General features: G+C 35.9%; 1 long non-coding RNA gene across 1 annotated transcript; it reads left to right on the forward strand.

The window, feature by feature from the left end:
• The first annotated feature begins 9,185 nt into the window (after positions 1 to 9,185).
• Positions 9,186 to 58,346, forward strand: LOC309977265. The gene is made up of 2 exons (XR_014327039.1): positions 9,186 to 9,401; positions 58,279 to 58,346. It is a non-coding gene; the product is annotated as an uncharacterized lncRNA (long non-coding RNA).
• The last annotated feature ends 13,743 nt before the right edge of the window (positions 58,347 to 72,089 follow it).

Consider the following 72,089-nt stretch of genomic DNA (forward strand, 5'->3'; position numbering starts at 1 on the left):
TGATAAGGGAATTAGGTAAGCTTCCTTCTCTATTGGGTCTTCTAAAAAATATGTTGTATTGTCTCTTTCATTAACATTTTCCCAAGCCCTCTCCTAAGTATAGACAGCACTTCTCTCTCTAGTGCCTCACCTGAGTCATGCATCACTTTCTACCTTAAAATGGTAGATCGGTCCTTCTTGGCTGTAAGTTATATAAAAGCAGAATCCAGTTCAAAAATATCTCTGTAATTCTCACCAACCATTACAGGGTGCCTGGCCACAGTAGAAGCTCAGTAAACATCTGCTGAAGAAATGAAGATTGTTATTTTTCCAGAGGTGTGATCTCACTCTGGTCTGGCTGTGTTCCGACAGCAATAAACCATGTTTAACCAGGTTCTTGTGAGGATGTTTGTGTAGACAGTATATAGTAAGTTGACACAGCCATCCCTGAATAAAACATTCAGGCCTTTTGATGTTTCTTTATACATATGCTTTTTATATTTAGTATTTTGGACTACACTTCTTTTCTATTTTTTTTAAATTTCACTGCATTTAGGACTTTATAATGATACTTTGCAAAAAGTGAAAGATGAATTGCTCTCCAGCCATAAAAGACAATGAAGATTTCCCTTAGGGATTTCTCATTATGGAGAGTGAAATGCAGACCTGTTGCAATACTTCCATGCTGTAATAAATACTTGACAAGCCCAAAAGTAAGTAAAATATGATAGAAAAGAGGCTTAGCGCAAGTTGGTACATTAGGGCTGACTTGCCTATCTTGGCTCTCAAGCAGATTAGTCATGAGAAGTGAATGGTGCCACGCCTGCATGAATATTTCAGGAATGTTTCTGCATCTAAACATAGATGTTTAAATATGCCAGTAATTATCAAGACTCTGCATGTGTGGAGCCCTCTTCTCCTCTGCTCCCAAGCAAATAGTACTACTTCAAGGATACGGAAAATAAATTAATCCAACAAGGACTTTAACCTTCAAACGAACTCCTCACCATTAAATTTCTGCTCAAGAAAGACAGTCATAACCTTCACAAACACGGCTTTTCATAAAATATTCTCTGCCAAGGATTTCACATCTCCTAATTCTTCAATTAAGGATCTTTGTAAATAGAGACGTCCCCCATATTTTGGCTAGAAATACAGAGATTTAAATGCAGACCTCTTTTAAGTTCACTCTCTTGTGTACAAGTATTGAGAAGGAAAGAAACACATTGGAATACGATTTAACAAGTGAGGGGAAGTGTTTCTCTCATTTCTTAAAGTTTTAGTTTAGGAATTCTGAGAGCTCATCGAAAAAAAAACCAACAATGAGAAATTGTGAAGCAAGAAAAGTTTTTATTGCCACCTTAAAGATCATTTTAGTTATGCTTTCTGTTGTTATTCTCCGAGAAGAGGAAGGGCTGAGCTGACATAGACTCTTTTTTTTTTTTTTGCGGTACGCGGGCCTCTCACTGTTGTGGCCTCTCCCGCTTCAGAGCACGGCCTCCGGATGCGCAGGCCCAGCGGCCATGGCTCACGGGCCCAGCCGTTCCGCAGCATGTGGGATCTTCCCGGACTGGGGCACGAACCCGCGTCCACCGCATCGTCAGGCGGACTCCCAACCACTGCGCCACCAGGGAAGCCCGACATAGATTCTTTAATGCACACATTATCCCAGAGATAAGATCTTGTAACACCCCATAGTTTAAGTACACCCTAATGATATTTTTTTTTCTTTCGCTGTTTATCTCTAGTTATTTTTATTTTTTCTAACATTTTTATTGGAGTATAATTGCTTTACAATGGTGTGTTAGTTTCTACTTTATAAAAAAGTGAATCAGCTATACATATACATATGTTACCATATCTCTTCCCACTTGCGTCTCCCTCCCTCCCACCCTCCCTATCCCACCCTCCAGGCGGTCACAAAGCACCGAGCAGATATACCTGTGCCATGCGGCTGTTTCCCACTAGCTATCTATTTTACGTTTGGTAGTATATATATGTCCATGCCTCTCTCTCGCCCTGTCACAGCTCACACTTCCCCCTCCCCATACCCTCAGGTCCGTTCTCCAGTAGGTCTGTGTCTTTATTCCTGTCTTACCCCTAGGTTCTTCATGACATTTTTTTTTCTTAGATTCCATATATATGTGTTAGAATACGGTACTTGTCTTTCTCTTTCTGACTTACCTCACTCTGTATGAGACACTCTAGGTCCATCCACCTCAATACAAACAACTCAGCTTCATTCCTTTTTATGGCTGAGTAATATTCCATTGTATATATGTGCCACATCTTCTTTATCCATTCATCTGTTGATGGACACTTCGGTTGCTTCCATCTCCTGGCTATTGTAAATACAGCTGCAATGAACATTTTGGTACATGACTATTTTTGAATTTTGGTTTTCTCAGGGTATATGCCCAGTAGTGGGATTGCTGGGTCATATGGTAGTTCTATTTGTAGTTTTTTAAGGAACCTCCATACTGTTCTCCATAGTGGCCGTATCAATTTACATTCCCACCAGCAGTGCAAGAGTGTTCCCTTTTCTCCACACCCTCTCCAGCATTTATTGTTTCTAGATTTTTTGATGATGGACATTCTGACTGGTGTGAGGTGATACCTCATTGTAGTTTTGATTTGCATTTCTCTAATGATTAATGATGTTAAGCATTATTTAATGTGTTTGTTGGCAATCTGTATATCTTCTTTGGAGAAATGTCTATTTAGGTCTTCTGCCCATTTTTGGATTGGGTTGTTCGTTTTTTGTTATTGAGCCACATGAGCTGCTTGTAAATTTTGGAGATTAATCCTCTGTCAGTTGCTTCATTTGCAAATATTTTCTCCCATTCTGAGGGTTGTCTTTTCGTCTTGTTTATGGTTTCCTTTGCTGTGCAAAAGCTTTTAAGTTTCATTAGTTCCCATTTGTTTACTTTTGTTTTTATTTCCATTTCTCTAGGAAGTGGATCAAAAAGGATCTTGCTGTGATTTATGTCACAGAGTGTTCTAAGCCTACGTTTTCCTCTAAGAGTTTGATAGTTTCTGGCCTTACATTTAGATCTTTAATCCATTTTGAGCTTATTTTTTGTATGGTGTTAGGGATTGTTCTAATCTCATACTTTTACATGTACCTGTCCAGTTTCCCGAGCACCACTTATCGAAGAGGCTGTCTTTTCTCCACTGTATACTCTTGCCTCCTTTATCAAAGATAAGGTGAACATACATGCATGGGTTTATCTCTGGGCTTTCTATCTTGTTCCATTGACCTATATTTCTGTTTTTGTGCCAGTGCCATACTGTCTTGATTACTATAGCTTTATAGTATAGCCTGAAGTCAGAGAGCCTGATTCCTCCAGCTCCATTTTTCGTTCTCAAGATTGCTTTGGCTATTCAGGGTCTTTTGTGTTTCCATACAAATTGTGAAATTTTTTGTTCTAGTTCTGTGAAAAATGTCAGTGGTAGTTTGATAGGGATTGCACTGAATCTGTAGATTGCTTTGGGTAGTAGAGTCATTTTCACAATGTTGAGTCTTCCAATCCAAGAACATAGTATATCTCTCCATCTATTTGTATCATCTTTAATTTCTTTGCTCAGTATCTTATAATTTTCTGCATACAGGTCTTTTGTCTCCTTAGGTAGGTTTATTCCTAGATATCTTATTCTTTTCATTGCAATGGTAAATGAGAGTGTTTTCTTAATTTCATTTTCAGATTTTTCATCATTAGTGTATAGGAATGCCAGAGATTTCTGTGCATTAATTTTGTATCTTGTTACTTTACCAAATTCATTGATTAGCTCTAGTAGTTTTCTGGTAGCATCTCTAGGATTCTCTATGTATAGTATCATGTCATCTGCAAACAGTGACAGCTTTACTTCTTCTTTTCCAATTTGGATTCCTTTTATTTCTTTTTCTTCTCTGATTGTTGTGGCTAAAACTTCCAAAACTATGTTCAATAAGAGTGGTGAGAGTGGGCAACCTTGTCTTGTTCCTGATCTTAGTGGAAATGCTTTCAGTTTTTCACCATTGAGGACCCCCCCCCCCCAATGATACTGAAACTGCATTTTTGTAATATTTCTTGAATAATAGGAGGAAAAAGAAATTCTCAAGTCCTTGATTCTGGTGTTGTAATGAAATGTCACACAGAGAAGTAGCCATTTCATTAAATGAGGAGTTGCACTGATTTCTTTCCAAGTGAGATTATAATTCATTATCTATTATCAGAATATCAAACACAATTTAGAGTGAGATTATAGTTCCCAATCTAATAACTATCATTTCTTTATCATTAGAATTTTAATAGTTAACTTCGTTTTCTAAGCAAACAAATATCTACAATTAGAAACGTGATGAAATATGAGGATATTCTGGTGCTTTAGAAGTAAAGAGCTTTGGGTTATAATAGAAAAAAATGTCAGTGAATGGCAACATATCTTAAGGTAAGTGTAGGGAGTTTAGAACACGATACCTAAGTTGAAGTCTTGGCTCACCCACTCACTAGCTACATAACTTTGATGCTTGGAGATATTAAATACATTTCTCATTGTCTAATTTATAAAATGGCTGCATTTCTACTTTATTCAATGGTTACTGCTAAGTTTGGATGACATGATTATTAACATGCCCGAGGCAAAATAAATATCTAATTAAATGAGTGTGTTCTCCAAGCACTTTTCCTATAATGAGCTTTATAGTTAATAACACACAGTTTATCACATCATAAAACAAACATTCAGTTCAATCTGTGATTTTCCATAGAGGACCTGGTTTTCACAAAGGCAAGAGGAAATTGTTTAATGTCATGAAATGAGTGAGTGGCCAAATGAGCATTAGGAAACAGACACCACAATCACTGTTTTGGGGCTCCCATTCCTCACTAAGCTACACCTTTCAAATCATCCTTCAGGACTGAGAACCACTAGAGAAGGGGTTACTTTTCAGGCAGAGACTACACGAAGAATGGCGAGCCTTGTTTCAGCACAGAACGCTGATTGTCACATAAAAGAGTATGTCTCTGCCCCTTCATACTTATTAACTGTGGACTATCAATAGGCAACTTAGTAAGACGATTAATTCTTTTTAAAAGTATTCTTTATACTGTACTTTAATTCTTTAGTTTGACTATGCACAATAGAACATAGTAATCAGGTGGGAATCTTTTGTAACACCAATAACTCAATCAACTTGACAATACAGTCATAAAATTTTTGGAGTGAGGAAACCCTGGAATGATCATTACATGGTGTTATCATGGAGATAGATACAACATAATTAAGTGAACTAACTGCAAGGCTGGAAGTAAAACTCAGTTCCCACATTTCTAAATTTGGTGATTCCCTGCCAAAACCTCCAGCTTTCACAACATCTGGATATTAATATAAATAAAAATATGGCAATAACCGCCCCCCCCCAAAAAAAAAAACCCTGAAAGGGCATTTCTCTTACCTGTGAATTTTTTGAAAAAAAAGGTGTATTATTTTACATTGGTGTTCCTAAGTATAAATCACCTTTCTTTGTAGTTCTACTCATATTATTACCCTCAGACACATTTGTTCCCCTGTTTCTATTTGTTGGATTGTTAAAAGTCATTACTAAGTGTTGGTAGCCTTTGTATATATTTTCCACAACCAGAGGCAAGGTAGGTGTGAGAGTCTTTTAGGTAGTTACCTCTTCTTTCCAGACTTAGTAATTGGAATATCTGTTAGATCATGTGGGTCTTGATTTCTCTGGCCAAGAAATCTTAGCCAAATTTTTACATAGACAATGGGTAGCAGTAACTTTGAAATAATTATACTGAGGCTTAAATGAAGAACATGATACCAAGTTATGGCACTCAATATTTTATAATCTGTACAAATAATTCAGCCAAATCAGTACAAAGTTACATATTTGACTACATCTTGTTGCTCCTCCATCCCTACCCACTCTTACAGAGTGGCAAAATAGTGCCTTACACTGCAATCTAATTTAATATGATACCATCAGCTTTTACAGAAGAATGCTACAAAGAACTGCGTTAAGGAACTCACCATGGTTGTTATCTCAAGTTGGTTGAGAACATGGATGGCAATGCATTTCCTGAGACCTGTCAAGAGAATATCCCACCTCTTTTGACCATCTCTTCCTGAACAGTTCATTTTTTTACAGCCTAAATATTGTCAGTGTAATAACCTACCAAATTCCTTCAACATGGGTTGCTTAAAATCTCAGAAACAATAGTAAATGTGTAAAACTTTCACTAAACGATACTTGTATTATATTTTGTTCTATTTCTGGTTTGACTTTAGGTTGCTAGTCTTGTTATTTTTCTACTTTCTCACCTATTTCTAATTATGTTGCTTTGATATATTTTAAATATCCTCATAAGCTCTCCTAAATCCTTTTTAGAACAAAGTGAGGAATAAATAACTAAAACTATGAGCAACTTCACATGTGCAGAATACAATGGGAGGGTGAATATTCATAACATAAAATTAGGTTTTCTTTAAATAGAGTCTATGTCAAATAAATTGGGCTTTTTACTTTTCTGTTGGCTTAGCTGCCACCTCTCTTTCCTCATTAGTTCAGTGAGGCCCTTACTTTTACATCTTTCTCTTGTAACTATCCCAGTGTTGATTAAATAGTAGATATCTATCTCTGTCTGCTTAGTATCAACATATCCCTGAAAATTAAATCATCTAAAATATCACAAATTCATCTACTGAGAAATTCAGCACAATCTTGGATAACAAGTTAAAATAGTAAGAATGTCACTATTTTTGATGCCCACATAACTTTGATTGGACTAAGATCATGTGAGATGTAGAAAAATAACAGAGAAGACTTCAACTAGGTAAATATTTTAGCGAGCTAATCAGACTCTGTGTGTGTGTGTGTGTGTGTGTCTGTGTACGTGTGAGAGAGAGAAAGAGAGAGAGAGAGAGAGAGAGTAGAATCTGCACAGGTTTGAAATGGCAAATTAGGAAGGAAGAAAAGTAAGAACAGTACAGTAGAGGAGAAATAATTAAAGAAAAGGAGATGAGTAAGAAGTAATGGGTCTTCCTTCCTTTCTTTCTTATAAATTATGGAAACAGAAGTGAGGAATTATGAACATAATTATTCTTTGGAGTTTTACCACACTCGACTAGGACTGACAGTCAATGTGGATAATTATATTTTCCATAATTTCACTTTATTGCTGGAAAGACATTTTCTATGCCTTTTCATATATTAAAGCATTTTCAGCAGTTATATTCTCTTGGCACACAGATAGTTGCTCAGGCAAATATAAAAATAAAACTATTGCCATCTATTTATCTGTTTACATTTTGTCCTGTCTTTTAGATTCTGAACGCCCTGAGATCAGACCTTTTCATTATTCATACTTATCCAAACATAGTGCCTGGCTCAAGGTAAAGCTTCTGCTGAATACCATAAATAATTTACTCAAAATAGTCCCTGTTTTCAAAGATTATACTTGGAAAAGAAATATTTAGGCAATAAAACAAGAGGAAGAAAAGGGTGCTAAAAATGGGTGGTGGTCAAATGGAGGGTGTACTCTAAGAGAACACCTCAAAATGACAGAATCGTGTGGGTTATAATCATACAGAAGGCTTCATGGAAGCGATGGGATATGTACTGGGATGAGAAAGTATTTAGAGAAAGAGGAACAGACTTCCACATCATGGGGAACATATTTTGATTCAACACCCTGCTGTGTTCCCTTTGTGTGTCAGAGCTTGTGATTGCCAGTAAGAACACACAGGAATGAGAGACAGACTGAGTCAGTGCTTACAGCTTAGTGGGGTGTGTAAAGAAGCAACTAGGCAATGAAAATACAGTGTAATGAGAGTTACTGAGGAGGAAGTCCAGTATCCCCTATGAGTATATGGGAAGGGTCTCAACCTGGAGATAAGAACAATCTTCCATGAGTAACTACCTGTTTGGTGGAGACCTACAGATAAGGAGTTTGCAAAATAAAGGTGGGAAACTGTGTCAGTTGTACCAGCCTGGAAAAAAAAAAAACATAAAGAGAAGACTGGCAAAAGATGTGGCTGAAGAAAGCCAGAACATAAAGGATTCATTAAGCCCTATAAAGAAGTTTATGGTAGAAACAATAGTGAATCATTGAAAGACTGTGATCAAAAGAATAACACAGTAAAACAAAATAATAATAATATTAGATATAGTAAAATATAGAAGAATTTGAATAGATTAAATTATCTAGAGTAGAGATTATCTGGAGTTCTATGAAATCAGTAAAGTGGAGTTTGATTCTGAAAGACTTTGAGAGACAAGTTAAACAACGTTTCAATCTCTTACCAAAGACTCTAGAGAGCTCTGATTGCTCATTAGCCAAGACAGGCTAGTGTATTCCCTATATGTGAGGCACTTAACAAAGCAGATAGTTTTTAAAATTTTGTTTCTACTTTATTATGTGCTGTCGTGTACTGGGCAAGGTCATTCAGGGAACCAGGCTCCCCATCTTGAACAGGTATCATCTAGAAAAGGGACAGATGATGTTGGCTGTGGGTCTGTCATATATGGCCTTTATTATGTTGAGGTAGGTTCCCTCTATGCCCACTTTCTGCAGAGTTTTTGTCATAAACGGGTGTTTAATTTTGCCAAAAGCTTTTTCTGCATCTATTGAAAGGATCATATGCTTTTTATTCTTCGATTTGTTAATGTAGTATATCACAAGGATTTTTGATACTGAAAAATCCTTGCATCCCTGGGATAAATCCCACTTGATTGTGGTGTATGATCCTTTTAATGTATTTTTGGATTTGGTTTGCTACTATTTTGTTGAGAATTTTTGTGTCTACAATTGGTTCTGGGAAAACTGGACAGCTACATGTAAAAGAATTAAATTAGAACATTCTCTAACACCATACACACAAATAAACTCAAAATGTATTAAAGACCTAAATGTAAGACCGGGTACTATAAAACTCTTAGAGGAAAACATAGAACACTCTTTGACATAAATCGCAGCAATATCTTTTTGAATCTACCTCTTAGAGTAATGAAAATAAAAACAAAAATAAACAAATGGCACCTAAATAAACTGAAAAGCCTTTGCACAGCAAAGGAAACCATAAACGAAACAAAAAGATAACCCACATAATGGGAGAAAATATTTGCAAACGATACTACCGACAAGGGATTAATCTCCAAAATATATATACAGCTCGTGCAGCTCAGTATCAAAAAAACAAACAGCCCAATTAAAAAATGGGCAGGGGCTTCCCTGGTGGCACAGTGGTTGAGAGTCTGCCTGCCGATGCAGGGGACACGGGTTCGTGCCCCAGTCCGGGAAGATCCCACATGCCGCGGAGCGGCTGGGCCCGTGAGCCATGGCCGCTGAGCCTGCGCGTCCGGAGCCTATGCTCTGCAACGGGAGAGGCCACAACAGTGAGAGGCCCGCGTACCGCAAAAAAAAAAAAAAAAGGTCAGAAGACCTAAAAAGACACTTCTCTAAAGAAGATATACAGATGGCCAAAAAGCACAGGGAAAGATACTCAAAATCGCTAATTATCAGAGAAATGCAAATCAAAACTACAATGAGGTATCACCTCACACCGGTATGGCCATCATCAGAAAGTCTACAAACAAAAAATGCTGGAGAGGGTGTGGAGAAAAGGGAACCCTCCTACACTGTGGGAATATAAACTGGTACAGCCGCTATGGAGAACAGTATGGAGGTTTAAAATACTAAAAATAGAGCTACCATATGACCCAGCAATCCCACTCCTGAGCATATATCTGGAGAAAACCATAATTTGAAAAGATACATAGTTCACTGCAGCACTATTTACAATAGCCAAGACATGGAAGCAACCTAGATATCCACTGGCAGAGGAATGGATAAAGATGTGGTACATATATACAATGGAATATTACTCAGCCATAAAAAGAATAAAATAATGCCATTTGCAGCAACATGGATGGACCTAGAGATTATCATACTAAGTGAAGTAAGCCAGACAGATAAAGACAAATATCATATAATGTCGCTTATATGTGGAAAAAAAACCATAGATACAAATGAACCTATTTACAAAACAGAAACAGACTCACAGACTTAGGAAACAAACTTATGGTTACCAAAGGGGAAAAGTGTGTGTGTGGGGATACATTAGGAGTTTGGTATTAACAGATACACACTACTATATATAAAACAGATAATCAACAAGGACCTACTGTATAGCACAGGGAACTCTACTCAATATTCTGTAATAACCTAAATGGAAAAATAATCTGAAAAAGGATATATGTATAACTGAATCACTTTGCTGTACGCCTGAAACTAACACAACATTCTAAATCAACTATACTCCAATATAAATTTTTTTTTTTTAATGTTTGGAACAATACACAGCCAAAAAGAAAAAGAGAGAGAGAAAGAAAGAAAAGGGACAAATGTAGGGTAAGGAACTGGCCTCTTCCGTGCTTCCATTGAAGTACCCTCTGTTATTTTCATGGGTAGCCCATTAGCCAGAACTAGTCATGAGGACCTACCTACATGCAATATAGGTCTGTTTATATACGTGTTAACTTGCCCCGCTTCCTTCTTAGTGTATATAACGTTTAAGTTTCTGATCACATAGCTCTATTTACAATTTTGCATTTCAAATGTGGGGCAGCAAATGGAATGTTCGCTGAGCACCACTGTCCCTGTTGCCGCAAAGGATGAAGATGTCAAGGGTTAGCTTCGGGTGTAGGAAAGCAAAAAAAAAATGTAAAGAGATTGATTAGAAGCAAGACATTGTCCAGAAAATATGTGCAACAGCACAAGTGGGAGATGAGAAGAAACTGAACTAGAAATGGAGCATAAGAAAAATGAGAACGGTGCCTATTCTTACCATTAGAAAGTCTATTCAACAACGCACTGAAATTAGGAAGTTTGCTAAATAAGCAGTACTCTAGTACATCCTGACTTATATTTTTTTTAATGCAGATCTCTAGAGATACAGATTTTTATCCCGTGAAGCAAATGCCCATTTTCTGAAATGACTGAATGTCAAAACAGAACATTTCATATTAATGGCATGAAGTGAGAGCACTGAATGAGTCTATCAGAGTACAGCAACCTGAAGCATGTCAGAATTGAAAGTTTGAGAATCTAGCCTCTAAGAAAAACAGTGCAGCGTTTGTAATATATAAAAGCTTTTTGCTCTGTGGGAAACAGTTATTAGCGAGGGCAGTCTGAAAACATACTGTTAGGAGATTTGGGAGTCGCAGTCCTTGAAGGGAAGATTTACTCTGGTCAATTTTACAATTTATGCATTTTTGGTGGTTGTGATGTATGAGTCACAAGGGTAATAAACTTCTAATAGGTTGACGTAAAGTTAAGCATTTCCCAGTATTTCTATTAATTATCTGTGAAAGAGAAGAAAGAAAATTAATGCAGAGACATAAGCTGGTCTTTGAACAAAGAGGGATATGTTTTATTATGATGGTTTTGGCTACAGTCCTTTTCAAAATGGGCAAAGGACCAAGAAATATTTAAGCAGATTAAAATTATAAATAGAGCAATGTGATCAGTAACTTAAATGTTATATACACTAAGAAGGAAGGGTAGCAAGTTAACATGTAAATAAACAGAGCCAGAATAAGATCTAGAAAACGTCTAGCTAACCATAAGTACTGAAAAGGCTTCTCTAAATAGGAGAATTTATATTCTGTTAACAGCTAGAAAATGCATTTGTTTCACAATTTTTTCAAAAGAAATACAAGTCCCAGTAATTTAAAAAGTATTCTTAATTTCCATATGCTTACGTACGGAAAAAGAAAACTAGAGCTTAGAAAATAATCATTGTGTATTCACTGTAGCATTCTTTGAAACAATGAAACATAGCAATAGTTGAAATGTATATTAACTGGAAATGGATAAATATTATATAACATATCCGTATGATAGAATATTTGGCATCAGTTAAATAAAATCAATAGATCTGATCTATTACCAAATATCAACATGCACTAGAGGTATCAGTAGAAGTGAAGAGACCTCATTTCACTCAAGCAGATCATAGTATAGGAAATAGAAAATTAAGTTTATGGCTACAGTATGGCATCAGTCATAGAAGTATGTCAGGGATGTGTGGTGGTAGCACATGAGAGCATGAGGACAAGACACAGGAAAGATAATTATAGGGATATAGTGAGTTGAGTCTTGAAATGTGAATATGGGTGTATTGAACACCTCTTGTATAAAACTTTATATGCTCTCTTTTTCCAGCCCCTGCTGGGTGACAAGCCTATCCCAGGTAAAATCGGAGAGCACCTTGCTCAGGCCTCCGCTACAAAATTTTTTTTCCTGCCCTTTGTTTATCAGCAACCCCAGCACCTTCTCTGACTCCTTCAGGTGTGTTGCTGCCATAAATCTGCATGGCACTCCCACACGAGCCACTCAAAAGGACCGTAAGTAATGCAGGTGGGCCATACTTGACTAATGGAAGCTGGGAGACAATTGATAAATGCTTCTCCTTTCTGTCTGTTATGAGAACAGACACAGATGAGCAAAGGGGAAAAAACAGTACATCCAAAAGAGCTGCAAATCATTCACTTTTCTTGAATCTAGAATATGATAAAAGTGTGATAAGAGACTCATTCAAGTGCCTGATCATGAAGAGCCTTGTGTAGCATACAACAAAACTAGGAGTCGATCTCATCAGCATGGGATTACTACTGAATGGTTGAAATCTGTGTGACAATATGAAATGTCAATTTTTTTAAATTCTTTTAGTTATGTGGATGTGAATTTGAAAGTAACATCACCAAAGATAAGAGACAAGTTAGATACAATTCTTGATCCAGAAATGAAATCATTAAAACTTAAAAAAAAAACCTCAAATCTACAGCTATTATTGGATCCAAAAAAAAAAAAAAAATGACAGTTCTTAGTACTCATGACATTAAGGATAAAGGAAAAATTTATCACTGCTGTTTTTGTTTCCTGAAAGATGCCATAAACTCATCTGGGAAGATCCACTTTCGTTAGGAGATACAAACACATTTACACATACATACACACATACGTTTGCAAGTTTGAGTTAGAGGTAACCATGGCTACTCTGGTTAAGATTGCAAGTAGGCTGACACAAATAACATGGAGTTGGACTGCAGAAGAGAAGTCTGCTTTGGAAATATGAGTTAAAGCATTTTTGTTGTGTTTCACTATCAACAGGCAGTTTGACTAGATGGAATTGACTCCTGCAAAGAATATGTAAAGGGAGAAGAGGAGCCTGACATGGGGAAAAAGATGGAGATTTCCTACTAGGTGAGTAGGTGGAAGAGGAATCTCCACCTTTTGAGACTTATGGATAAGTCTCAAAATACATAGTCACAAGAGAACAGAATGGTGTGTTAAAGAAGCATAGTTCAGAAAATTTTATAAGTCACTGAGAAAAATCAGTGTCAAACACCACAGGGAGGTCAGCTGAGAGAAAGTCTGAAACTGATTCACTAAACTATACCAAGAAGAGTCCACAATGAGTGTAGACTCATTTTAAGTAGATTGTAAGGAAAGTAGAGAGGTAAGCCTAGGCTTGGTTACACTTTTCTGAAAATTCTTATAGAGTTAAGTTACATTTGTAAAATACTTGTTGCTAAATGTAAGAAAAGATTGGATGATTGAACTGGGGATAAGAATGTCTTTCTTACTGTTAGAAGCTGCTAGTGAAAAGTCTAACACATACTTGGGTATAGTAAATGTATTCTTTTAAATTAATGTGCAAAACTTTTTGCGCTTAAACCCTGTGCCTAATGTCACCTGCAGGAAGAGAATAGGCTGAACCTAAAAGCAGCATTTATCTTTATCAATCACAATCTGTAATTACTATACACAAGTAAAATTTTTTTTGTTTGCTTGCTAACTTGCTTTAGGAAACACACAGAAATGCAAACACCAAGATGAAAGAAGGTGATAACTATTGAAGAAACAAGAAGGTAATTCACTTTCTTTTAACACAGAAGCCAAACAGTCAATATATTCTGAATGTACCTTGGAGGGAAAAAATTTTTCTCAGGCATCAGATAATCTGAGATTTATTTGAATATCTTAACTGCCTAGTAGAAAATCAATGGTTTTCAGAAGAGAAGTAAAAACTTTGTGTTTATGTAACCAAACAAATTGCAGCCCAATGGTTGTGATTAACTCAGGCCACAGTTTTAGCATTCTTGTGGCTTACTATCAGTTAATCGGCTCCAGGATTCACATGTGTTAAAAAGCGAAGAATGTATGAAAGTGAGATGATAAAAGTATTTTAGGGAAAAAAATTAAATTGCGTAATTGCGTAATGGTGCAGGACAATTACATTTTACTATCTGCTAGAGAAAGAGAGTGCAGCTACCCAATTAAGGGCTGAATAGCTGGGTAAAGGCAGCCTGAGATTTAGACACTACCTCTGACAGAATCTGTGAGATGCTGGGCAAATCCTTCACACCATCACTCCATGGAAGATATTGTTAACATCTTCATTATACACATGAGGATGCATCTATAAAAGGTAGTGTGGTAAAAATTAATATCGGTACTGTTTATCGTTATTATTGTGGTGGTAGTGTACCAGCTTTCAGTTAGCATCTGGAGTCCAGCACACATGATGACATAACATCAGGGTTTAATTGGAACTAACTTTTTGGAATTACACATATTCTGTTATAAGTATTTTAAACTGCAAATGTCTACAATGGTTTCATAACTTTTTCAAGAAAAACTAGAAAAATGGCATGTAATTTCCTTTGGGCTCTGGCTCTACCTACTCTCCTATCATTTCTATCACCATATTTCATATGTGGAGACCTTTGTGGAAGTACAAGAAAACAATGAAAATGGAGTACAGCGTCTCCCCTGCATCTGCCTGGATTTTCTGCACTGGAATGACTGTCTCTACTTCCTGAAAGCCATTCAGCCCTGCCTGCCAGCTGGCCTTGGCCAGTTGAGCTACTTTTGCACTGAATGCTCGGCGACAGAATGGAGTGTCACAGGTGAAAGTAAGTTTTTAAAAGGAGGAAAAAGAGAAAGATTCATAGAGAAAGAAAAATGAAGAAAGTAAAGGAGGGAGGTATGAAGGAAAGAAGGAAGGAGGGATGAGGGGAGGGAGGAAGGAAGAAAAAAGGGAAGTGGGAAGAAGGAGAAAGGAGCAAGGGGGGAAAAGGATGTGACTCGACTAACTGGAGCCATAGCGTGAAGGTGAAGACCACAGAGCTTCAGACGAAGACTGATTCCACTTGGATCCAAGCCAAGGCCTTTTTGCCATCCTAAATGCCTCTCCATTATCCATGCTAAGCAACTTCCTTTTCTGAATTACTCAGAGCTAAGTGAGAATGTGCTTCAAACTTACCAGCCATAGAAAACATGCAGTTAAAATATATTCAAAGGGAGACAGTATGGAAGAGAGCAGTGCAGTCGAATACTAAATTGACACAATTGTTACCATGCTTTTTTTTAAAAGCAGTTATTTTAGATCTATTTCCATTACCACCTCCATCAATTAAAAATTATGTATACATCAATTTTCAAGTAACCTCTGCTTTCGAGGAACAAAGAAGATTAATTATACCGTGCCACCACATCCCACTACCCTGTCGTCTCCTTACCACAGCAAATGAACACTAAACAGCCCAAGATTAAAATCAGAAATAAAATATATCAGAAACATCTTCTTTTAAGTCAGGACACAAAATAAAGATTTCTGTTGTGTTGGGAGATATAAATGCCAGTTTTCTTGCTATTTACAAAAAAAAAAAAAAAAATGCCCATGAAATATTTTGTGAGCATTATACTGGGAGCCAGGAGACCTCACTAGGCACTATTCTCCATTCTGTCATTTGTTCCGTTTTATTTTTATTGTACTTATACTTGAGTGAATGTGTTACTCTAAATATATAATCACTCAATATTTTCAATACATTTTGCCCTCAATTAGTTTCCTCAAACCTCTGTGGAAAATTACGTTAAAGTTTAGCTTCATCCAAATTAGCGTCTTCCTAATAGAAGAAACTTGGCCTTAGAGTACATGCTGCATGGACATCCCAGGGGAAGCAAAGTTTATGAAATTTATCTTATCCTCATTAATAGCCATGCTGAGATATGGAATCTACATATATTTTTAAAAATAGCAAATTTTCAGAATTCTTAAACCACTTATCAGGAAATCCCTCTTCTTTTTTGTGGCTCAGTGGTCATCTAGCAAGTAGGTTTTTAATTGTTGTTCATGTTTATTTGTTTGTCTTTCCACATCTCTGTCTAATATAACCATCATCTCCATAGATAACTTGGCACAGAAAAACTGGGACAGAGAATAATCTTCTTAGAGGATAATCTCACTGTAGTATCATAAAGTAGTTGAATAATAACATTGAGATATGGTCTTATCTGAGGTTTCCTTTCTGGAAATAGTCATCCTAAACCATGTAAAAATTGAGAAAAAAAATCATTACCAAGGAGCTTTCAAAGGGGTCTAAGAGGCACGCTAGTCTAAGGAGTTTGCACTATACGCAAGGCTTACAGAATTGTCACAGACTCGAATGCCCATTCATTGTTCAATCCTAGTCTTAGATGATGCCTTCCATACACATGCCTTCCAATTCAAAATTAATTATGTTTTCTATTTCCTTGATTTCCTTACTTATTTGAAATCATTTGAGGACAAGCAAATCGAATGGACAGCAGATTGAAATGAGTGCCAGAATATTGTTTATATTAGGATATTCCATGTGGAAGCGACAGCCATTTATTCAGACCTCTATTACCTATTCAAATTGAAGTCATTTGGAAAATTGCCCTCTCCCTTTATTTTCCTCCTAGTTATGTATGGGAAAAGCATAACCTCAGCAACATCATCCACTTCTCAACTGTGTTAGAGAAATTTTGGTAGAACTTTTAATGACAAAACAATGAACTCAGTTATCTATAATCCTGAAAATATTCAAAAATTGTTCCACTATCCTGATGGCAACATATGCACACACCTCAATATGCACTTACACATGAATACAGCATCAATATCTTAATGTGATAATGAAACCAAAGTGGGGAAAATCAAACAAATTAGCTTACCAGATATAAAATTGTTAAAATAGCTCAATTTACTCATTTTATCACTATGGAAACGAAGGCACAAAGGTGAAATTGCTTACTCATGTTTCAGTTCACTGTCAGAGAGTCAGGATAATAAAAGTAATCAAAATACTGCCACAAAGCAGGTTTAGAAAGTTGCAAAGCTATGAAAGGTATTTTGACATCATTCTCTCATTTGTCAGTGCCAATCATACTTGTACAAATTGTAAGAAATTGTAAAGATCTTTAAGGAAAAGATTAGATTATCAGGTTTCTAGAAGTTTTAGAATATAATACAACCATTGGTAGCTCTTAGGTAAATTACCTAAATTAGTGATTAAATAAAAAGTTGTATTTCTTATGCTTATCAAAACTGCAGAATTGTTCTAAGATCTACATTCTGCTAGGAAGGTTTCTGCTATTAGCTCCATAGAAATTTGCAGTTTGAGATTTTTTTTGTTTTCTCTCTGGCTTTTAATGTTTACAGAACTCCTCCACTTTTTAATTTAAAACATTTTATGAATAGAAAAATAAAATAAAAATACAACAAACATGTATATGTAGATTAATAATGTAAATGTATAAGACTATGTAATAAAAGAGGTATAATACAATTATGGTAATTACCTATCTGAGAGTTTTGAGATATGATTTTCCTAGAAGAAATATAATTTTATTTGCAAAGAAGCTGAATTCAGATCTTATCAAAAAATGTAATTTTTAAAAGATAAAAAAGGTTGAAGAACTTGTCTACACTGGATACAGTTTTGCGGGGTATTTTTTAATTTGGAAATTCCAATCTTTGTAGTATATATGGCATTCACTGAGTTCTCCCAGTCTGTCTTCGGCAATGAAACAAGCAAAACTGCATCCTGCTATCAAACAGAAAAACCTTCAAAAAAGAAATTAACATTCCAAACAGAAGAAAGGGGAAGTGTTTACTGAGACTTGTTTTTGAATTATTTATATTTCATGATTTGTGCATCCCATGAGGGGATTCAGAGCATTGCCAAGAAAATATGGGAACACCTGCCCCGAGAGCTGTGGACAATGATTCACTAAACTTAATGATAAAATGTTCCGAGACTCAGGATCAAATGCCATTTCCTATAATTTCTGGTTCACAGTTTTGCTTTAGCAGTACATGTTTTATCCTTCAATGAAGTGGAGGCTTAGAAAAAGCAAACTGACTCTTACAAAGAGAAATGTATCCTCAGAAATTTCTACTCAACATATTATCAGCCTAAACATTTTCATCCAGCCCTCAAGGCTGGGGACTCTTCTTAGTAACTGAGAAGACGAGTCCATAAATATGTATTTATTTGTATACCCACTTATTATATATCTCCTCCACCAGAATCGACATATGGTTGCTAAAGTTAAGAATCCTGTCCTATTTATTGGGCTTCCCTGGTGGCGCAGTGGTTGATAGTCCGCCTGCCGATGCAGGGGACATGGGTTCGTGCCCCGGTCTGGGAAGATCCCACATGCCACGGAGCGGCTGGGCCCGTGAGCCATGGCCGCTGAGCCTGCGCGTCCGGAGTCTGTGCTCCGCAACGGGAGAGGCCACAACAGTGAGAGGCCCACGTACCACACACACACACACACACACACACACACACATACAGAATCCTGTCTTATTTATCTTGGTAGTGTCTGAAACTAGAAAAGTTGGTATTCAAAAATATTTGTTGAATGAATGAGCAAACGTCATGTTTACCTGGATAAGCTAGCTATCCAAACACCTCTAACAATACTAAAGCTACATAAGGGAGGACAGCAATGTGATTCTAACATGAACAGGGTTGGAGGAGGGAGCAAAAACAAAATTTAAAAATAGTGGCTGGAAAATCACCATTGGGATTTATGAGATGTGGGCTGTATTAGGTGTTTCAGAACTTAGCCTGTGAAAGTGAGCACTGTAGCATCCCCTGTACATGATGTTTGACTACTTTGGGTTGAAAAGTACGGAAGCATGAGTTTACCACAGAAGCAGAATGATTTCCAACCGTTAGAACAGTTATTGTCACAAACCAGGAGAGAATATATTTTGGTCAGCCCGGGGGAACACTAACCATGTCAAATATAAAAGTCCCAACAGCTTTGAAGAGAAACAAAAGCAACCTTATTACTCCTGTTTCTATAATTCTAGAAACGAATGTTTCCGTTAGGAAATATGCACTATTGAAATGCATCCCTCTCCCTGAAAACTTCATTTAGACAGTTAAAATTGGTATTTAGTTGTTTGCCCAGATAGATATTTCATATTGAAAACACAAACATTTTTGCTTGGGATATTACAATTTAATAGGAAATATTCAATAACTTCTCCTGATAGGATAATGTGACTGTTGCTTAGTGATATTTTAATGTAACTTTTTATTTTAGTTAAGAACACATTCTCATGATTCGGAAAAAAAAAAATCTTTTTTTTCCACATTGTATTTTGTTGCTTGTCTCATTGAGGATGCTTAAAGAAAACCTAGACTATTTATTTACTGGCTTCCAAATTGTCCAGGCAAACAAAAGCAAGAACTCTTAATGACAACAGTGCACGTATCGTCAGGATTTCACTTTGCTACAATTTATGCCCTCCACAAATGTCTGGCATCCTAGACTAGAAAACACTTAGGTTCTCACTCCTACCACTGTCTGATTATCTTTGCAAGAACTTCCCTAATACTACAGGGGAAAAAAAAAATCTCTAAAAGCCTCAGAAATTTTATCTCCTAGTAGACTCTTCATTGGCTATAAACCTTAGCGTTAGCTTCTACCAATTTGATCTTATTTGGGATTGCTTAATTGTTGCTTCCTTTTATATAATACAGTTGTTTTCAAGAAATATCACATGTTGCAAGTGAATATGGCCATGGCTAAATGAGGTTTACTGTAAAATAATAATTAAGTTTCATTTTTAAAGTACAGTGTCACTTCTGATTTAAAAGAACCATAGCGTAGAGTATCATGAAAGCAAATAACTACTGGCATAACCTAAATAAATATATTCTTAAATCTATAAGGTACATTGCAGTTGGAAATATAAAATGTGAAGCTGTCATCACTGAGGCCAATGATAACCATTTCAAACTTTATTAACATGATTAGGATTTAAAATTAGATATAATTAAATTAATAACAGCATCTTTTACTTAATTTTAAGAATAAAGCTTTAATAAAATCAGTATGCATTCTAATTGTTTATTTACACAATATTAATATTCAGGCAGAAGGATCGCTAAAACACAGTTAATTAAATATAAATTAATGTGGTAGAATATTTAATTATCTTTTCTACACCTCACGACTAATGATTATGTAAATGCCTTGCATTTAATCTTGTTGCCAGGAAATTAACTTAATGGCCTTCAACAAATGAACATTTTGTATGCATTACAGGACACTTTATCTAAAATTTAACTGCATGGTATTAGTTTCAGATAATAACATGATTACACAATTTAAAATGTAAATGTATGCGATACTTTTGCCCCTCCCCCCACCATTTTTACAAAGAGGAGACTAAAATTGTTCAAGTGTCATTTAATAACCCAGGTTCTGACATGTGAGAGATTTCCTGCTTATCACTGAGGAAGCCAACTCCTTTTAAAGGAAACACTTCCAAAGAAAAAAGACAAGTCCCTTTGCAGTGGACAGTTAAATCAATGATTTCATACAATGCCACCTTTAAAAGTAAATTACTTTGGATGTCAGAGGATGGCAGGGCCATCAGCACTCTGAGTGGTTTCTCCAAGCTTTGGGGATTCTCTGAAGTGCCAGCACTTTGGGATTTGTTAACAAAATCTCGGGACTTGTAACCCTCTCAAAGAACTGAAGCTCAGAATAATTACAAGTCTCATTAGATATCACTAAAAATATGGGAGACAGAGATTTAATTTTCCAGAGTAAGATCCTTGTCTTGAACAATTTTTAGACATTCCAATACCTAAATGAATAGAAATGATCTGTCCTACACTGAATGGGAAATCTCACAGAGGGAGTGACGTGAATAGCCAGGCAGCTCTCGTCTCACTGACTGTAGCAGATGCTGTTGTGCCCCCACGTAACTCCTCGTTCTTACCCCTCAGAGACTACCAACCAACCGACAGCACCAGCATTTCATTTCCTGAGATTTCTCTTTTTTTCCAACAGAGACCACTTTGCTGCCTACCTGGCAGATCAAGTGACAAGGTTTGGGATTTAATCCTCCCCATCCCAGCAGCCCTCAATCAATTATTAGAGTTGGTATATTAATGACCCGGCTACCTTGCTTACCCCTTGAGTGAGATCATTTGGTAGCATATGTTTTGCACCGAGACTCAGAGTTTCCTATTGGAATGAAGTTCTAGTTACCTGTGCAAAGTGGCTTGATAATGGACCCTTTATTGCCTCTCCTTCTCTCCTTCATTTCCCAATTCCCTTACCGGTGTTTATTTCACTTCTCAGATAAATTCTATGCATTTATATTTTAACTCAGCCTCTGTTTCTGGGGCAATCCAAACTACATTAAGTCTGTTTGGGGGAAATCAATGCAGTCTGACATAGGACTGAGATCAGGACACTAAAACGTGGCATTAGGATTAGTAGAATATCCAGGAATTTCTAAGTGTATTAGATCACACCCATTCCTTCCTCACTCAGTCTCTGAATGAGATGTATAGAAAAATATTACATATTAAGATAGCTAATAGTTGAGGGCTTATTACATATCAGACATTTTTAAGTGCTTTACACATATGACCACATTTGTGTCTCAAAAAAAACTCAACAATATAGACACTACTATAACGCCCCCCAAAATTCCTTGCTTGTAACAACAGCTAGTTTATTATATCTCATGATTTTTTGAGTTAAGAATTGAGGCAAGTCTAGATCAAATAATTCTCTTGTTTCTCATAACGTTGATAGAAGTCACTGGCTGTATTCAGTTGAAATATGGGCTGGTCTAAAGGGTCCACAGTGGTTTCACTCGCTCATCTGGCACAGTGGGAAGAGTGGCTAGAAGGCTGGGCTCATTTGGAATTATCAACCAGAGCACCTTCACCTGGCCTTTCCAGTGTGGTGGGCTCATATAATAGTCTGACATCTTAATGGTAACTCAGAGCTCACAGAGAGAGGACTCCAGGGAAAGGAAGTATAAGCTGCCAGATCCTTAAGGCCTGGATCTAGAAAGTGGCACTGAGTCACTCCTGCTGTGCTCTATTGGTCAAAGGAGTTACTCCTCAGGTTCAAGGGGAGGGGGAGAGAACTTGCAGCCATGTTTAATCTTCCACATTAGGTTAAGTAGCTCACCTGCATAATTAGTAGAGCCAGATTTCAACCCCCAAATGCTAACTTCAAAGCCTAGATTCTTAAACACCATGTTTTCTTTCTTCCTATATAACAAAGAATAAGAAATGTAGAAGCAAATTAATATATTTATTAATATCTGAGGCATTGTATCCATACTCCAACTCAGAGAATTCTTATAAATTGAGCCACAGGTAGCATGATGTTACCAATACTGGGTAAAAATAACAGCTAGCATAGAAAGGGGTACCCAGCACAACATGCTAAATGCTAACACCTTTTTATTTTTTTTTTCAGTTTTCACTCCAAACACAAAGCAAAGTGAGCCAAAAACGCAAAATATAACTAATTTTCAGATATTCTTCCTTGCGCTCACATCAAAACTTTGCACTCACACCAAGATGTATATACATGTATACATATACACACATATATATACACACATACACAGACATATACATAATGTGTGTGTGCACATATATATGTCTCTATATATATATATAAACATAGATTTCACATACTCCGATGAACATGCAGTTGTCTTTTTCATGTCTTTCATGCAAGGGCTACTCAATATAATATTACATATTTCAATGTATTCAGTAGGCAGTTATTAAGGGTGAGTCTAATTTTTAATGGATCTTATGCTCACCATTAGTTGTTGTGTATTCACATCTAGAAAGCATTTTATTACCAGCTGAGGTATCCTACAAAATAAGCCACCTTTCCCCAGAGCCTGCCTGCTTAACCATGAGATGCCTTCAGTAGTTAGAAGTAGACATCTCATTCTGCCTATTTCAAGGCCTTTGCTGTATTATGACCATACTCCTTAGGTCTCCACATACCTGGAGGGATGTTTCCCTTGTTTATAAAAAAGAGATAAATGCCAGATGATGAGATCAGTAAATCTTTTCATGCATTTTTTAGATTTATGATCACTCATTTCTCAGAAAGTCCCAGGAGTGTAGGCTTCCAAAGTTCCAAGTTTATAATTCTAAATATGCTGTACTAACAGCAAACACTTTTCTCTATTGGAGAAAAAAGTAGCTTATGCATGATTTCAATATGATGGCTTTGATTTACTGCTTTATTGCTGCAGCTATTCAATGAGATTTCATAATAGAATTAATATATGTACTATATTTACTATATTAAGTATCTCAGTCATTTTCCTATATTCTATATGAGATATAGTCTATAGAAAGTCTATAAGGAGGCTAATTCAAATTACAAAAAGACACAGCATTCTCTAATTTCTAGTTCATGGATTCATTCACAAAATATTCTAAAACCTTCAGAGTCACCTATTATATTCTGATGCATACAACATGAATTTATGTCTTGCAACTTGGTAATGGTTCTAAATGGTTAACTACCCTAATTAATAAGTAACAAGAAGGTTGCAATTCCCTCTATGTTTTTTCTATCATACAAGTATTATTTTATACTTGAATCTCTGCACTGAAGGAATCTGAAATTTTCAGCTCCATGTAAAAATCCTCCATTTAGTTTTCATCCATATGAAACTACATTTATGCATAAGAAAATCCTACATGTTCTCTTTCTAGAGCAAAGCTGGAAATACTGAGGAGATAAACATCTCCTCTGCACTCACTCCACAAGCAGGAACCAAAGAAATATCAGGCAACAAATCACAATCTATTTTTTTTCTTTTTTAAAAAAAATTTTATTGAAGTATAGTTGATTGACAATATCATGTAGGTTTCAGGTGTACAGCACAGTGACTCCGTTATACATATATATATTGTTTTTCAGATTATTTCCCCTTACAGGTTATTACATAATACTGAGTATAGAAACCACAGATATTTCCATTTCATACTATGGTAGTTGTAGATATCTCCCAACATCATTTACTCTCTTGCTGCTTTAGACTTAGAGTAGTTATGAGACTTGTGGCTAGATCTTATTTTTTATTTTTAATATAATTTTTTTACACACCATGTTCTTATTAGTTATCTATTTTATATATATTAGTGTATATACGTCAATCCCAATCTCCCAATTCTTCCCACCACCACCACCACTCCTCCACTTTCCCCCATTTGGTATCCATACGTTTGTTCTCTACTTCTGTGTCTATTTCTGCCCTGCAAACTGGTTCATCTGCACCATTTTTCTAGATTCCACATATATGCGTTAATATACGATATGTTTTTCTCTTTCTGACTTACTTCACTCTGTATGACAGTCTCTAGGTCCATTCACGTCTCTACAAATGACCCAATTTCATTCCTTTTTATTGCGGAGTAATATTCCATTGTATATATGTACCACATCTTCTTTATCCATTCATCTGTTGATGGTCATTTAGGTTGCTTCCATGACCTGGCTATTGTAAATAGTGCTGCAATGAACATTGGGGTGCATGTGTCTTTTTCAATTATGGTTTCCTGTGGGTATATGCCCAGTAGTGGGATTGTGGGATCATACGGTAGTTCTATTTTTAGTTTTCTAAGGAACCTCCATACTGTTCTCCATAGTGGCTGTATCAATTTACATTCCCACCACAGTGCAAGAGGGTTCCCTTTTCTCCACATCCTCTCCAGCATTTGTTGTTTGTAGATTTTCTGATGATGCCCATTCTAACCAGTGTGAAGTGATACCTCATTGTAGTTTTGATTTGCATTTCTCTAATAATTAGTGATGAAGAACAGCTTTTTATGTGCCTCTTGGCCATCTGTGTGTTTTCTTTGGAGATATGTCTATTTAGGTCTTCTGCCCATTTTTTGATTGGGTTGTTTGGTTTTTTTTGGTTTTTTTTTTTGTTTTTTTTTTTTGCGGTACGCAGGCCTCTCACTGTCGTGGCCTCTCCCATTGCGGAGCACAGGCTCCGGACGCGCAGGCTCAGCGGCCATGGCTCACGGGCCCAGCCGCTCCGCGGCACGTGGGATCTTCCCGGACCAGGGCACGAACCCGTGTCCCCTGCATCGGCAGGCGGACTCTCAACCACTGCGCCACCAGGGAAGCCCTGTTTGTTTTTTTAATATTGAGCTCCATGAGCTGCTTATATATTTTGGAGATTAATCCTTTGTCTGTTCATATGTTTGCAAATATTTTCTCCCATTCTGAAGGTTGTCTTTTCGTCCTGTTTATAGTTTCCTTTGCTGTGCAAAAGCTTTTGAGTTTCATTAGGTCCCACTTGTTTAGTTTTGTTGGAACCTGCTTGCTAGTATTTTGTTGAGGATTTTTGCATCTATATTCATCAGTGGTATTGGCCTGTAATTTTCTTTTTTTGTAGTATCTCTGTCTGATTTTGGCATCAGGGTGATGGTGGCCTCCTAGAATGAGTTTGGGAATGTTCTTTCCTCTGCAATTGTTCAGAAGAGTTTGAGAAGGATGGGTGTTAACTGTTCTCTAAATGTTTGATAGAGTTCACCTGTGAAGCCATCTGGTCCTGGACTTCTGTTTGTTGGAAGATTTTTAATCACAATTTCAATTTCATTACTTGTGATTGGCCTGTTCATGTTTTCTTCCTGGTTCAGTCTTGGAAGGTTATACATTTCTAAGAATTTGTCCATTTCTTTCAGGTTGTCAATTTTACTGGCATAGAGTTGCTTGTAGTAGTCTCTTATGATGCTTTGTATTTCTGCAGTGTCCATTGTAATGTCTCCTTTTTCATTTTTAATTTTACTGATTTGAGTCCTCTCCCTATTTTTCTTGATGAGCCTGGCTAAAGATTTATCAATTTTGTTTATCTTCTCAAAGAACCAGCTTTTAGTTTTATTGATGTTTGCTACTGTTTTCTTTGTTTCTATTGCATTTATTTCTGCTCTGACCTTTACGATTTCTTTCTAACCTTTCTAACCTCTAACCTTTCTAACCTTTCTAATTCCTTTAGGTGTAAAGTTAGATTGTTTATTTGAGATTTTTCTTGTTTCTTGACATAGGCTTGTATAGGTAAAACTGCTTTTGCTGCATCTCATAGTTTTTTGTTGTTTTGTTTTGTTTTGTGGCCATGGCTCACGGGCGCAGCTGCTCCACAGCATGTGGGATCCTCCCGGACCAGGGCATGAACCCATGTTCCCTGCGTCGGCAGGCGGATTCTGAACCACTGCACCACCAGGGAAGCCCTCCCATAGGTTTTTGATCGTCGTGTTTTCATTGTCATTTGTCTCTAGGTATTTTTTTTATTTCCTCTTTGATTTCTTCAGTGATCTCTTGGCTATCTAGTAACATACTGTTTAGCCTCCAATGTGTTTGTATTTTTTACATTTTTTTCCCTGTAATTGATTTCTAATCTCATAGCATTGTGGTCGGAAAAGATGCTTGATATGATTTCAATTTTCTTAAATTTACCGAGGCTTGATTTGTGACCTAAGGTGTGATCTATCCTAGAGAATGTTCCGTGCGCACTTGAGAAGAAAGTGTAATCTGCTGTTCTCGGATGGAATGTCCTATAAATATCAATTAAATCTATCTGGCCTTATGTCATTTAAAGCTTGCATTTCCTTATTAATTTTCTGTCTGGATGATCTGTCCATTGGTGTAAGTGAGGTGTTAAGGTCTCCCACTATTACTGTGTTACTGTCAATTTCCTCTTTTAGAGCTGTTAGCAGTTGCCTTATGTTTTGAGATGCTCCTATGTTAGGTGCATATATATTTTTAATTGTTATATCTTCAACTAGGATTGATCCCTTGATCATTATGCAGTATCCTTCCTTGTTTCTTGTAACATTCTTTATTTTAAAGTCTATTTTATCTGATATGAGTATTGCTACTCTGGCTTTCTTTTGATTTCCATTTGCATGGAATATCTTTTTCCATCCCCTCACTTTCAGTCTTTATGTGTCCCTAGGTCTGAAGGGGGTCTCTTGTACCCAGCATATATATGGGTCTTGTTTTCATATCCATTCAGAGAGCCTGTGTCTTTTTTTTGGAGCATTTAATCTATTCACATTTAAGGTAATTATTGATATGTATGTTCCTATTACCCTTTTCTTGTTTCGGTTTGTTTTTGTAGGTCCTTTTCTTCTCTTGTGTTTCCCACTTAGAGAAGTTCCTTTAGCATTTGTTGTAGAGCTGGTTTGGTGGTCCTGAATTCTCTTAGCTTTTGCTTGTCTGTAAAGCTTCTGATTTCTCCATAGATTCTGAATGAGATTCTTGCCAGGTAGAGTAATCTTGGTTGTAGGTTCTTCCCTTTCATCACTTGAAGTATATCATGCCACTCCCTTCTGGCTTGTAGAGTTTCTGCTGAGAAATCAGCTGTTAACCTTATGGGAGTTCCCTTGTATGTTATTTGTCGTTTTTCCCTTGTTGCTTTTAATAATTTTTCTTTGTCTTTAATTTTTGTCAGTTTGATTACTATGTGTCTCTGCGTGTTTCTCCTTGGGTTTATCCTGCCTGGGACTCTCTGCTCTTCCTGAACTTGGGTGGCTATTTCCTTTCCCATGTTAGGGAAGTTTTCAACTATAATCTCTTCAAATATTTTCTTGGGTCCTTTCTCTCTCTCTTCTTCTTCTGGGACCCCTATAATGCGAATGTTGGTGCATTTAATGTTGTCCCAGAGGTCTCTTAGGCTGTATTCATTTCTTTTCTTTCTGTTTTCTTTATCTGTTCCACGGCAGTGAATTCCGCCATTCTGTCTTCCAGGTCACTTATCCATTCTTCTGCCTCAGTTATTCTGCTATTGATTCCTTCTAGTGTAGTTTTCATTTCAGTTATTGTATTGTTCATATCTGTTTGTTTGTTCTTTAATTCTTCCAGGTCTTTGTTAAACATTTCTTGCATCTTCTCAATCTTTGCCTCCATTCTTTTTTTGAGGTCCTGGATCATCTTCACTATCATTACTCTGAATTCTTTTTCTGGAAGGTTGCCTATCTCCTCTTCATTTAATTGTTTTTCTGGGGTTTTATCTTGTTCCTTCATCTGGTACATCATCCTCTGCCTTTTCATTTTACCTGTCTTTCTTTGAATGTGGTTTTTGTTCCACAGGCTGCAGGATTGTAGTTCTTCTTGCTTCTGCTGTCTGCCCTCTGGTGCATGAGACTATCTAAGAGGCTTGTGCAAGCTTCCTGATGGGGGGCACTGGTGGTGGGTAGAGCTGGGTGTTGCTCTGGTGGGCAGAGCTCAGTAAATCTTTAATCAGCTTGACTGCTGATGGTTGGGGCTGAGTTCCCTTTCTGTTGGTTGTTTGGCCTGAGGCGACCCAGCACTGGAGGCTACAGGCTCTTTGGTGGGGCTAATGGCGGACTCTGGAAGTGGTTATGCCAAGGAGTACTTCCCAGAACTTCTGCTGCCAGTGTCCTTGTCCCCGTGGTGACCCACAGCCACACCCCGCCTCTGCAGGAGACCCTCCAACACTAGCAGGTAGGTGTGGTTCAGTCTCCTATGGGGTCACTGCTCCTTCCCCCTGGGTCCCGATGCGCACACTACTTTGTGTGTCCCTCCAAGAGTGGAGTCTCTGTTTCCCCCAGTCCTGTCAAAGTCCTGCAATCAAATCCCACTAGCCCTCAAAGTCTGATTGTCTAGGAATTCTTCCTCCTGTTTCCAGACCCCCAGGTTGGGAAGCCTGACATGGGGCTCAGAACCTTCACTGCAGTGGGTGGACTTCTGTGGTATAATTGTTCTCCAGTTTGTGAGTCACCCACCTAGAGGTTATGGGATTTGATTTTATTGTGATTGCGCCCCTCCTACTGTCTCACTGCAGCTTCTCTTTTGTCTTTGGATGCAGAGTATATTTTTGGTGAGTTTCAGTGTCTTCCTGTCAATGATTGTTCAGCAGTTAGTTGTGATTCTGGTGCTCTAGCAAGAGGGAGTGAGCACATGTCCTTCTGCTCCTCCATCTTGAACCAATCTCCTCATTCTTTTATTTCTAAGAATTCCAACTTCTAATTTCAAAGATATGATTTTTTAGGTGACAATTTCTCATTTTTTTCAGACTTCTGATATCCAGAACCATAAGATAATAAGTTTATATTGTTTTAAGCCACAAATTTGTGGTAATTTGGAAAACAAGTACCTACCAAATATTATGTTATATGGCTTTCTAATTAACCAAGTACCATTTATAAATTATCATATCATTCTGGACTGCAAAGGCAACTTTATTCTAAATGAGATGACCATATGTGACTCTATTTCCAGACCCTTTATTATACTTCAATATTCTCTTCATCTATCTTTTCACCAATATAGCACTTTCTTAATAACTGTAACGTTACAGTAAGTCTTAATATGTGGTAGTGTAAATCTGCAAGCTTCTTCTATGATAGTTTTTTGGTTTTTTTTTTTTTTTTTTTACCATTTTGGTCTTTTGAAAATCTGATAATAAAATTTATATGAAAATTTGATTTCAACAATAACAAAGAATCCTACTGGAATTTTGACTGAGATTGCACTGATTTATAGAGCAGTTTGGGGAAAACTGATATCTTAAAAATCCTGAATTTCAGATCTATGAATATGGTATACCTTCCATTTAATTTAGGTCCTCCTTGTTTTTCCATTATAATGTTTTTCTCTTTCTGTGTGGATATACTACCAACTGGACTTGTACTTACCTTGTGGGAAAGTTTTTAATTTCATATTCAGTTCTTGAGATGTTTTTCAATTTTTTTGTCAGTTTTGGCATCAAGTGATGGTTTTCAAAGAATTCATTTATTTCCTAAATTTAAAACTATGCTGGTATCAAATTATTCATTATTGTCTCTTATTATAATTTTCTTATGTCCCTTTTACATCCTCAGTAATGGGAATATTTTTTCCTTATTTTTAGATCAGCCTTTCCAGTGGTAATCGTGATAATGGTCTTTATCATTATCTCTCCCCTTACAAAGTAATAGAAATACTATATAATGCAGACCATCATGTTTAATAACATTAGCTAAAGAGAAAGCAATGTTTACGGAATATGATGAGATCATCGTTCAAGTTATTAAGTTGCTATTAAGTAGTATTTTTGTTTGATTTGAACAGAAAATATAACCACTATCCTAATAAAGTTTATAAATATAGCCTTGTTAGTATATAAGAGCTTAATTTCAAATTTAAGAATTTATACCACATCAGTTTAACATAAGGCCTATATCATCAGTGATCAATAAAAATGCACACACTAAGAAAAGTACCATACAACAATAGGATATGCACGTTGGAAAAATATCTTTTAAAAGGCTGGCTTAAGACCTCAATTATTTGTAATACTTACAAAAATTCTGCAAAATTTATATTCTTTTGTGGTAATTCATCTCAGAATGATTAAATCAAATGCCCAAGTAAGAGGGTCAGATTATGAACACTGGCCCATGAGAATTTCAAGCCTGTGTTATCTCATCTATGATACTGTTCTTCAGATGAGCAGATCACTTATCAATCTGAAATCTTCCCATGTCTATAGATTTTTAAACTATCTAACTAAAAGTTATCAAAATGGAGAAAAATCTTAAAGATCTGTTAGAAACCCAGTAATGTTTTGCTTTAGATATTTATTTTTCATTATTTACACCACTTTTTAGTATTATTACTATTGCTCCACTGGCATTAGATATTCTTCATTTTGTCAATATCTCTGCAGATATACATATATTGCTCAATCACTTTAAAAAAAAGAGAGATGGGGTGGAAGTAGAACTAGAGATTCACTGTAGTCACCTCAAATCTCACCAATTCTCATTATACAAATCTTGCATTAGTACAGGATTAAGTGAAGGACTCTGCCTTACAATGTATTACCAACCATACACAATGGGAGGGCAGTTCTATTAAGCATTTGTATCTTACTAATAATGAATATAATGCTATGCTAAATGAATGATACCTTCAAAGCATTTTAAACAAACTTCCTAAAATCTTTAATGCTTCGTCGAAAAGAAATACTTCATTTTACTAATTGGATTGGTGGGATTTATCTATGCTACACTATGAATCTCAACCTATTGTTATTAATCAATCACCATAATTACAGAATAAAGTTCTTCATTTCCATTTCTTTCATAAAAACAGAAAACTTTTAGTATTTACAAACCCTATCTTGTTATTTTCATCTGTGAAAACAAGTGACTTTTCAACATATTCCAGAAAATCAACATATAATGTATATTATATAAGAACTTAAATTAGGCTTTGTAGGAAATTGAGTAACAGTATAATTTTCTTTACTCACCTTAACTTCTGGCCAGGAAAATCGGGAAAAATGCTGGATTTCCTTGGCAGTCTCATGGTCCACTTTCTATCCTTGGTGAAATTGCAATGCAAACCTAACAGTTCTTGACTCTGTCCTCTTTGCAGACCATGTGAAGGTGACTCTGGGACCTAGACAGAGGAAGTACAGGAGGAAGGTGATACTTTTTCTACCTCGCAGGTACTGAAAAAAAAATAGCTCAATATATTCAGAATTTTTTAATGTATATAAAAATGTTTGAAAAAAAAGATTCCCCTTATACAATGGTTTAAAACTTGGTCAAACTAGGATCTACAGACGAGCAGAGGAGAGGAAGAAGGAAAGAAAAGTCTGACCGAGGTTAATCCTTAGGAACCACTCAGTCATGTGTTATAAGATTCAATACCGACTGAATATTCAGCTCTGTGTTACTACAACATGATCATAGGAGACAGAAGGGAAAAGAGAGAAATATAAGCACCAATTCCATTGCAATCTAGTAAAATATTAGTTTTTTTTCAAATATAGACATCAGGTTAATATCTCTTTAAATTACATGGTTTTAAGTACATGGCTCCTTGAGGCCAGGTAATAATTGTCACAGCGTTAGCAACTCACGTTAAGAGAAAAAACTGTTTCCTTCATGTTTGACTCTCAGCATTTACTAGAGAGTGTTACAAATAGGAAAGGTTTCTAAAAATCTGTTGAGGACACAGATCCAGTCCCAATTCTACAGGTAATAATAATTGTGTATGTTGAGAAGTTGAAACAAATTTCTCCTAAATTCAGATTTCATTCAGCCACTAATTCCCAATTTATATATGCAAAGGCTCATTGTTTCATTAAAGACCAAAGGTAACACTAAAATGTATAGGAGTTTGCTACACAGACTGGAGCCTCTGTGTTCCTCTTGTCTGAGTTGGAAAGTAAATGTAAAACTCCGATATTCTGCGTTCCTGAAGCTGGGCAAAGCAGTGGGGGTTTCAATTAAAAACCACAGGAATGGAAAGGGATATGTCAATAAAACCACAGACTTGTACGTATGGCATACTAGTTTGCAAACAAACACAGCAAGCCTTCCTGGAGTATGAGTCTATTACTGTATGTTTAAACTGAATGTATGATGGCTGAGGTGACTATCGCAGCATGGTTTTCCCTCATTTCATGTACAGGGGAATGCAGACTTGCATCCTTGGTTCCTTGTAACAAATGAAATGAGGAAACTGCTTAACTGAAGAACGCATCACCAAAGTGGGAAAAGCTGAAATGGTACTAAATCTGCCTTTTAAGTACAAACATCATTAAAGGAAGAGAATCTCAATGCTGAACTGATATGCAATCAGTAATGGTGGAAAATTAGTTTTTTCAAATATAGACATCAGGTTAACATGCATTTAAACTACATGGTTTTCACTGTAAGGTTTCTACAAACAGTGTCTGACATTAGAATATATTTGTTGAGTAATCAATTGGCTATAGAGGAGTACAATCAATACATAAAAATATTACATATTTTACAAGGATAAAACCAGAATAAAGGCAGTCAAGTTGAACAGAGCATAGGCAAAGTATTTAATTTATAATTCACGGTACATAGCTGTGTATTTTTTTAAAAGATGTGATGTGTTACAAATATTTAAGAGAAGACAGCTATGTGGGAAAAACTGGATAGTTTACTTGGTTAATTAATTAGGCTAAATGTTGCTTAACTTTGCTACCAGTTAACAACTGGTTTCAAATATATTGGCTTCTCATTATGCTTGAACAATTCATGAAATTAATCTTATTGACTACCTAGTGCATTCAGAGACTGTTTGAAGCTCAAAGAAAAATCCACGATATTTTTATGTAAGGATTATCTATTTGACTCTGACAAAGAATGCTTTCTTTCCACAGAAAACATGTTTATTTTGTCCATATTGAAGGATAACAGAAATAAAAGTCAGCTTTGTTTATTTTCCAACATTTTGATGCTTACCTTATTGCACAGTCTAATGAAACATGGTGGTAGACACAGCACTTACTGTGGGGTTTATTTTATGGAGGGTTTTATTCCTGAGTAAAAGATAAAAGGCTGGGGATAAAAGTGAACATACTTTACTTTCCAAGCTTCCTATATATTGTAAAGGATATACATTGTGATACTTCAGGAAATTCAAAGATTGTGAGATGTCTTGCACTTCCTAAACAATTAATTTTTATGAATTATAAATTTCAAAGAGTTTGATAAGGCTTAATCCTAAATCTCTTGGTTATCTTATCAGTCAGTTGTGGGGTCTTCTGATTACTATAATGATAGAGCCCAACAATTATGGCATGTGTTATTTTGAAGTCAAAACATAAATGTACATGTGTAAAATGGAGCACAGCATCCTTGTACTTGAAAATATAATTAGAGTGAATAAAAACAGAACATAGGATAAGTTTTATCATAATCCCTTACTCACTGCTATGTCTCCAATGTTTATTCAGTCCAGTCTCTGACACATAGTACAGGTTTTATAAACAGCAGTTGGGAAGATAAATAAAGATAAATAAAAGAATTAACAAATAAAAATAGATGTTAAGTGGAAACAGATCTAAAACCTAGATTTTCTAAAATGTGCCTTCCTCTGCTTCTTTTTTTAAATTTTATTTAGTTATTTATTTATTTTAATTCACAAGACATTTTATTATATTCTTCTTCCTTTTTTTTAAACATCTTTATTGGAGTATAATTGCTTTACAGTGTTGTGTTAGTTTCTGCTGTATAACAAAGTGAATCAGCTATACATATACATATATCCCCATATCTCCTCCCTCTTGTGTCTCCCTCCCACTTTCCCTATCCCACCCCTCTAGGTGGTCACAAAGCACCGAGCTGATCTCCTTGTGCTATGTGGCTGCTTCCCCCTAGCTATCTGTTTTACATTTGGTAGTGTATATATATATGTCCATGCCACTCTCTCACTTTGTCCCAGCATACCCTTCCCCCTCCCCGTGTCCTCAAGTCCATTCTCTATGTCTGCGTCTTTATTTCTGTCCTGCCCCTAGGTTCTTCAGAAACATTGTTTTTTTTTAGATTCCATATATATGTGTTAGCATACGGTATTTGTTTTTCTCTTTCTGACTTACTTCACTCTGTATCAGACTCTAGGTCCATCTACCTCACTACAAAGAACTCAATTTCACTTCTTTTTATGGCTGAGTAATATTCCACTGTATATATGTGCCACATCTTCTTTATCTATTCATCTGTCAATGGACACTTAGGCTGCTTCCATGTCCTGGCTATTGTAAATAGTGCCCTCTGCTTCTTTTTTAAGGAAGCCTTTGCATCATAAAAATCATATAAAATGCCTTGCTCCCTCAGGCACTACAATTCTGAGACAGCATCACGACCAAGCAAATGAGTTTTCACGAAGAGCACCATGTTAGAAATGGACACCATAAAAAATAATCAAAGTCCATATTTTCACAGGATAAATAGTAATACAGGACACTCAAAAATCAGTATTTCATCTTAAGAATTATAAATATTTCTTTGAGGATCTGTAGTTGCTGCAAATTATTTTTTTAAAAAAAGAACAATTATGATTAGCCTTTATTCTTAACCTACTCAAATATATTATTAATAAAATATCAAATGTTTAATACTGAAATTCCCTAAATGCTGCTTCATTAAAATGGAGGCTTATAATAGATTATTAAAAAACAGCACAAAGCATAGTGGAGTAGCTATAAGTAGTCATTTACCTAATGTAATGTGTATACAAATTAAAAGGTTAAAGTTAATAAGAAGCTGAGAAAGCTAAACAAATTAAGACATAATGCATTTATCATTTGCTAAATTGTTTGACATTTATTTAAAATAAGGAATCTCGCTAAATCAGCTCCCAACATAAAAAAGGCCTTTATGTATTAAAATATGTCAAATAAAAATTTTAAATGTTTTCAAGCTCCTAATATAAACACTGTGATTGACACATTAGAGGATACAAAAAATATTAATAATAATAATAAACTGACCATAGTTGAACTGCTGCTATGCTTCAGTAAAGTTAAACCATTTTTAACATCTCCTTACTTCATCTCACACTAACTCCTGGATTGTCTATTTTAGTGTCAATACAGACAGCAATAACTGATGTCTTGGGGCCAAGGATAGGTACCTAGGAGGACATGTACCTTGACTCATAGGTACTCATGTACCTGTGAGTCAAAACCCATTTGAGCCCAAGGTTCATACTTTTTCTCCAAACTGAAATTGAGTATACGTGAAAACTTGCACACACACACACACACACACACATATACACACACAATGCTGTATATAGCACTGTGTCCTAGAAGAGCTATGAAGAGATTGTATCAGCAATGGGAAATTATGGGGGTTTTTTTGGTCGAAGGATGAAAGAAGGTTTGATGGAGGAGATGGCTTTTGAAATGAGCTTAAATGTATCAGTAGAATTTCACTGGCTCAGGTTACAGAAGACACGGCAGGCAAAGGTAAAAAAACTGAGACAAATAAATCAAAATTTGTGGAAAAATAATCTAGGCTATTCAAATTGTTAACTAAGTTGCTAACTAAGTAGCATTTAGAATGCTGCTGGCATCTTCCTCTTTCTTCAATACCATTCCCAAAATATTAATTAATCTTAGGCCCTTATATAAAAAGGGCCGTTTCTTTGAAGCATTTGCTATATAGGTATACAAAATAATAAATACAAATCAAAGCACAATTTTGATTTAGCATCCTAAGAAGCTAACATTGCATTCCCTCTAAATTAAACAAATAAACTAAAATACTTTGTTTGAGCCTATTAAAAAGTTAGACTGCATAACTTGGATAGATATTTAACATGTATATTTTTAGCTTGCACTATATTATTTTATATACTTTTGTATAGTATGCACAGATGTATATAATACATAAGGGATATTTACACTATTATTTTGATCTTCAAAGATCTCAAACTCATACACAAAGGTCAAGTTTAAAGTTGGTATCTTCCATAAATTAAATATAAATGTGTCTATCCATACTTGGGCAGTTATACACAGAGTTCAGGAAAACAGGATGTACATGAAAATAATGAATTATTTATAGACAATATTAATAATCTAGAGACATTTTTTACAGATACATAGAAATATCTGACTCAGCCTCAGTCAGTTAGCTGAGACATGTTTTATAACATATTTTTATTAGTAACAGAAGAAACATGAAGAAATTTATTTACTATAAGCACATGATATAAATTTTCTAAAACCAATAGTATTAAATAAATTAGTGGTAATTACTATGGGTTTAAGATTGACATTACTGATGGAGTTTAGACCTTCCTCAATATGACAACCTTCAAGTGACAGAATCTGGAAATAAGGTAAATTTGTCCAAACTGCTTTGGGGTTTGTGGGCATAAATCTTGCCATATATACATAAGTATACATGTATATACACACACATATGTACATATGTATTACACATACAAATATAATTTATATAGACCTAATTTAAAATAGTTAAATTAGTAACAACAGTAATTAATGAACATTTCAGAAAACTCATAAAACAAAAAAACAATCTATAGAAATCATTATTATCCATCAACTCCAAACATACAGATAACAATTAATATTTTGGAATATTTTCTTCCAATATTATTCTCTCTCTATATTTACAGTACTGAATATCTATAGCTAGATGAAAAGGAGGCTTTCAAAAATAAATCAGTTACATGAATATTGTAAAAGTCATTAAATACCCTTAAATATTTTTTAAAGCATGTCTACATTTCAAGTATTGAATTTATCAAAATGTTTCATTATTTTCTCAATTATTATTTATTTAAATTATTGTTAGTCACAGTTATAAATAAAGCTGTGACACATACTATTTTTGACCATTTCTCTCATTACTGAATTCCTCAAAGTTGAATTCTTGTATAAAAGTGTCCTGACATTTTTAGAGCTCTTGATGAAGAAGGAATATAATTTTTATAGCAGTTGATATGGATTTAAATTATTTGAATGATGGGTGTTTATTGAGAGACAACTATTTCTCTTCAAATCTATCAGAATATAAGGTCAAAAATTAACTGTGTGTAAAAGTTTTATTAAAACATAGTAAGTCCAATAAAACACTTGTATTTTTTGAGCAGTACCTTTCTGCACTTTTTTGAACTTTTTGAGTAGTACTTTTCATCACTGTATTGTTACTCTCAAGCTGACTTGGATTTAAGATTCATATTGCTGGGTCAAAAAAAAAACAAACAATTTTAGTAAATAGAATTAATTTTGAAAATGTGAAAGGGTTTGTTACCACAAATATAAATTAGTCAAGTTTAATATTTTATATAAATATACCAACCATGTTCACGTTAGGTATCAGACCTAAATAATTCTGTTTGAGAAAACTGTGTGCCTACCAATATCAAGCCTTCATCTGAGACTCCTGAGGCACATGTGGCATTCATCGCCAGCAACCCGCTCACAGACTAGTGATCACCCCCTTGCCAGCTGGCTGGTCCCATGGATGAATAAGGAAAAGGTTTTCATGACTGCCATAGGAGCAGTGAGTTGGCAGGGAGCAAAGTAATCTTCAACAGCCAACTGGCACCAGGGAACTCCTTAACTCTCAGAGGGTTAGCCATGCAGAGCTTACTGCCAGGAAGCCTACATTTGGAAAGGCATTCTCCCAAAGAAGCAGGCAGAGCACTCCCTTCATGAAGAACTGCCTCATTCACAGATTCAGCACCTCAGAAAACGCTGAAACCGGAAAAGCTGGCATTGCTCCTGAGGTTTACTTGCTTATTACATTGACTCATTTATTTGTTGACTTTCAGAGTATTCAATTTTTAAAGATATTCAGTAGAATTCCTACCTACCAAGTGGTAGACCACCTGAGTCAGTTTGTTTTGAACAGCCCTGTTTTGTGATTGTGGTCCTAACTCATTAAAAGCGCCTCCATTCATTCCCAGCAGGGTCCTGGTTTAGATGATATAGGATATGGTCACTCAGCTACTAACAAAATACCTAAATTGAGTTTTGGGCCAAAATAACTAAAATGACCAAAGTACCGATGCTCAATAAGAGAATAAGTGAGATGACAACCCTGTGCATTTTTTAAATTTTAGCTTTTTATTATAAAAAAATCAGATCTTTATAAGATTTAGAAATCTTATAAAATTTTATGAGTATAAATAATATATTATGGACCTCCACATACCCATCAACCAACTTCAACAACTATCAACTTTTTTTTCCTATTCTAAACTTTAACTAAATAAAACATGACTTCCTTGAATTCTCGCTCTATCACAATGTTAAGGAAGTATTTACCAGAGTTTATTCATGCAAAACTAGTCCTGGGAATTGTTTCAAGAGAAAGAAAAGAGTTATATATTAATCCCCTGCTTTTCACAACAAATGTTAATGCTGCTACCAAATCTTTAATAGGCTAAAGAAAGTATGTTTATGTGTGTTGGATATAGTTTTCATAAATCAAATCACACATATTAAGATCCTACAGAATTAGTGTTAACCTAAAAAAAAAAATAGTCAACTTGTAAACATAACCAGATTTTTTTAAACCACTGTCTTTGGAATGATACAGTTTTATAAAATTAAATCTTATCTAACTACCTAGGCCTCTGGGCAATCATATCAATGTATGGTTTATCTGGGACCAAGGAAAATAGCACCTTGGGAGAAGTAAACCTGTGTTGTTCTTCACGGGTGCAAACCCCAGAGAATAAGCCTAAATTTCTGTTAATGCACTCATCTACCAATCCAGTTATGAAGCACCTACTGTGTTTTTTAAGTTCTGTGCCAGAACTTCAGTGAAAAAGAAACATCGCCCAGTGGGGAAAGATATTACATGCCTATTGTCTATTTAGTTGTTCAAGTGCTTTTCATTCATTCCTTAATCATTCACTAATCATTTGTCGAGTACCTACTATTTTCAGGTCTCGTCTAAGTTTTGGGGATATAATACTGAGAGAAACACACAACATTTCTGTTCTCATGGTGCTTTCATTGTAGGTTGACTGGGGACAGCAGGCAGAACACAATGAGGAGAAGCACCAATCTGACCAGAGTGGGAAGATGTTGCAGGGAGGAAGCAAGAGGAGAAATTCCTGGATGACATAAACTTGTTCTTTAAAACAAAGAAAAGTTAGGTATGGAAGGGGAATAGAAATAAAGGAAGTCAAAAGATAGCATTTGCTAAGATTAGAAGATGGGAGAGTGTCTGTTCTAAGACTTTGTTTTACTTGACACCTCACTTATAAGTACTATGGATAAGTGTTTTGCTCTTGTTTCCAAAGTCCTAGTACAAGACTACTCATGAAATACTTTTGACTAGATTTCTCTAAAAAGGACTGCTTCTTCCAAACAAACAAACAAACAAAAGCATGCATTGGAGATATGAGTTGACAAGGGATTTTTCATAGTTCTCTTGGATTCCGCATCTTTCCTCCTCCCCCTAGTAATCCTCACTTCTAAGACAATAGAGTCAGCCTCATCTTTCTGTGGCCCACACTCACCATATTATCTTTAGCCATGATGACGCCACAGAAACAGACTATATTCTGCCTTGTTCTGTTCAATGGCCATTTTGTTTGGTCCCTGTTTACTTCTGCCCATATGGTCACCAGCCCCCTAACCCTCCTTTTGTCCCAAGACCTGGACTACTTGTGTGTCTCATAAAAGGGTATTTTCACCTCAGGGCTTTTGCTTCCTCTGCATGGAGCTCTCTTCCACCTGATATTCATATAGTTTGCTCTCTCATGCCGTGTTGGTGTCAGCTAAGACATTGTTTTGTCAGTGAATGTTTCCTGACCACGCAAGATAAAACAGCAACCACCATTTACCTAATCACGCCTACCCTACTCTAGCCTTTTCCTTTCAATTATTATTATATTACATTCTGATACATGTTTCTTTCCCTTTTTTAACAAAATTATCTTCCCACACCAGGCTCTATACTCCATAAGGAAAGGGACTTTGTCTGTTTTAGTCACTGCTGAGTCTTCTCTACATAAAACAATTCTTGGTATAATGTAGATGCTCACTGAACAAACAAGCCAATGAATGAGGGAAACTATGCCAACCCTAGATGGTATCATGCTTTTTCTTAAAGCATTCCAATATCAAAGGGTCAGTATTAGGGAGGACATTGGTAGCAAACTGATAGAGAGTAAAGAGTTTCTATATTTGATGTTTTTAAATGACATGGATTCATAGTTGGTCCTTTCCATTTGGGCTTGCTGTGATTAATTAAATGCCCAACATGAAATGGGAAACCTTGTTGGTGTCAACCTCAGTTTCCATATCTGCAGAAGAAGTTAGGCTTAAAAACTACTATAAAATTAGAAAAGCTGTAACAATACTTCGGTTGCTAAAATAATGTCACCAGTGAATCCATTACTGTATGTGGAGTAAAATAATAAACCTTCCTTCAGGTTGAACTGTCAAAGTACAAATCTGCAGGAAGCCTCTCTTGATGAAGAGTGCAGCTCTTTTCCTCAGATTAAATTGGAAAAGTGATAATTATACCTTTCATGCATTCCAGATTTTATAGGACAGTTTCATTGTAATATCCACTTGCAAAACTGTGTGGAGTGAGGTGGTGTTAAACAGCACATATTTTTAATTTAAAATCCATTAGCATTCCACATAATTAATTAGAATTTTATACTCCAGTGACTTTTGGTTCCCTACAGAAAACTGAGCACACAGAATATAATTTGATTTAATTTTTGGTTTAGGTTTAATCTACCTTAAACATTTTTTTAAATATCTCGGGGGAAATTTTAACTACTTAAAATTTTGTGTTCTTTCTTTAGTAAACTCAGCATTCTATTCTAATATTCTTTGATGTGGGGCGGGGACGAAGCTTAGAAAAGTATAGGTAAAGCAAAAATATTTAATGCAAGTATTTAGAATCCAAAATACAGAGTACATAGCCTTGCTATGGTAACATACTTGGGAGAAATGAGAGGTTGTGAAATTCTGCCTGTCAATTTCACACCCTTCTCTTCTTATGAGAATTATGGAACTGTATCTCCACACAGGTCTTTTAAAGTTTCAGTCTATGCCACTAAAATGATCTCTCACAAAAGGTATCACATGTATTTTACATTCTTACAACACATTTATTGTGGCTCAGGAGGCCAAGTACAGGCTCATAATTCCATTCCATAACAATTTCCAAGGGCCATTTTCTGTGGGTAAGTTTCCAGTTGGATTATTTATAACCACGGAATTAAATCACAAGGTTTGGAGCGCCTTAGCCTAACTTCAAACTGCTTTACAATGATTATAATAAATATTAGGTCTTTAGAATTCTTTGTTCAGTTTAGTGGGGTAATCAATTAAATTTTCTGTACATTTTCTTTTTACTCTAATGTTTTCTTTAATGTCTTGCCCTCTTTTAACCTTATCCTATGCCCTTTTATCTCAAAGACTGACACATTCATATAGTATTTGTTAGATATGCAAGTAGATTTATTTATCATTCACCTGGATAAGGTTTTTCAAACTTCTTGCATTATTGTTACACTAAGTAGTCTTTCAAACATTTAGATTGAGTAGGACCATTTAGCATTTACTAAAAACAATTACAATATTGTGACATACTTTCTACAAATGGCAATGCAGTTCAATTCAAAACAGTGGTAATAATAAGCTATTAAATAAAACACACATATACACACAAGTGCACACACATATACATACATAAAACATACAGATTTAATTAAGTCTATCAAATAACAAGCTTTGAAAATTTTAATAGAACACCAAGGATCTGTTGCTTCTTCTGTTTTACAACCAGAGATTTGAATACTATATTTCATTTTAAAATATGTTTAAAGTAGTATAAAGCAGGAGATACAGTGATCTTTTAGGTTTTCAAATCTTGGGGGGCAAAATAAGATGTCATTTAGTCTCCAGATCCAAATTTGAATGAGATACTTTCCAGATATAGACATTTTACAGAATTTAAACTCATTTTGTCTTTAGGTAGAATTAAAATGTTGGCTCATTTATACACATATAATTTTAATCTAAATGGTGGATTTAGGCTTATTTTGACTCTTTAGAAATGTGCCTTCAAATGTAGGGTAAATCTCGTTCGATCTCCATCACAAACATTTTTTTAATATTAAGATTTGACGTATTAAACATAAAATATTCTGAAACACAAGTTAGTTAAAATTAGACAAGATCAGGTTACTATACGGGAAAACGCTATTCATTGGTTTTATGTCATAATGTGAATATGCTAATAACTACGGGAATAATTGACACTGGAGGAACAAATATAAACACGTTTAATGAGGTTATTGATTTTTTCCCTCATAAATGTTCTTACACACTTTATATTGTAAGCATATCACTAATGATGGATGTCTTTTCATTAGAGTTGGCATAATAAAGATGACAATTAATCTTTAATGCATCTGTTAGTGAAATTTAATATAGAAAAATTAATAAAGCAAACTTAATTTCATTGCTGACTCTATTATTAGCATTACATGTATTAGCAACCAAATTCACCAATATGAACATTTATCAGGCAACTTGGTTAGGAAAGCTATGATAATGCTAAATCACTATCAGCCTAGTCAGGAGGAGAATAAAACAGTTCCTCAGAAAATAAACCAAAGCCCACAGTTTGAGAGTGTCGTAATCCTATAGGACTCATTTCTCCTTTGATACAGAGCATTCACGACAGCTGTACAAAGGTCAGCTTGTTGAGTAGTTTCCTGATTGGCATTAAATGAATTGGGCTACTATGGACTGTCTGTGAAGTCCTCAACAGGCTTCCATTGGACAAGGATTGTAGAAAGGGAATTCTTATTTCTATCCACTTACACCACCAATTGTAATACACTGTCTTATTTAAGGCGTCTTCCCTCTGGAAGATAGGTATTATTCTCATCTATTCTATAGACGAGAAAACCAAGTGTCAGAGAGGTTAAGAAATATTCCATCAATGGATAGAGCTCTGATTCTAAAACAACTGGGTCTCACTCCAGTACGTCTGGTCTTTCTAACTTGAGAGGCCTGTGGCCTTGTTTTGTGTAAATTGCATTTGAGCAAAATGACACATGTTTTAAGATTCTGAAATGGGATGAAATGGTCATTTTATGAAATAAAATGTTAAGCCCAGAAAACTTTCCTCGTGTGATTAAATCTAGCTCAGATTTTATTCCGCACCAATTCATTCAAAGACATTTTTAAAGTGTCTGTCAGGTAAGCTTTGCATCTTTTTTCTTCCTCTACACAACACATGATACAAGTACCCTCTGGTCTGTCATTTGTAACTATTATATCTCTAGAAAAGCATTTGTTTTAAACGGATGATTTATCACTAATTTTCAACTTTCTACACATATAGGCAGAGGATCTGAGAGAAGGCAAGTAGAAGAAACAAAACAACAGCCCAGTTTTCTGCAACTAGGGTGGTATAAAATCTTTCAAAAGGTAGCAAGTTCATCAGAGGCACAAAAAAATTTAACATATTCCTGCCATAAATATTTTTGAAGAGAAGACTGAAAAAACACAAAACAGCAACAACAAAAAGAAAATGTGTGTCAGTAATATTCCATTTTATCTTATAATGTTAAACCAATTACCTAAAAATTCTCCATCTTTATCAATCATTTATTAAGGCCACTCATTTATTCATCTGGTTTGTGCATTAAATATATGTTCAAATAAATTATACAAACTTGTGATCCAGAAAGAGGGTTGGGAATTAGAGAAAGCTTAAAAGATCACTGAAGTACATCTCCAGACTAACTGTCCCTAGAGCCTATACTGACTCAAAGCAAAACAAAACAAACAAACAAAAAACTGCACAGAACAAATATTATGTGATTTAAATTATGGCTCCATCACTGATGACCTTGGGAAGGTACTTCATATGAAGAAGCCATTTACATTTTTTAACAAGTAGAGGGCTACACATATTTAAAAAAATAATTATAAAGGTCAACTATTAGACAAAGAAAACCCAGAGAAAGCAAAGAAAACAACACTTACTAAAAAAGAAACTAAAAGAACATTAAAAACTAAAAACTGGACATAAACCAGATATATCTGTCATGTCAATTAATATTAAAACCGTGAGAATATCTATGAAAACTTTCAGATTGGACACTATGGAAAATCAAAACCAGAAAAATTTAGGGGAATAAAAGCAAACAAAAACAAAGTAGGGCACTTGACAAAGTAGAATTCAGGCCAAAAATAAGTAAATAAACTAGACTAAGAAAGACAATTTATACTGGTGAGAGTACAACCTGCATAAACATATAACAGCTATGAATATGCATAAGCTAAATGAAGCAGCAGCAGTGGTGATAAAGCAAAAACTGTAAAAGACATCAGAGGGAAATACATAGAAATATGCAACAAGCAGGAAGCTTTAATTCACAGATATTGGACTATGAAATATCGAGCGCATAAAATTAATTTAATAAAAGAACACTTAAAATTTTTTTAAATTTAACAAATATACATTAAATTTTCTTCCCTGAAAATAAAGAATGTACTTTATTTTCATATGCCCATGGAATAGTCACAAAATTGATCATATATATTATGCCACAAATTGTCGATAATTTTCAGAAATGTGTAAATAAAACAGTATTCTCTAATTGGATGCAATAGAACTAAGACAATAAAAAAGCCAGAATAAGTCATCCCTACCACCTGGCAGAAAGAGAAGTATATTACAAAACTAAGTTAGTAAGAATATAAACGAAAGACAGTAAAACAGATTATAATATTAAATATAGTAGTTAATAACAAGCCATGAGATACAGCTAAAGAGATTCTCAGAGGAAAATTTGTAGTCTTAAATTTATATGTCAGTATTAGCAAAGACCTTTTTCTTTACATCAATTAGGGAGGAAAAGGGAACTAGTAAGTAATTTTATAAGAGTGATGTTTTGAATGGCTACCGTAAGGCTACAGATTAAAAAATAACTGTACATAAATATTGTACTCTAGTTTTGTTTCTCACAGAGGTATGGATTAGTAATTCTGAAACTACTTTATGTATATATATACAGTCATCCCTCAGTATCTACAGGGTATTGGTTCAGGACCTCCCACAGATACCAAGATCCTCAGCTGCTCAAGTTCCTTATATAAAATAGCTTAGTACTGCATATAACCTCCTCCCACGTATTTTAAATTATCTCTAGATTACTTATAACACCTAATACAATGTAAATGCTATGTAAACAGTTTACTAATGCACATCGAATTCAAATTTTGCTTTTAGGAATTTTCTGGAATTTTTTTTCTAAACATTCTTATTCACTGTTGGTTGAATCCACAGGTACAAAACCTGTAGATATGGAGGGCCAACTATACTAAGATTGAATTAATGAATACTGATATATATATATATTCACATATAAATATGAATTCACACTGATATTACATAATAACTATACATATACATATGTAAATATATGAATATATATAAATATATACTTATATAAATGTATATATGTAAATATATATATATTTTTGTATATATATGTAAATATATATATATAGCAGTTGTAACAAATTGTAACAGGCTTAGTAACGTAAAACTACACAAACTTAGAGTTCTGGAAGTCAAAAGATCAAAATGGGTCTTACTGGGCTAAAATCAATGTGTCAGCGGAGATGCATTTTTTTTTGGAGGTCCTAGGGAGAATGTGTTTCCTTCCTTTTTCCAGCTTTAGAAGCTACCTGCATTCCTTGGTGTATGCCCCTTCCGCCAACATCAAAACTAGTAGCACAGCATAGTCACATCTCTCTCTGGCTCCTACCTCGTCTGCCTCCATCTTCCACTTTAAAGGACACTGTGATTATATTGAGCCCACCTTGATAAACTTCTTACTTTAATATTAATTATTTTCCCTTGCCAGCATGTAACCTAATATATTCATAGCTTCCAGGGATTAGAACATGGATATTGTTGGGGGGGGGGGGGCAGGGGCATTATTCTGCCTACCACAAAACCTAAACTCTTTTGCAAGAGAACTCTACCAAAATTTTAAAGAGCAAATAATTCCAATGCTTTCTGAACTGTTTCAGGGAATAAAAAGAACTGAAACAATTATTTCTTTTAATCAAGCGAAACAACATTGATACTTAACTTGGCAGTGTTAGCCCGCAAAAGATGATTACAAACAAATCTCATCTCTGATAATCAAAACAAACATCTTAAATAAAATATTAGCAACTGGAATTCAGTAGCACATCAAAAGAACGATACATCATGACCAAGTGTTACTTATCTTCTTATACAATGAAAAAGTATTTGATACAGCTAAACGTCTATTCTTTACTTTTAAAAACTTTCAAATATTAATATTATTGTGATAAAACATATAGTAACCCAAAAGATAACATTAAACTTAACAAGAAAAAAAGAATAAGACTATGAAGTCTTAAGTTGGAAAAGAGGAAGTAACTGTCTTATGGTTTATAACTGAAAAACTCAAAAGAATCAACTAAAAGGCCACTGTGAGAGGAATAAATACGCAGACATAGAGAACGGACTTGAGGACACGGGGAGGGGGAAGGATAAGCTGGGACAAAGTGAGAGTGTGGCATGGACATATATACACTACCAAATGTAAAACAGATAGCTAGTGGAAAGCAGCTACATAGCACAGGGAGATCAGCTCGGTGCTTTGTGACCACCTAGAGGGGTGGGATAGGGAGGGTGGGAGGGAGGCAGACGCAAGAGGGAGGAGATATGGGGATATATGTATATGTATAGCTGATTCACTTTGTTATACAGCAGAAACTAACACACCATTGTAAAGCAATTATACTCCAATAAAGATGTAAAAATAATAATAATAAAAAAAAATGAAAACCACTGTTAGGAACAAAACTTGGTAATGTAGCAATGTACAAAGTTAATATTTCAGATAGTAGATTTTCTACAAGCAAACACAAACAGCTAAAAAACTTAAACTAAATATCTAAATTTACAAAATAAATATAAAACATGTGAGGATATATATGATAAGAAATGTCTGTACACACAACCAGCTAAAAAACTTAAACTGAATATCTAAATTTACAAACTAAATATAAAACCTGTGAGGATATATTTAATAAGAAATGTCTCTATGAATTATATGGTGAAAAAACTAGCACATATGATAATTATATTTATTGAAAATATATAATGATTTCAATTCTCTCCAAATTGACTGCAATAAAACAGTAATCTTTTATCTTTATGTTAACAAAAGGAATTAAAATTCTCATGGATCAAAACCACAATGAGATATCACTTCACACCCACCAGGACTGTTCGAACAAAAAGTCAGAAAATGATTGTATTGTTGAAGATATGGAGAAATCAGAACCTTTATACACTCCTAATAGGAAAAGAAAATGCTGTATCCACCCCGGAAAACTATCTGGAACTTCCTCAAATAATTTAACATAGAATACCACATGACCCACCAATTCATCTCCTAGTTAAATGAAATGAAATGAAAACATATACCCACAAAAAATAATTGCACATGAATATTTATAAAAGCATTACTCAAAGTAGCCAAAAGGAGGAAACAACCTAAATGTCCACCAAGTGATGAATGGATAAACTGTGGTATACCCATACAATGGGATATTATTCAGCCTTAAAAAGGAATGGAATACTGATACATGTTACAATGTGGATGAACCCTGAAATTGCCTGCTAAGTGAAAAAAGCCAGTCACACAAGACCATATATAGTATGATTCCATTTGTATGAAATGTCCAGAATAGGAAAATCTATAGAAACAAAGAGTAGATTGGTCATTGCTTAGGGCTGTAGAGGGATGTGTAGACAGGGAGGTGACAGTTAAAAGGTACAATGTTTCTTTATAAAGTGATGAAGATATTCTAAAACTGACTCTGATGATGGTCACACATATCAGCGATTATACTGAAAACCATTGAACCATATACTTTAAATGGGTGAATAGTATAAGAATTACATTTTAATAAAGCTGTTAAAAATTCTTATAAAAATGAACAAGCAAAAATGGCTAGGGAAAAAAACTCTAAAAATGAAAAGCAATAAACATGAACTCAGTCCAATAATGAAAAAAAAAATGAGACTGTGGTACCACTCATGAACAAGAACAGACAAATGGAGCACAATATACAGAGCGAAGTCAAACACCAATGAGGATGGTATAAATGTTTTAAGGGGTATAATAAATCCGTGGGAAGATATGGAGTATTCAAAAACTATGTTTGAGACAGCTACTTAACTAGCTGGGGGGTAAAAATTGAATTGACATATAACATCAAATACCAACATAAATTACCAAATATCAAAGATTTCATTGTAAAAATAAAATCAGAAAAGCAATAAAAGAAAACTTTGGATTTCAAATTATCAGAAAGACTTTTTCTAAAAGTAGCTCATAACACAGAAACCATGAAAGAATGAATCAATTAAAATTGTATTTTATAGTTATAATTATATTTATATAATATATAATAATCATACTGTTATATTTTATATATTATTATATTTACATTATATATAATATATAAAATTGTATATTTTAACCTTCATGGTTGAAATATATAAAATGAAATTTTAAAAACACTGTCATAATACAAGTGACACACCAGGGGTATTACTTGCAAATCACTAAACAGAAAAAAAGAGCCCCTAGAAACTAATAAAAATAAAAACAAACATTTCTTAAAACTGGGGAAAAAACTATAAACAACCATGCACGAAAGATAGAACACTGAATGGGCCCTTAATTATGAATGGATGCTCAACCTAACATAATAAGAGAAAGAAAACTTTAAAACAGACTCAAATAACACATTTTCAGATTAATAAATTTCTTAATGCTTGTTAACACACAATGTTGGCAATGTAGTTGGAAATAAACCTTAACACGTTTCTGAAAGGACTGTAACTTGACAAAACTCCCAATGCATGAAGTTTTTTCATTCTGAAATGAAAAATTCTTTAACTTTTAACAATCAATTCTACTTCTTGCAAATAGTCTCTCGTATGTGAAATAAAGCATATGTAATTATTCATTCTGGCATTGCTGTAATAACAAAATTTTGGAAATAACTCAATTGTCCATCAATAGGGCATAGGTAAATTGGGGTACACCCATATAACACAGGATTTTTCAATCTTAGCATTATTGATATTTTGGACCAAATAATTCTTTGGAAGGGGAGGGGCTGTCCTGAGCATTGTAACATGTATAACACCATCCCTGGCTCGTACCCACTAGATGCCAGTAGCACACCCCACCCCCAGTTACAACAACCAAAAATGTCTCCATACATTGCCAAATGTGCCAAGTGGGACAAAATTGCTCCCTCTCATTGAGACACACTAATATAATGGAATACCACACAGTTATTTCTAAAAATTGGAAGTATTCTAATGCATCAAATTAGAAAGACATATAATATATATTTTGTCAAGTTCTACCATTTTTGAATATAGGTTGGGAAAAAGAAAATATCCATATTTGCACAGAAATGCTTTGGAAGAATTCAAAAGAAACAAAACAGAGGTTACCTATTGTTGGAAGGTGGATAGATGGGTGACAGATAGGGAGGGGGATGTTTTTTATTTTAATTTTTATGATAGATTTAATTAACCACGGGAATGTTAAAATAAAAACACATTAATCAAATTTGACAAATGCATTTGAGTCTTTTCCATTAGCTCTGTCTTAATAATCATCCTTTATAAAGGTGCTGGACCTTGATTTCCCTCTCAAGCTACTGAGAATCTTTAATTAAGGGGACAGATTTTCTTTACCTGTACATTGGTTTGGGTGCCTGAAATAGCTGCACAGTCAGTCATGTTTTAATGTCTTGAGAAGGGGAAATTTTAAGGAAGTGGAAATAGTACTGTAGTTTGCTTCTTGTTGTTCTGATAGTTTTTCAACTGGGAAAAACTTTTCAACAGTTTTCAGTTTGGGATTTTTATTTCAGTTTTCAGGTTTTTACAACAGTTGAAAAACTGGGACCCTTCTGTGAAGACCTGTGGAGTGTCAATCTTATCAGCGTTCTCCAGCTGCTAGCTGGGGAGTGATATCCTCTTTTAGAGGCATGGAATTACAGGACTTCAGACTACCAGGGCAGTCCTTCAGGACCGCCACTGTCAGCAGGACTGGACAGGCCCCACCTCCAGATGCCTGATGCACAGGAAGCAAAGCCATCCCTCTTCATATATTAATGTGATTGTCTATGGTTTGTTGGGCTGCTCCTCCAGGAAACCTTATAGTCCATGGATTTGAACACAGTCTCTTCCAAAGAGGTAACTTTGGACCAAATAAGCAACTCTGGATTCTACTTTTCAAATCCTGTCCCATTTCTGAACCGCAAATAACAACTTCCTGTACCTGTTCTTCATTCTGTGGAACTTATGGATTTAGATGAATGGAAAATTCCCTCCAGAAGATTTTAAGTGACTCATAGAAATTTGGGAGAATTAACATAAAAACACATGAAGCAACATTTTTACACAAATTGTGCTTAGCCCAACTCTTCATATCACAAATAAGGAAATTCAGTTGAAGAGGTTAAGCAACTTAGCCAGGACCAAATAACTAGATAACCTGATGCTAAATCTGAGATGCTTGCTTAAAGCAAATATCCATTTGAAAAATATGTACTTGGTATTCTGAACTAGAACATAGGAAGGCAGTTCTCGATTGCATTATAATGAGAATGGAGATTAGAACTGAAACCAGGGGGAAGAGGGCATTCATTAAGAGAATATATAGAAAGATCAGATCACTGACATGTGAATTTGCAGGAATGCCCACAGTTGAAGTATGAATAGAAGAAGAAGACAACTTTCCCTTTAACTTTCCATTTCTTCTGACTTTAAGTGCTATATAGTTTTGTTTCGTGAAGAAAGAAAGGAATGACAATGTCGTAAGTGGAATAGAGTTTATTTCTCAACTCTCCAAAGATGTCTCTTTCTTAGACTTCTATTTCAATCCAATAATTTCAGTATTCTCCAACATATTTTATATGGGCACTGTTTCTGTGGAATATTTATTGAAATTTCTCTCCAATTAACTTTGTTAAGCTTGATATTTTCAAAATCTAAAGGCTTTGAGAAATTTTGAAGTAAAGCAACCTGATAATAGGCTACTATTTCCCACTCTGAAATTCACTAGTCTCTTTGACCACAAACCCTTCCACCTTGTGTTTAGCAGAGTATCTCTCAGAAATAGAAATTTATGGGCAAGCCTTGGGTAACATCACTCCAGCTCTCTTCCCACGTCCAGGAAAACACTAAGAGTCCTGGAGTTGATACACATTGTGAAAGTCTCCTCACTGGGGCTACTGTCTCTCCTTCTATCCATTCTCCATCCTTCCCTACTCTGTGCCTAAGGACCCATATTGCTGAGGACTGCATCACCGGGGTTTCCTCACCTCCTGGCTTCTGTACTGAATTAGCTAATATGAGGCATCCTCCAGGAGAGTCAAAAGAAGGAGAAGAGAGAACAACTAATTTGTTCCTCATTCCCTCCCTGCATCAGTGCTGCATCTCTGGCAGCAGCTGAGATGCTCCACAACTATCCCTCTGCTAAGCAGCCCTGTGGCCACCACTATTCCAGCTCTCACTGGGCTCTGGTGTCATCATTTTCTCCCTTATCTCCTTCCAGACCTTTGACTGTCCTGGTGTTATTAGTTTCTGAATTCCTCAACATTCTTTGTTCCCTTAATATCTCTACATTTGAACCAACTGGGAAGAACTCTATTTTATGCTGAAACCCTAAATATTAAAAGTAGGTTTTTTTCTACAAATTTCAAATTTGTACACAAAAAACGCTGAAGAACATTTATGCTTCCTGTACTTCTCAAATTAAATATATACAAACAATAGTATAAAACTAATGTTAAAATATCGATGCTATATGCAAATATAATCATATATTTTTGGGATAATGACTTTTTCTTTGATTTTTTTTAACATCTTTATTGGAGTATAAGTGCTTTACAACAGTCTGTTAGTTTCTGCTTTATGACAAAATGAATCAGTTATACATATACATATGTCCCCATATCTCTTCCATCTTGCATCTCCCTCCCTCCCACCCTCCCTATCCCACCACTCTAGGTGGTCACAAAGCACCGAGCTGATCTCCCTGTGCTATGCGGCTACTACCCACTAGCTATCTGTTTTATATTCGGTAGTGTATATCGTATATGCTACTCTCTCACTTTGTCTCAGCTTACCCTTCCCTCTCCCCGTATCCTCAAGTCCATTCTCTAGTAAGTATGCATCTTTATTCCCATCTTGCCCCTAGGTTTTTCATGACCTTTTTTTTTTTTTAGATTCCATATATATGTGTTAGCATATGGTATTGTTTTACTCTTTCTGACTTACTTCACTCTGTATGACACACTTTAGGTCCATCCACCTCAATACAAATAACTCAGCTTCGTTCCTTTTTATGGCTGAGTAATATTCCATTGTATATAGGTGCCACATCTTCTTTATCCATTCATCTGTTCATGGACACTTTGGTTGCTTCCATCTCCTGGCTATTGTAAATACAGCTGCAATGACTATTTTGATGCATGATTCTTTTTGAATTATGGTTTTCTCAGGGTATATGCCCAGTAGTGGGATTGCTGGGTCATATGGTAGTTCTATTTTTGTTTTTTTAAGGAACCTCCATACTATTCTCCATAGTGGCTGTATCAATTTACATTCCCACCAACAGTGCAAGAGGGTTCCCTTTTCTCCACACTCTCTCCAGCATTTGTTGTTTCTAGATTTTTTTGATAATGGCCATTCTAACCGGTGTGAGATGATATCTTATTGTAGTTTTGATTTGCATTTCTCTAATGATTAATGCTGTTGAGCATTCTTTCATGTGTCTGTTGGCAATCTGTACATCTTCTTTGGAGAAATGTCTGTTTAGGTCTTCTGCCCATTTTTTGATTGGGTTCTATGTTTTTTTTTTTTTTTTTTTTTTTTTTTTGCGGTACGCGGGCCTCTCACTGCTATGGTCTCTCCCGTTGCGGAGCACAGGCTCCGGACGCGCAGGCTCAGCGGTCATGGCTCACGGGCCCAGCCGCTCCGCGGCATGTGGGATCTTCCCGGACCGGGGCACGAACCCATGTCCCCTGCATCGGCAGGCGGACTCTCAACCACTGGGCCACCAGGGAAGCCCCTATGTTTTTTTAATATTCAGCTGCATGAGGTGCTTGTACATTTTGAAGATTAATCCTTTGTCAGTTGCTTCATTTGCAAACATTTTCTCCCATTCTGAGGGCTGTCTTTTTGTCTTGTCTATGGTTTCCTTTGCTGTGCAAAACCTTTTAAGTTTCATTAGGTCCCATTTGTTTATCTTTGTTTCTATTTCCATTTCTCTAGGAGGTGGGTCAGAAAGGATCTTGCTGTGATGTATGTCATAGAGTGTTCTGCCTATGTTTTCCTCTAAGAGATGTATGGTGTCTGGCCTTACATTTAGGTCTTTAATCCATTTTGAGTTTATTTTTGTGTATGGTGTTAGGGAGTGTTCTAATTTCATTCTTTTACATGTAGCTGTCTAGTTTTCCCAGCACCACTTATTGAAGAGGCTATCTTTTCTCCACTGTATATTCCTGCCTCCTTTAACAAAGGTGACCATATGTGCGTGGATTTATTTCTGGGCTTTCTATCCTGTTCCATTGATCTATATTTCTGTTTTTGTGTCAGTACCATACTGTCTTGATTACTGTAGCTTTCTAGTATAGCCTGAAATCAGGGAGCCTGATTCCTCCAGCTCCATTTTTCTTTCTCAAGCTTGCTTTGGCTATTTGGGGTCTTTTGTGTTTCCATACAAATTGTGAAATTTTTTGTTCTAGTTCTATGAAAAATGCCAGTGGTAGTTTGATAGGGATTGCATTGACTCTGTAGGTAGCTTTAGGTAGTAGAGTCATTATCACAATGTTGATTCTTCCAATCCAAGAACATGGTATATTTCTCCATCTATCTGTATCATCTTTAATTTCTTTCATCAGTGTCTTACAATTTTCTGCATACAGGTCTTTCGTCTCCTTAGGTAGGTTTATTCCTAGATATTTTATTCTTTTTGTTGCTATGGTAAATGAGAGTGCTTCCTTAATTTCACTTTCAGATTTTTCATCATTAGTGTATAGGAATGCCAGAGATTTCTGTGCATTAATTTTGTATCCTGCTACTTTACCAAATTCATTGATTAGCTCCAGTAGTTTTCTAGTAGCATCTTTACGATTCTCTATGTATAGTATCATGTCATCTGCAAACAGTGACAGCTTTACTTCTTCTTTTCCGATTTGGATTCCTTTTATTTCTTTTTCTTCTCTGATTGCTGTGGCTAAACCGTCCAAAACTATGTTGAATAATAGTGGTGAGAGTTGGCAACCTTGTCTTGTTCCTGATCATAGTGGAAATGGTTTCAGTTTTTCACCATTGAGGATGATGTCAGCTGTGGGTTTGTCATATATGGCCTTTATTATGTTCAGTAAAGTTCCCTTTCTGTCTACTTTCTGTAGGGTTTTTATCATACATGGCTGTTGAATTTTGTCAAAAGCTTTATCTGCATCTATTGAGATGATCATATGGTTTTTCTCCTTCAATTTATTAATATGGTGTATCACGTTGATTGATTTGCATATATTGAAGAAGCCTTACCTTCCTTGGATAAACCATACTTGATCATAGTGTATAATCCTTATAATGTGCTGTTGGATTCTGTTTGCTAGTATTTTGTTGAGGATTTTTGCATCTATGTTTATCAGTGATATTGGCCTGTGGTTTTCTTTCTTTGTGACATCCTTGTCTGGTTTTGCTATCAGGGTGATGGTGGCCTCGTAGAATGAGTTTGGGAGTGTTCCTCCCTCTGCTATATTTTGGAATAGTTTGAGAAGGATAGGTATTAGCTCTTCTCTAAATGTTTGATAGAATTTGCCTGTGAAGCCATCTGGTCCTGCGCTTTCGTTGATTGGAAGCTTTTTAATCACAGTTTCAATTTCAGTGCTTGTGATTGGTCTTTATATTTTCTATTTCTTCCTGTTCAGTGTCGGAAGGTTGTGCTTTTCTAAGAATTTGTCCATTTCTTCCAGGGGTCCATTTTATTGGCATACAGTTGCTTGTAGTAATCTGTCACGATCCTTTGTATTTCTGCAATGTCAGTTTTTACCTCTTTTTCATTTCTAATTCTATTGATTTGAGTCTTCTCCCTTTTTTTCTTGATAAGTCTGTCTAATGGTTTATCCATTTTGTTTATCTTCTCAAAGAACCAGCTTATAGTTTTATTGATCTTTGCTATCGTTTCCTTCTTTTTCATTTATTTCTGATCTCATCTTTATCATTTCTTTCCTTTTGCTAAATTTGGGTTTTTTTTAATTCTTCTTTCTCTAATTGCTTTAGGTGTAAGGTTAGGTTGTTTATTTGAGATGTTTCTTGCTTCTTGAGGTAGGATTGTATTGCTATAAACTTCCCTCTTAGAACTGCTTTTGCTGCATCCCATAGGTTTTGGGTTGTCGTGTTTTCATTGTCATTTGTTTCTAGGTATTTTTTGAATCCTCCTTGATTTGTTCAGTGATCTCTTGGTTATTAAGTAGTGCATTGTTTAGCCTCCATGTGTTTGTATTTTTAACAGATTATTTCCTGTAACTGATATCAAGTCTCATAGTGGACAGAAAAGATACTTGATACGATTTCAATTTTCTTAAATTTACTCAGGCTTGATTCGTGACCCAAGATATGATCTATCCTGGAGAATGTTCTAAGAGCACTTGAGAAGAATGTGTATTCTGTTGTTTTTGCATGGAGTGTCCTATAAATATCAATCGACTCCATCTTGTTTAATGTATCATTTAAAGCTTGTGTTTCCTTATTTATTTTCATTTTGGATGATCTGTCCATTGGTGAAAGTGGTGTGTTAAAGTCCCCTACTATGATTCTGTTACTGTTGATTTCCCCTTTTATGGCTGTTAGTATTTGCCTTATGTATTGAGGTGCTCCTATGTTGGGCGCATAAATATTTACAATTGTTATATCTTCTTCTTGGATTGATCCCTTGATCATTATGTAATGTCCTTCTTTGTCTCTTGTAATAGTCTTTGTTTTACAGTCTATTTTGTCAGATATGAGAACTGTTACTCCAGCTTTCTTTTGATTTACATTTGCATGGAATATCTTTTTCCATCCCCTTTTTCAGTCTGTGTATGTCTCTAGGTCTGAAGTGGGTCTCTTGTAGACAGCATATATACGGGTCTTGCTTTTGTATCCATTCAGCCAGTCTATGTCTTTTGTTTGGAGCATTTAATCCATTTACATTTAAGGTAATTATCGATATGTATGTTCCTATTACCATTTTCTTTATTGTTTGGGTTTATTATTGTAGGTTTTTTCCTTCTCTTGTGTTTCCTGCCTAGAGAAGTTCCTTTAGCATTTGTTGTAAAGTTGGTTTGGTGGTGCTAAATTCTCTTAGCTTTTGCTTGCCTGTATAGGTTTTAATTTCTCCATCAAATCTGAATAAGATCCTTGCTGGGTAGAGTAATCTTGGTTGTAGGTTTTTCTCCTTCATCACTTTAAATATGTCCTGACACTCCCTTCTGGCTTGTAGAGTTTCTGCTGAAAGATCAGCTGTTAACCTTATGGGGATTCCCTTGTGTGTTATTTGTTGCTTTTCCCTCGCTGCTTTTAATATTTGTTCTTTGAATGTAATTTTTGGTAGTTTGATTAATATGTGTCTAGGAGTGTTTCTCCTTGGATTTATCCTGTATGGGACTCTCTGTGTTTCCTGGACTTGGTTAACTATTTCCTTTCCCATATTAGGGAAGTTTTCAACTATAATCTCTTCAAATATTTTCTCAGTCCCTGTCTTTTTCTCTTCTTCTTTTGGGACCCCTATAATTCGAATGTTGGTGCGTTTAATGTTGTCCCAGAGGTCTCTGAGACTGTCCTCAGTTCTTTTCATTCTTTTTTCTTTATTCTTCTATGCAATAGTTATTTCTACTATTTTATCTTCCAGGTCACTTATCTGTTCTTCTGCCTCTGTTATTGTGCTATTGATCCCTTCTAGAGAATTTTTAATTTCATTTATTGTGTTGTTCATCACTGTTTGTTTGCTCTTTAGTTCTTCTAAGTCCTTGTTAAACATTTCTTGTATTTTTTCCATTCTATGTCCAAGATTTTGGATCATCTTTACTATCATTATTCTGAATTCTTTTTCAGGTAGACTGCCTATTTCCTCTTCAGTTGTTAGGTCTGGTGGGTTTTTGCCTTTCTCCTTCATCTGCTGGGTGTTTTTCTGTCTTCTCATTTTGCTTAACTTACTGTGTTTGGGGTCTCCTTTTCACAGGCTGCAGGTTCGTAGTTCCTATTGTTTTTGGTGTCTGTCCCAAGTGGCTAAGGTTGGTTCAGTGGGTTGTGTAGGCTTCCTGGTGGAGGGGACCTGTGCCTGTGTGCTGGTGGATGAGGCTGGATATTGTCTTCCTGGTGGGCAGGTCCACATCTGGTGGTGTGTTTTGGGGTGTCTGTGGACTTATTTTGATTTTAGGCAGCCTCTCTGCTAATGGATGGGGTTGTTTTCCTCTCTTGCTCGTTGTTTGGCATGTGGTGTCCAGCACTGTAGCTTGCTGGTCGTTGAGTGGAGCAGGGTCTTGGTGTTGAGATGGAGATCTCTGGGAGATTTTTGCCATTTGATGTTACATGGAGCTGGGAGGTCTGTTGCGGACCAGGGTCCTGAACTTGGCTCTCCCACCTCAGTGGCACAGCCTGACGCCTGGCTGGAGCACCAAGAGCCTGTCCCCCACATGGCTCAGAATAAAAGGGAGGAAAAAAAGAAGAAGATAAAATAAAATAAAGTAAAATAAAGTTATTAAAATAAAAAATAATTATTAAGAAAGTTTTTTTAAGTAATACAGAAAAAAAAAAGAAAAACAGACAGACAGAACCCTAGGACAAATGGTAAAAGGAAAGCTATACAGACAAAATCACACACAGATGCATACACATACACACTCACAAAAAAGGAAAAAGGTTAAAATATATATATATCGTTGCTCCTGAAGTCCACCTCCTCAATTTGGGATGATTCGTTGTCTCTCCAGGTATTCCACAGATGCAGGGTTCATCAAGTTGATTGTGGAGATTTAATCTGCTGCTCCTGAGGCTGCTGGGAGAGATTTCCCTTTCTCTTCTTTGTTCGCACAGCTCCCGGGGTTCTCCTTTGGATTTGGACCCGCCTCTGTGTGTAGGTCGCAGGAGGGCATCTGTTCTTCGCTCAGACAGGATGGGGTTAAAGGAGCAGCTGAATCAGGGGCTCTGGCTCACTTAGGCCAGGGGAAGGGAGGGGTACGGATGCGGGGCGAGCCTGCGGAGGCAGAGGCCAGTGTGACATTGCACCAGCCTGAGGCACGCCGTGCATTCTCCCGGGGAAGTTGCCCCTGGATCACGGGACCCTGGCAATGGAGGGCTACACAGCCTCCCAGGAGGGGCGGTGTTAACAGTGACCTGTGCTTGCACACAGCCTTCTAGGTGGCGGCAGCAGCAGCCTGAGCGTCCCATGCCCGTCTCTGGGGTCCTCACCGATAGCCATGGCTCGCGCCTAGCAGCGCTCTGAATCCCCTCTCCTGGAGCACCAGGAAACAAAGAGGCAAGAAAAAGTCTCTTGCCTCTTTGGCAGCTCCAGACTTTTTCCTGGACTCCCTCCCAGCTAGCCGTGACACACTAACTCCTTCAGGCTGTGTTCATGCAGCCAACCCCAGTCCTCTCCCTGGGGTCTGACCTCCGAAGCCTGAGCCTCAGCTCCCAGCCCCGCCCACCCCGGCGGGTGAGCAGACAAGCCTCTCGGGCTGGTGAGTGCTGGTTGGCACCGATCCTCTGTGCGGGAATCTCTCCGCTTTGCCCTCCGCACCCCGGTGGCTGCGCTCTCCTCCGTGGCTCTGAAGCTTCCCCCTCCACCCCACCCGCAGTCTCGCCCGCGAAGGGGCTTCCTAGTGTATAGAAATCTTTCCTCCTTCACAGCTCCCTCCCACTGGTGCAGGTCCCGTCCCTATTCTTTTGTCTGTTTTTTCTTTTTTCTTTTGCCCTACCCAGGTATGTGGGGGAGTTTCTTGCCTTTTGGGAGGTCTGAGGTCTTCTGCCAGCGTTCAGTGGGTGTTCTGTAGGAGCTGTTCCACATGTAGATGTATTTCTGATGTATTTGTGGGGAGGAAGGTGATCTCCGCCTCTTACTCTTCCGCCATCTTGAAGCTTCTCTGGGATAAATAATGATTTAATTTTACAGAACCCCTTTTCTAAAGAGCACTTTTTTTGCTCTTTTTGCATTTGTACTTGTATTTTTTATGCAGTATAACTTAATAAAGGACTTGATATGATTGCTGACTATTTCTAAGGGACACATTGAAATAGCATTTGTTTTTAATCAATATTACAAATGCTTGTTGAAGGGAGACTCAACCTTTGCATAAAGTTCTTCCATCAATTTGTCAACAGTATTTAAAAGTTTCTTCAGCTGAAAAGTACCATGAAATGCTAGAAAAAAGGGAGATGAAGGCCACTTATAAGCTAATAAGGCAGCTTCTTAGTAAGCATTGTTTCTATCATATAATTATCCTGGTGGGTTTTTACAGGTTGTTTTAAATGGTTTAGAGCAGCAGAGTCTGCCACCATTCCCAGAAGGTGTTTCCATGACATACATCCTTTGTTGGATATTTTCCCTTGAAATTCTGCATTAGTTCTTAATGATGCATTAGTGTTCAGTGTCATTTGTTATTGTTTCCTTCCTGTGTATACATTCTACACGCTTGCTCAGGAGAAATTAATGAAAATAAAATGTCACCATTCACATCCTATAGAGAACTCAAACTTGCTGTGTGCCTTCTCTACATAAGGTGTCATGCATGGATTGTTTCTTCATGCATTCTCACTTATTCACAAAAACAAAGCCTCTCAGTTGTCACTGGACATGTGTGTCTCATCCTGCATCTCACGTTTTACAATTGCTTCTTCATGTATATGGGTTCCTTTCACAAAACAGGACTTGGTAGAAAATGATGTTATAAGAAAGTTACATATTCAAGCATTCATAAGTAACAGTGTTTTATCTACAGTGTGATTAATTGTTTAAATATAAGTTGAAGACTATTTTTAAAATATGCTAGCACTGAAACTAATGAACATTTGTAAAATTTATAGGTTCGGCGGGAATCTTCCACAATAGGTTGAGAGTATTATGATCAGGAGCTAGATAAATAGCACAATATATGGAACATATATATACAGAGAGGAGACAGCTATCTAGCTAAACAGCTAGGTAGCAAGATAGATAGAAAGATAGATAGATAGATAATTGATCTAGATATAATGGTATATATAGACAAGGTATTAGTTGTAGTAGAAAAACAACGCCAGTCTTCTAGTACCTCTTTGAAAATGTGTGTTTGAATCTGGTATGAGTCTAATGTGACAATTCTCTCAGGCAGAAAGAATTATCTCCTCTCTGCTGCCATAGGTGAAACTCACCACACTGTGTTGAAATTATATATTTACAGTATTTATTTGTCATCATACTGAGCTCTCGAAGCCCTGTATGGTGTCTTTGTGCCATGCCTGAAGAATATAAAGATGATGGTTGATGACACAGGGTACATGAAAGTAAGTGCTGTGGGATGATTGAGGAGTCGTCGTTAACCCCATTTTACAGATAAAAGAAATTGGAACTTTAAGCAGTTTAACTAGTTGCACCAAAAATCACACAGCTAGTAAAAAGCAAGCCAAGATTGAAAGCCAGAGTTTTGTAAGTGATTTTTGTGGTCAATATGACTATTTAAAGAAATAGTGTTCTACGTGTATTAGGATCACTTGTTCCTTCTCCTCTACTTCTTCATTATTATATTAGACAATGTTGTTGAGGGAAAGAATGCATGAATAAACAAAAAGATGGATGACTGAGAGGCTTGCCCAAGGTACATAACTTCTCTGAACCCATTTCCTCACCCATCAATTGGAGCCAACTACCCCCTCATTGTCAAGCTCACTGGACTAACAGCTGGTGTGCGTGTATGTGTGTACATATATGTGATATATGTGTATTAATATGTAACTTACCAAAATCTATCTCATGTCATTTGATGGAAAGAATATAACTATTTCCCAAGTTGAGTTTTAAGAATAAATTCCTATTAGTATCTCTTTAAATACTGATTTACATTTAAACACTTTTGACATCAACTTTGCTTTTTAAAAAAAAAAAAAACTTGCTTTGGTATATGCCTTTACTCTTTTAATTTAGAATAAACCTGAAGCTATAGAAGTTACCTGAACTCTCAAATATTCTTTAGTTCCATCTGAAAAGAATGCTTTGGAATAATATGCAATTCCTTTAAATTCATTATTTTTTATTTTAAAATTGAGGAAAAGGAATAGAGCAGGTACTGATGTGCTCTTAGTCATAAAGACAGTTGGCAGTAGAGATTTTTTTCATGTATTCTCTAGTATTTCTTGTCACATGTTAGAAATATGACTATAATAAGAGTTTCATATCGTCATATTTTGTTGTCCCAATCTTTAGATGTGACTCCTTAAGATATGCCTTCATTTCAATCTCTATTTTATAAGTTAGGAAACTGGGGCTCGAAAGCATTAATTTTTCACAGGATTGTTTTGAGGATTAAATGAGAAAATATATGATGAAAAATAATCAGTGCAGTTGCCTGACATCTATAGACAGTCAATAAGTGTTTGTTTTTAGGATTAGCCAATGAAAAGAAATTAATGAGCTATAAAATTGTAGACTCGGTGATGAAACAGCTACACACAGGATCTCAAGTCTTGATGTCTCCCTATAAATTCCTCATCAAAGGAGAAGAATTAGGCCTGGGTATCGCTGTTCTGACAGGATTAATAGTGGAAACTAAATCCACTGCTTGCTTTTCACTCTGGAAAATAAGGACCCCACAACCAAATCAACAAAACGAAACAACAGAAACAAGAACAGTAACTACAAAAAAATGCCGGAGCATCACACACTCCTCTCCACACTTTCTCTTTTTACTTTAAACAATTTTACATACTTTGAAAACTCTGACTTCGTTTTCCTTTTCATACAAATAAAAATAATTGTGCCTTGGTTCCTACCCAGCTTTCCCTTTAGACAACAGGTGCCTGGGAACAAATGAGTGGGTAGAATATCTAAGAAATAAAATAAAGGTCATTAGACTTTCTTGATTATTAATATTATCTATCAATTCTACTATATTCAGATGTCATAAAAGTGGATTTTCTCATATTTGTGACAAGTTCTTCAAAACTGTGTCTTCAGATTCCTTCAGCTGATCACTGGCCAATAGATTCCCTAGTTCTCTAGCATTCCATGACACAATTGTTTGTACTTATATATTTATATAACACAATAAACTAATGCCTTCCTTATAAAAGTTCCTATTGTGTTATCTCTTCCATCTTGAATTTTTGCAGGTAGTATTTAGATCCAATCTAAATATTTTGACTTTCTCCTGCTGCTTATCTAAGAGTCCATACTAGCATTTTTGGATCCCTATACAAGTAGAGATGAGGAAGAGATTTCATTAAGCATGCTGACAGTAATCAATGGATAATGGCTGCTTTGACTGTGAATTGGAAAGTATTCTGAGGCCAGTGAAAATGAATGTTATAATCAACCAGGGATGCCTGCCAAGGTTAGGAGAGAGGGGAATGGCTTTCTGCAGGCTATTTCTACCTAAAGAGCTGAGATATCAAAATATATAATGCATGAAGGTTTCCCCAGATGCCATCTATACATGGTCAGCTTATGCCTTCTGTGGCCTGATTTCTGCAATCATCTATCCCATCTCCCACTTTTTAAAAAGTCAGACACAACCAGGAAGCACCTCAGTCAACACAAGTCCAAATTTTGAGCACTTAAGAAGTTCTTCCAAAGCCAAATGCAAACACCAATACTGTTTGATCATATAATTGAAGAAATAAAACAAGTGGATAGTGGCATATAAGAAAATGAAGAACAATCAGATTACTTAATGAGAAGAGATTCTATAGATATTGACTATAAGATTCAAGAATTATCAAATGGAAAAACCCACACACAGACAGATCCTCTGTTCTTTCCACACAATGAGAAAACTCAAAATCAGAAAATATATAAAAATAGATATATATTAATCCAGAAACTTAATCCTACTTAAAAACATACAGAAGAATCACTTTAAGAGCTATTCCTTTTAACAAAGCTAAAAAGTTAAGTGGTACAAATGATTTTAAGAATAGAAAGCTTTTTTTTTTTTTTTGGCGGTACGTGGGCCTCTCACTGTTGTGGCCTTTCCCGTTGCGGAGCACAGGCTCCGGACGCGCCGGTTCAGCGGCCATGGTTCACGGGCCCCGCCGCTCCGCAGCATGTGGGATCTTCCCGGACCGGGGCACGAACCCGTGTTCCCTGCATCGGCAGGCGGACTCTCAACCACTACGCCACCAGGGAAGCCCAAGAATAGAAAGCTTTTAAGAGATGACAGTAAAAATGATAAATGATGATGACGATTGTAATCCCAGACACTATACAAAGTGCTTCTCATGAATTACTCAATTTAATCAACACAACTGAAGAAGCAGGTATCATCAATAACCCCATTGTACAGAAGAGAAAATTTATCTGATACACTTAACTTGCTCAAGGTCACAATGCTGTAACACAGCAAAGTTGGGACACTACAGCTGACTTAAACTCCGGATTCATAACTACATGGTACTGGCACAGCAACAGTGCCATAGTCACCGCTGATAACTTTTACCTTCGTCTGAACTCAGGTCAATTTCCTGTACTACACATAAAAAGGGACTATGATATTAAGCATAGCAGTGTAGCAGTATAAATCCTGAAAAAAGTTGCATTTGTAAAGATCCAGAGACAGTGGCTTTTATATTTCCAATCCCCTATACCTCTGTCTTTCTCAGTAGTTTTATGATCTGCTTTAGCAGACAGCCCCTCAGCAAGTTTGCAGGGTAATTTTTTTGAATTGATCTCATTTATGCCTGCCCGTTTCTTGCCAGCAACAAATCTTGTAAAAACACTTAGCATTCCAGGGCTTTTCACATATAACTCATCTAACTGAAGGTTTAAGAAAGTAATTCACAACACAGCTCTCTATCAAAAGAGGTAATCATTTCCATTTTGGTCTTCATGTAAGATATAATAATTCTGTAATTTATGGGGCCACAGAAGCTCTATGACTTATATCATTTGCAGCATAATGTGATCTTCTCTGATTAATAGCTGCCATTTATTCAGAGACTGTGCAGGATACTTTATATTTATTGAACATTCTCATTTAATTCTCACAACAATTGTAGAGGAAGCTATCATTATCTCCACCTTACAGTTTCAGTAACAATTGTAGGTCATGCAGCCAGTAACCAGAGCCAAGACAAATCTGAGGAACATTGATTATTCTGTCAAACAATAAAGGGGTAGGAAAGTAGAATGAAGGTTGGGTACTATCTGTCTCACATTAACGTTTGCCATTTTATAATTTATTTATTCACTCAACCTTTACGAAGTTTTATCTAGATATAAAACACAATGGGATTATTGAATTATATGTCTAATGAGTGGACTATTTAAAAGGTATCACCACCCAGAAAGCAGTTGCTCAGCTATATGGCTGCCACAGTGATTCGCAAACCTCCATGCCCTGTCTATCCCTCCCATCACTCTAGACCAGGGTTTCTCAACAGTGTCATTGTGGACTTTTAATAGCAAAGAAATCCTTGTTGTGAGGGCTGTCAGGTGCCACTGTAAGATGTTTAACAGCATACCTGGTCTCTACCCACTAGATTCCAGTAGCTCTACCCTCCCCAGTTGTGACAATAAAAATGTCTCCAGACATTGCCACATGTCCACAGGGGAGCAAAATTTCCCCAGTTTGAGAAGCCTAGGCTAGTCTGAAATTTCATCTAACATGTCTTTGTAATATTCATCATGCTTTTTACATTTAACAAACAATTATATCTTCTTTGATTAAACATAAGCTCCTTCAGTGTGTAGTCATAACCATAATAACTACACTATGTGGGACCTAGCAGATTCTTAAAGAAAAGTTGGTTGTATGAACATATGGAATGACCAAACTCAACTAATTTATTTATTAAGATACTATTTTGAAAAGACGCTTTCATGACTTTTTGGACAGCCAAACAGGATGTATTTCTTTTGGTCAGACCTGTCCTTAAGGCAAATAAAATGTAAGACATAAAAATCAGAGAGACTTGCTAACTTTTGTGTTCATCTAAAAATATCTGCAGAGCAAGTGGCTTTGACTTTCCTGACAGCCATGTATTTGACATCGATTCTCTACACTGGAAATATCGAGACTCTTAAGGTCATCTTTCAGGTCTCCTATCTCCAAAAGGGAATTGGAAAGCATTTTTCTCAATGCAACAATGTAAAATTTTAATAGTAAATTTTATATTAACCATATTGCTTCTTCAATCACTCGCTACACTGTAATTGAATCAAGGTCAGAGAGAATCTCCAGTTTGTTTGTTTACCATATTAAGCAATAAATATTATGGAGTGAAACTGCATAAATGAATGGAGAATAAGAGATACACGTTAAGATAAGTAAAAGGAAAACATCTTTCCCATTATAACTATAGATCTTAAGGAAGTCTTTACCCTGGACAAGTTGTACAAATTTAAGCTACACCAAAATCTTTTACTCCAGAAAATTTGTAATTGTCTGATCCATAATGTAATATTTAGTTCAAATTAAAATATTTTGCATGTTTACTTCTCTGATAAGCATAAATTTGTTCCATAATATATAGGTAAGAGAAACACTAGTGTTTGTTGGCACTAAGTTAATTCTTGAAAAGGGCAAAACAGATTTCCAAAATAAATTATGCTCCACCCCATGTCCACCTTGCACTCACTTGAGACCTATGGCCTTATGTGGTAGAAGGAACAGATGTACCAGAGCCAACACAGATGCCATACAAGCATGCTTATAATGCTGCCTGGAGCAACAATGACTGCCACATATGCCTCTAAAAGAGGCCTTTCATACTACCAATAAGCTCAGTCTCACAATTTCTCATCAAACCTCCTAGGAAATACCACCTAGAGTTCAGCTTCTATAAGGAACCAACAGCCAGTTTTCAACAAGAGCATATGAATAAATAGTGCAGGGATCTACACCATTCTTGAACTACCTCTACCATACCTCCTTGCCAAAACAGCTGCTCATATCTTCTTTACTCTTTAAAGACTTCCTTCTCCGAGATGGGATACATCTGTCTCTCTTACCCTTGGGCCATCCCTTCTAGGATTATCCAATATCATCAGCCATTAAATTGCAGGGTTTTAATATTTTAAAGGTGTGTTAATTCTCACTGGGGACAAGTGTAACTTCACACCTCCAGAAATCAAAAACTTCGTTCTCTAAAACAGGAGAAAGAAAATTTTCCTCTCATTATCTTAAGCATCTTACAGCATCTAAAACCAAAAACCAATTCATATCTCAATGGATTATCATGTGATACCTGTTATGAGCTTTGTAATGAGGCAAATAACCAGATTCTTCATTTTATGCTTATCAATATTAGAATTATTAGTGATATAAAGCACAAAATTGACCTGAAATCCCAAAACGTAAAGCAGTGAAATGAACACAAAATTTGTGCCACTCTTTGGCAGTAAAAAATGTCTTCTCTATCTTTGAATGGTGGAAATTATTTAGCAATTTAGAGTATCGCTATAATTTTATATTTATTACTAGCTGACATATATATTTATTAGGAAATTGTGTAGTTCCACTTTTCTCCAGGACTATAAAATTATTTTGTCATGGCTTTCAAGCATCAGTTTATCCAGTATGTGATAAAGAAGAGTGATTTTTAATACATTACTAAATATCACCTTGATATATATCTTTAAATTAGAAATTAATGCTGTATATAGTTGTTTGTGATATAGAATTGAACATGGCAATGTTTTCCATTCTAACGGTATATTTCAAAACAATATAAATGCTATTTGTGTTTTTCAAGAAAATATTTTCCATGTAACATTTGCTATTACCAACTACGAAGAACTGAGAATGCCTGATTCTAGAATTTCTATAAAGCAAGGCTCTGGGAATTTGATCAGTATCTTAGAATTACATTCAATATGTAAGTAATAACTTAGTTGTTTCTAGATGTTACCTTAAGAGACAGCAAAAAAAGCAGAAACCCAGAAAGCTGATCAAAACTTAACTGAAAAAAAGACTGGAAAGTGTCTATCCATAGTTTGCATTTTTATTGAAATGAAAATTATTGGAGGTACAGAGATAATGCCTTTCCATGCACTTCTGTCCACATTAATTAGCAACTTAAAGGATACAATATGCTTGTGTATAAAATGTGTTTTAGAAAACAAGAAAATTCCTTATATAGTGTTCCTCAAGCTAACAATGGAAATGTGGTTCTCACACTACCCATTATTATTGCCAAGAACAGATATGCTTCTGAACACAACCCTGGAAGTGGTGGTCTATATCTCACTGGTGTATTTATATAGCTGTTGAAAGAACGAAACAGAATATGCTATTGATACACTGTCCACACCCTATGGATGGAGCTAAGAGTCCTTCACTATAGCCTTTGCTGTTAACTGCACATATTTCTGGATCACCAAATTTACTCAAAGATTTTTTACAAAAATAATAAACAGGTTAAAAAAATAAGGACATTTATGATAACATGTATGGTAATTATGGTAAAATTAGCAGTCTGAAATTTCATGCTTTTTCTTAAATATTAATTTAAAAACAACTTCTGTTCACAGTGAGCCAGTCTACCTTCTGATTCAGAAGCCAGAATATAGGATTTTTGTCAGCTAACTCCACATGATCTTAACTCCATTTCTCATTAGCATTTATTTCCTCATTAGTTTTTTTTGAATTTTATTTTACTTATTTTTTTATACAGCAGGTTCTTATTACTCATCAATTTTATCCACATCAGTGTATACATGTCAATCCCAATCCTCCAATTCATCCCACCACCAACAACAACCCCTGCAGCTTTCCCCGCTTGGTGTCCATAAGTCTGTTCTCTACGTCTGTGTCTCAATTTCTGCCCTGCAAACTGGTTCATCTGTACCATTTTTCTAGGTTCCACATAGATGCACTAATATATGATATTTGTTTTTCTCTTTCTGACTTACTTCACTCTGTATGACAGTCTCTAGATCCATCCACGTCTCAACAAATGACCCAATTTCATTCCTTTTTATGGCTGAGTAATATTCCATTGTAGATATGTACCACATCTTCCTTATGCATTCGTCTGTCGATGGGCATTGAGGTTGCTTCCATGACCCGGCTATTGTAAACAGTGCTGGAATGAACATTGGGGTACATGTGTCTTTTTGAATTATGGTTTTCTCTGGGTATATGCCCAGTAGTGGGATTGCTGGGTCATATGGTAATTCTATTTTCAGTTTTCTAAGGAATATCCATACTGTTCTCCATAGTGGTTGCATCAATTTACATTCCCACAACAGTGCAAGAGGGTTCCCTTTTCTCCACACCCTCTCCAGCATATGTTCTTTGTAAATTTTCTGATGATACCCATTCTAACTGGTGTGAGGTGATATCTCATTGTAGTTTTCATTTGCATTTCTCTAATAATTAGTGATGTTGAGCAGCTTTTTATGTGATTCTTGGTCATCTGTATGTCTTCTTTGGAGAAATGTTTATTTAGGTTTTCTGCCCATTTTTGGATTGGGGTGTTTCTTTAATATTGAGTTGCATGAGCTGTTCATATATTTTGGAGATTAATCCTTTGTCCGTTGATTCGTTTGCAAATATGTTCTCCCATTCTGAGGGTTGTCTTTTGGTCTTGTTTATGGTTTCCTTTGCTGTGCAAAAGCTTTCAAGTTTCATTACGTCTCATTTGTTTATTTTGGTTTTTATTTCCATTTCTCTAGGAGGTCAGTCAAAAAGGATCTTGCTGTGATTTATGTCATAGAGTGCTCTTCCTATGTTTTCCTCTAAGAGTTTGATAGTTTCTGGCCTTACATTTAGGGCTCAAATTCATTTTGAGTTTATTTTTCTGTATGGTGTTAGGGAGTGATCTAATCTCATACTTTTACATGTAGCTGTCCAGTTTTCCCAGCACCACATATTGAAGAGGCTGTCCTTTCTCCACTATACATTCCTGCCTCCTTTATCAAAGATAAGGTGACCATACGTGTGTGGGTTTATCTCTGGGCTTTCTATCTTGTTCCATTGATCTATGTTTCTGTTTTTGTGCCAGTACCATATTGTCTTGATTACTGTAGATCTGTAGTATAGTCTGAAGTCAGGGAGCCTGATTCCTCCCGCTCCGTTTTTTTCCCTCAATACAGCTTTGGCTATTCGGGGTCTTTTGTGTCTCCATACAGATTTTAAGATTTTTTCTTCTAGTTCCGTAAAAAATGCTATTGGTAATTTGAAAGGGATTGCATTGAATCCGTAGATTGCTTTGGGTAGTATAGTCATTTTCACAATATTCATTCTTCCAATGCAAGAATGTGGTATATCTCTCCATCTGTAGGTATCATCTTTAATTTCCTTCAACAGTGTCTTATAATTTTCTGCATACAGGTCTTTTGTCTCCTTAGGTAGGTTTATTCCTAGACACTTTATTCTTTTTGTTGCAATGGTAAATGGGAGTGTTTTCTTAATTTCACTTCCAGATTTTTCATCATTAGTGTATAGGAATGCAAGAGATTTCTGTGCATTCTGTGCATTATCCTGCTACTTTACCAAATTCATTAATTAGCTCTAGAAGTTTTCCGGTAGCATCTTTAGGATTCTCTATGTATAGTATCATGTCATCTGCAGACAGTGACAGCTTTACTTCTTCTTTTCTAATTTGGATTCCTTTTATTTCCTTTTCTTCTCTGATTGCTGTGGCTAAAACTCCAAAACTATGTTGAGTAAGAGTGGTGAGAGTGGGCACCCTTGTCTTTTTCCTGATCTTAGTGGAAATGCTTTCAGTTTTTCACCATGGAGGACGATGTTGGCTGTGGGTTTGTCATATATGGCCTTTATTATGTTGAGGAAAGTTCCCTCTATGCCTACTTTCTACAGGGTTTTTATCATAAAGGGGTGTTGAATTTTGTCGAAAGCTTTCTCTGCATCTATTGAGATGATCATATGGTTTTTCTCCTTCAATTTACTAATATGGTGTATCACGTTGATTGATTTGCATATATTGAAGAATCCTTGCATTCCTGGAACAAACCCCACTTGATCACTGTGTATGATCCTTTTAATGTGCTGTTGGATTCTGTTTGCTAGTATTTTGTGGAGGATTTTTGCATCTATGTTCATCAGTGATATTGGCCTGTAGTTTTCTTTCTTTGTGACATCCTTATCTGGTTTTGGTATCAGGGTGATGGTGGCCTCATAGAATGAGTTTGGGAGTGTTCCTCTCTCTGCTATATTTTGGAAGAGTTTGAGAAGGACAGGTGTTAGCACTTCTCTAAATGTTTGATAAAATTCGCCTGTGATGCCATCTGGTCCTGGGCTTTTGTTTGTTGGAAGATTTTTAATCACAGTTTCAATTTCAGTGCTTGTGATTGGTCTGTTTGTATATTCTATTTCTTCCTGATTCAGTATTGGCAGGTTGTGCATTTCTAAGAATTTGTCCATTTCTTCCAGGTTGTCCATTTAATTGGCATAGAGTTGCTTGTAGTAATCTCTCATGATCTTTTGTATTTCTGCAGTGTCAGTTGTCACTTCTCCTTTTTCATTTCTAATTCTATTGATTTGAGTCTTCTACCTTTTTTTCTTGATGAGTCTGGCTAATGGTTTATCAATTTTGTTTATCTTCTCAAAGAATCAGCTTTTAGTTTTATTGATCTTTGCTATCGTTTCCTTCATTTCTTTTTCATTTATTTCTGATCTGATCTTTATGATTTCTTTCCTTCTGCTAACATTGGGGTTTTTCTCTTCTTCTTTCTCTAATTGCTTTAGGTGCAAGGTTAGGTTGTTTATTCGAGATGTTTCCTGTTTCTTAAGGTAGGATTGTATTGCTATAAACTTCCCTCTTAGAACTGCTTTTGCTGTATCCCATAGGTTTTGGGTCGTCGTGTCTCCACTGTCATTTGTTTCTAGGTATTTTCTGATTTCCTCTTTGATTTCTTCAGTGATCACTTCATTCTTAAGTAGTGTATTGTTTAGCCTCCACGTGTTTGTAGGTTTTACAGATCTTTTCCTGTAATTGATATCTAGTCTCATAGCGTTGTGGTCGGAAAAGATACTTGATACAACTTCAATTTTCTTAAATTTACCAAGGCTTGATTTGTGACCCAACATATTATCTATCCTGGAGAATGTTCCATGAGCACTTGAGAAAAATGTGTATTCTGTTGTTTTTGGATGAAATGTCCTATAAATATCAATTAAGTCCATCTTGTTTAATGTATCATTTAAAGCTTGTGTTTCCTTATTTATTTTCATTATGGATTGTCTGTCCACTGGTGAAAGTGGGGTGTTAAAGTCCCCTACTATGAATGTATTACTGTTGATTTCCCCTTTTATGGCTGTTAGTATTTGCCTTATGTATTGAGGTGTTCCTATGTTGGGTGCATAAATATTTACAATTTTTA

The sequence above is a fragment of the Leucopleurus acutus genome (assembly GCF_964270905.1).
Source record: "Leucopleurus acutus genome assembly, chromosome: 20".
Classification (NCBI taxonomy): domain Eukaryota; kingdom Metazoa; phylum Chordata; class Mammalia; order Artiodactyla; family Delphinidae; genus Leucopleurus; species Leucopleurus acutus.